Genomic DNA, 72089 nt, shown 5'->3' with positions numbered 1-72089 from the left:
AAAATGATTCAAAGTGTAATTCCGTTAACCTGTCTGGGATAGGGGGCTTTATTTTCACGGCCGGATAAAAAACGTACCCGATTTAAACTGGTTACTACTCTTGCCCAGAAACGAGAATATGCATATTATTAGTAGATTTGGATAGAAAACACTCTAAAGTTTCTAAAACTGTTTGAATGGTGTCTGTGAGTATAACAGAACTCATATGACAGGCAAAAACCTGAGAAAATTACAAGCAGGAAGTGGCCTGTCAGACAATTTGTAGTCCTTCTGTTGCATCTTTATCGAAATTACAGTATCTGTGCTGTTACATGACACTTTCTAAGGCTTCCATTGGCTCTCTAAAGCCTTCAGAAAGAGGAATGACGCGTCTCCTGTCTCTAGGCAGATAACAGCAGCAGAGTTTGTCAGTGGACTGCCTGGGGACAGAGAGACTGGAGATGCGCGTTTACGAGACCTCGCCATTTTTTTATTTCACTCTTTGAATGAATACAACGTTGTCCGGTTGGAATATTATCACTATTTTACGAGAAAAATAGCATAAAAATAGATTTTAAACAGCGTTTGACATGCTTCTAAGTACGGTAAAGGAACATTTTGAATTTTTGTCAGGAAATGCGCTCGCGCGTTACACTTTGGATAGTGACCTGAACGCACAAACAAAGCGGAGGTATTTGGATATAACTATGGATTATTTGGAACCAAAACAACATTTGTTGTTGAAGTAGAAGTCCTGGGAGTGCATTCTGACGAAGAACAGCAAAGGTAACCCAATTTTTCTAATAGTAATTCTGAGTTTAGGTTGCCCCAAACTTGGCGGGTGTCAAATTAGGTAGCCTTGATGGCTGAGCTATGTACTCAGAATATTGCAAAATGTGCTTTTGCCAAAAAGCTATTTTAAAATCTGACATAGCGAATGCATAAAGGAGTTCTGTATCTATAATTCTTAAATTAATTGTTATGTATTTTGTCAACGTTTATGGTGAGTAATTTAGTAAATACACAGGAAGTTTTCGGTGGGTATGCTAGTTCTGAACATCACATGCTAATGTAAAAAGCTGTTTTTTGATATAAATATGAACTTGATTGAACAAAACATGCATGTATTGTATAACATAATGTCCTAGGAGTGTCATCAGATGAAGATCATCAAAGGTTAGTGCTGCATTTAGCTGTGGTTTGGGTTTTTGTGACATATATGCTTGCTTTGAAAATGGCTGTGTGATTATTTTTGGCAGGGTACTCTCCTGACATAATCTAACGTTTTGCTTTCGCTGTAAAGCCTTTTTGAAATCGGACAATGTGGTTGGATTAACAAGAGTCTTATCTTTCAAATGTTGTAAAATAGTCATATGTTTGAGAAATTGAAGTTATAGAATTTTTTAGGCATTTGTATTTCGCGCCACGTGATTCTATTGGCTGTTGAATAAAGTGGGACGCTAACGTCCCACCTAGCCACATGTAATTGCCCATGTGCAACCTGATCAAAACCCATATCTACTCTGACACAGTAATCCACATCACTTTCATCATCCTTTGTGTTTCTCTGCCAGTTATCATTCTGTTAGCCCATTCTGTTAGCCCATTCTGTTAGCCCATTCTGTTAGCCCATTCTGTTAGCCCATTCTGTTAGCCCATTCTGTTAGCCCATTCTGTTAGCCCATTCTGTTAGCCCATTCTGTTAGCCCATTCTGTTAGCCCATTCTGTTCTGCTCTTTAATAAAGACAGGTTCAATTGATGCCAAGTCCGCCTTTATCTTAAAAATAAAGCTGAACAATTAAAACCCATGTCTCTTTGCATAGCTTTTGATCCTTCACAAAGCTTTCGCTTGCTGCTTTTGGGGATGTAATGTGTGTCACGTCCTGACCAGTAAAGGGATTATTTGTTCTTATAGTTTGGTCAGGACGTGGCAGGGGGTATTTGTTTTATGTGGTTCAGGGTGTGTTTGTGTATGTGTTCATGTAGAGGGGGTATTTGGTTTATACGGTTCGGGGTGGTTGTGTATGTAGAGGGGTATTTGATTTATGTATTACGGGGTTTTTGGGTTATCGTTCTATGTTAGTTTATTTCTATGTTCTGTCTAGGCGTTTGTATTTCTATGTTTTGGTAATGGGGATTGGGGCCTTCAATTGGAGGCAGCTGTCTATCGTTGCCTCTGATTGAAGGTCCTATATTTAGGAGTGTGTTTCTTTTGGGAATTGTGGGAGATTGTTTCTTGTTTTGCTGTGTGCCTGACGAGACTGTCTAGTTCGTTTGTTTTTGTATACGTTGTTTGTGTTTTCCTTCACTAAATAAAAAGAAGATGAATATACATTTTCCCGCTGTGTTTTGGTCTACACCCTACGACACCCGTGACAATGTGAATCGCCCTGGTGGAACTCAATTGAGGCAGTAAGAAGCATGGGACTGCTCCCTAGTTTTTGCTCAATCAGGGGCATTGTTTAAACTATCAGTATGATGTATTTGTCTACATTGACCTGCAGACACTGCTTAATTATCCTGGGATAATCTCAAGGAGCTCCTCCTGACAGCTGCAGAAAGGCCAGCCACTTGGGCTCTGTGGACCAACTGTTGACCTGATGGTCAGCCTGACAGGCAGGGGTTATAGGTCCACACTGACCACTCCACCACTGTTTCTCTGTGTTGGCCGGAGCCAAAGCCCATGTAGTCAGGCCCTTATGGCTGCTGGGTAAATTATTCTCATTCCCCCTAATGAGGCGTTAAAATAGGACTACGGACAGGACAACCCCCATTAACGTCAAGTGATGGCACTTAACCAGTCAGTCCGGCCATCAGTGATAATTCATTGAGTAAATGTGCTGCTCCTTTGCAAGGCTAAGCTCATAATTGTCATGTCAACACCTTTCTCATGAAATATTCAGTGTTGTCATGCTTTAGGTTGATTACCTAAGAAAACAGTGATGTTGGAGTTTGTCTTTCTTTAGAAGTTGAAGTTTCATTATACGTGAGGGAAAGGAAAAGTTATTTTGCACTTTCAAATGTGAAATGTGAAAAAGGATATAGAATTGCTTGATGTGAATTAAGGCAAAGTTAATTACAAGGCGAAGTGATGAAAACAAACATTTAAAAAACACAGCTTGATACGAAACATTTAACATGTTTCGTCTTTGTTTATTCAATTGTGTTTTCTATATGCTTTGAAACCAGCGGGTAAGCTTTTTATATATATTTGACCAGTCAATGAAATTAAATGAGAAGGTATGAGAAAATCATGAGACAGAAAGTCATTTTACCAAACAAAGTCCTGCCTTGTCACTGCAGAAAACTGAAAAGCTACTTGTTCCGTGTCATCATGGTGCAGCAGGTCGCCTGGAGGTTAGGAGCGTTGGGCCGAAAAGGTCAAATCTGTCATTCTGCCCTTAAGCAAGGCAATTAACCCTTATTGCTCCAAGGTTGCCGTCAGTAACGGTTGATCCCCTGGCTGTGACCCCACTCTCCGAGGGTGTGTCAGGGGGAGTGAGATAAGCAAAAAAAAAATACATTTCCATTTCACACCTGTACAGATTACCCAGAGTGAAACAGAACTATATAAGCACTTCCTAATTATTATTAGATGGTTTTTCTTTTCTTGATAGAATATGAAAACATTATCAAAACAACATGAAATGTCTCTGATTAAATCAAAATATCAAACATCAATACATTGTCTTCAAGGGTTTGACATTGCAGCTACAGTACAACTTTGATCCCTCCTTGACAGTTCTCAACTACAGTAGTTTTCTTTCTCGTGATCTATTATCAAATTAACTTTTCATATCATGACTAATCAAAGTTTTTCTGTAGATGGGTACATTTGAAAATTGGCATTTCACAAACTAAAAAAAGTGTTAAACTTTTCCATCAAGACATCAATAAGGCAACATATGATCAAGGGACATCAATAAGACAGCATATGATCAAGGGAAATTAATAGGACAGCATATGATCAAGGGAAATCAATAAGACAGCATATGATCAAGGGAAATCAATAAAGCAACACATATATGATCAAGGGAAATCAATAAGGCAACATATGATCAAGGGACATCAATATGGCCCCTTATGTGCAAAGACAAACAAAGTTCCCTTAAAGTCGTTGCCTCCTATGTTTGACTGATGTTGGGGGTGCCTGATAAAAGTGAGGTAGCCTGATTCTTCTGGAGTTAACAAAAGCCAGTCTCTGCGGGCCCCAGCCACGCTCCCCACTGACTCCAGTTACCTGGGAGCCTGCAGCCTGGGGTCTGAGTTATGCTCCCCACACAAAGAGCATGACAGCAGAAGTGTGGAGAGAGTGAAGAGGCGCCCCACTGGCCCTGCCTCTACGCCTCTTCTCTGGCTTTCTCTTTCAGCCCCGTCCGCTCCATAGCGCCGGCTCCTTTCTCGTGCCGCCAATGGGGCCTGCCAGCAGCATGGCCTGAGGGGCTAATGAAAGCTCTACTGCAAACACAACATCATTTGTGAATAAAATTGAATGGAAGTTGTTTTATAACAGACTGTTAAACAAATCCTAAAATATTCATAGTGCTGATAGTGAAGTAATGCATGTTGAATTTCACATTGATTTGTAACCAAACATAAGGAATCAATAATAATATACTGAAACTAAAATGACTCATTGCTTATACCAAATCAAATCAAATTTGTTTGGTCGCATACACATATTTAGCAGATGTTATTGCGGGTGTAGCGAAATGCTTCTGTTCCTAGCTCCAACAGATCAGTGATATCTAATACACACAAATCTAAAATTAAAAGAATGGATTAAAGTAATATATAAATATTAGGATGAGCTATGTCGGAGTATGAAGTGTATCTACATACACTACCAGTCAAAAGTGTGTACACACCTACTCATTCTATGATGAAACTGGCTCTCATGAGGACCGCCACAGGAAAGGAAGACGCAGAGTTACCTCTGCTGCAGAGGATACGTTCATCAGAGTTAAATGCACCTCAGATTGCAGCCCAAATAAATGCTTCACAGAGTTCAAGTAACAGACACATCTCAACATCAACAGTTCAAAGGAGACTGCGTGAATCAGGGCTTCATGGTCAAATTGCTGCAAAGAAAGCACTACTAAAGGACACCAATAAGAAGAAGAGACTTGCTTGAGCCAAGAAACACGCGCAATGGACATTAGACCGATGGAAATCTGCCCTTTGTTCTGATGAGTCCAAATGTTAGATTTTTGGTTCCAACAACAGTGTCTTTTTGAGACGTAGAGTAGGTGAACGGATAATCTCCGCATGTGTGGTTCCCTCCGAGAAGCATGGAGGAGGAGGTGTGATGGTGTGGGGGTGCTTTGCTGGTGACACTGTCTGTGATTTATTTAGAATTCAAGGCACTCTTAACCACCATGGCTCCCACAGAATTCTGCAGCGATACGCCAGCCTATCTGATTTGCACTTTGTGGGACTTTCTTTTGTTTTTCAACAGGACAATGACCCAAAACACACCTCTAGGCTGTGTAAGGGCTATTTGACCAAGGAGAGTGATGGAGTGCTGCATCAGATGACCTGGCCTCTACAATCACCCGACCTGAACCGAATTGAGATGGTTGGGATGAGTTGGACCGCAGAGTAAAGGAAAAGTAGCCAACAAGTGCTCAGCATATGTGGGAACTCCTTCAAGACTGTTGGAAAAAACATTCCTTATGAAGCTGGTTGAGAGAATGCCAAGAGTGTGCAAAGCTGTCATCAAGGCAAAGGGTGATGTAACGACGGTCGTCAGGAATGGACCAAGGCGCAGCAGGTTGAGTGCTCATAATTAACTTTAATGAAACACTTACACAAACAAAACAAAACGATGGACGACGAATACAGACTTGACGGCTAAAGACAGCAATTCAAGTGACAACCTCCCACCAATTACAAACACAAACACACCCTAATATATAGGACTCTCAATCAAAGGCAACTAGACAACACCTGCCTTCAATTGAGAGTCCACACCCCAATTAACTAAACATAGAAACAGACTAACTAGAAAGAACATAGACTAACAGAGCAGTGACCAAAAACCCCGGAATACATAAATCAACTACCCTCTACATAATACACACACCCCGAACCACATAAACCAAATACCCTCTGCCACGTCCTGACCAGCCTACACTAACAAAATAACCCTTATACTGGTCAGAACGTGACAGGTGACTACCTTGAAGAATCTCAAATATAATATATACACCATTTTGATTTGTTTAACACTTTTTTGATTACTACATGATTCCATATGTGCAATTTCATTGTTTTGATGTCTTCACTATTATTCTACATTGTAGAAAATAGTAAAAAATAAATAAAAACCCTGGAATGAGTAGGTGTGTCCAAACTTTTGATTGGTACTGTATATAAACAGAGAGAAACATCCTCTCACTGTCAACTGCATTTATTTTCAGCAAACTTAACATGCATAAATATTTGTATGAACATAACAAAATTCAACAATTGAGACATAAACTGAACAAGTTCTAGACATGTCACTAACAGAAATGGAATAATGTGTCCCTGAACAAAGGGGGGTCAAAATCAAAAGTAACAGTCAGTATCTGGTGTGGCCACCAGCTGCATTAAGTACTGCAGTGCATCTCCTCCTCATGGACTGCACCAGATTTCCCGTTCTTGCTGTGAGATGTTACCCAACTCTTCCACCAAGGAACCTGTAAGTTCCCGGACATTTCAGGGGGGAATGGCCCTAGCCCTCACTCTCCGATCCAACAGGTCCCAGATGTGCTCAATGGGATTGAAATCCGGGCTCTTCGCTGGCCATTGCAGAACAGTGACATTCCTGTCTTGCAGGAAATCACGCACAGATTGAGCAGTCTGGCTGATGGCATTGTCATGCTGGAGGGTCATGTCAGGGTGAGCCTGCAGGAAGGGTACCACATGAGGGAGGAGGATGTATTCCTTGTAACGCACAGCGTTGATATTGCCTGCAATGACAACAAGCTCAGTCTGATGATGCTGTGACACACCGCCCCAGACCATGACGGACCCTCCACCTCCAAATCGATCCTGCTACAGAGTACAGGCCTCGGTGCAACGCTCATTCCTTTGACGATAAATGTGAATCCGACCATCACCCTTGGTGAGACAAAACCGCGACTCATCAGTGAAGAGCACTTTTTGCCAGTCCTGTCTGGTCCATCGACGGTGGGTTTGTGACCATAGGCGATGTTGTTGCCGGTAATGTCTGGTGAGGACTTGCCTTACAACAGGCCTACAAGCCCTCAGTCCAGCCTCACTCAGCCTATTGCAGACAGTCTCAGCACTGATGGAGGGATTGTACGTTCCTGGTGTAACTCAGGCAGTTGTTGTTGCCATCCTGTACCTGTCCCGCAGGTGTGATGTTCGGATGTACCGATCCTGTGCAGGTGTTGTAACACGTGGTCTACCACTGCGAGGACGATCAGCTGTCCATCCTGTCTCCCTGTAACGCTGTCTTAGGCGTCTCACAGTACGGACATTGCAATTTATTGCCTGGCCACATCTGCAGTCCTCATGCTTCCTTGCAGCATGCCGAAGGCACGTTCACGCAGATGAGCAGGGACCCTGGGCATCTTTCTTTTGGTGTTTTTCAGAGTCAGTAGTATGGCCTCTTTAATATCCTAAGTTTTCATAACTGTACCGTTAGTGTTGCCTACCGTTAGTGTCTTAACGACCGTTCCACAGATGCATGTTCATTAATTGTATATGGTTATTTTTATATATATATATATATATATATATATATATATATATATATATATATATATATATATATATATATATGATGGGATGTAAAGACATTCTGGACTGTATGTGGATAGACTGTAGTATATCTGAAGAATACGTAGGATAGAATAATATATGTAGAGCAATAGTTGAGTAGGATGGACTTGACGAGAATACCGTATATACATATGAAGTGGCTAAAACAGTATGAAACATTATTTATAAAGCCTGATGCAAAGTCGCTGCTTAATGACTCTACCCTTTCTCATTATATCTTATAACCCTCCCCATAAACTCTCCCTCCCTCCCTCCCTCCCTCCCTCCCTCCCTCCCTCCCTCCCACAGCCACAAGTGTCCCGCTTGGCAGAAGCGCCACTCTCTCTCCAGGGTGAGGCAGCCCTCTACAGCCCTAAACAGGAAGCTCCCGCCCTCAGGTCTGTTCAACGCTGGTCCGACCAATCGGATTCCACGCTTCAAGATTGCTTCGATCACGTGGACTGGGATATGTTCCGCATTGCTGCGAACAACAACATTGACGAATACGCTGACTCGGTGTGCGAGTTCATTAACAAGTGCATCGGTGATGTCGTACCAACAGCGTCTATTAAAACATTCCCCAAACAGAAACCGTGGATTGACGGCAGCATTCGCGCAAAACTGAAAGCTCAAACCACTGCTTTTAATCAGGGCAAAGTGACCAGAAACATGAACGAATATAAACAGTGTAGCTATTCCCTCCGCAAGGCAATCAAACAAGATAAGCGTCAGTACAGAGACAAAGTGGAGTCGCAATTCAACGGCTCAGACACGAGAGGTATGTGGCAGGGTCTACAGTCAATCACGGACTACAAAAGGAAAATCAGCCCCGTCGCGGATCACGATGCCTTGCTCCCAGACAGACTAAACAAGTTTTTTGCTCGCTTTGAGGACAATACAGTGCCACTAACACGGCCCGCTACCAAAATCTGCGGGCTCTCCTTCACTGCAGCCAACGTCAGCAAAACATTTAAACGTGTTAACCCTCGCAAGGCTGCAGGCCCAGACGGCATCCCAAGCTGCGTCCTCAGAGCATGCGCAGACCAGCTGGCTGGTGTGTTTACAGACATATTCAATCAATCCTTATCCCAGTCTGCTGTCCCCACATGCTTCAAGAGGGCCACCATTGTTCCTGTTCCCAAGAAAGCTAAGGTAACTGAGCTAAATGACTACCGCCCTGTAGCACTCACTTCCGTCATCATGAAGTGCTTTGAGAGACTAGTCAAGGACCATATCATCTCCACCCTACCTGACACCCTAGACCCACTCCAATTTGCTTACCAACCCAATAGGTCCACAGACGACGCAATCGCCATCACACTGCACACTGCCCTAACCTATCTGGACAAGAGGAATACCTATGTAAGAATGCTGTTCATTGATTACAGCTCAGCATTTAACACCATAGTACCCTCCAAACTCGTCATTAAGCTCGAGACCCTGGGTCTCGACCCCGCCCTGTGCAACTGGGTCCTGGACTTCCTGACGGGCCGCCCCCAGGTGGTGAGGGTAGGTAACAACATCTCCACCCCGCTGATCCTCAACACTGGGTCCCCACAAGGGTGCGTTCTCAGCCCTCTTCTGTACTCCCTGTTAACCTATGACTGCGTGGCCATGCACGCCTCCAACTCAATCATCAAGTTTGCAGACAACACTACAGTGGTAGGCTTGATTACCAACAACGACGAGACGGCCTACAGGGAGGAGGTGAGGGTCCTCGGAGTGTGGTGTCAGGAAAATAACCTCGCACTCAATGTCAACAAAACAAAAGTGATGATCGTGGACTTCAGGAAACAGCAGAGGGAGCAGCCCCCTATCTACATTGATGGGACAGTAGTGGAGAGGGTGGGAAGTCAAGTTCCTCAGCGTACACATCACAGACAAACTGAAATGGTCCACCCACACAGACAGCGTGGTGAAGAAGGCGCAGCAGCGCCTCTTCAACCTCAGGAGGCTGAAGAAATTCGGCTTGTCACCAAAAACACTCACAAACTTTTACAGATGCACAATCGAGAGCATCCTGTCGGGCTGTATCACCGCCTGGTACGGCAACTGATCCGCCCATAACCGGAAGGCTCTCCAGAGGGTAGTGAGGTCTGCACAACGCATCACCGGGTGCAAACTACCTGCCCTCCACGACACCTACACCACCCGATGTCACAGGAAGGACAAAATGATCATCAAGGACAGCAACCACCCGAGCCACTGCCTGTTCACCCCGCTAACATCCAGAAGGCGAGGTCAGTACAGGTGCATCAAAGCTGGAACCGAGAGACTGAAAAACAGCTTCTATCTCAAGGCCATCAGACTGTTAAACAGCCATCACTAACATTGAGTGGCTGCTGCCAACATACTGACTCAACTCAAGCCACTTTAATAATGGGAAAATTGATGTAATCAATTTATCACTTGCCACTTTATATTATTTATTTTAGATAATGTTTACATAACCTACATTATTCATCCCATATGTATATACTGTACGCCATACCATCCTACTGCATCTTGCCATCTTGATGTAATTAGATGTATCACTACCCACTTTAAACAATGCCACTTTATATAATGTTTTCATAACCTACATTACTCATCTCATATGTATATACTGTACTCTATATCATCTACTGCATCTTGCCATCCTGATGTAATGTATCACTAGCCACCTTAAACAATGCTGCTTTATATGTTTTCATACCCTACAATACTCATCTCATATGTATATACTCCATACCATCTATTACATCTTGCCAATGCCGTTCGGCCATCACTCATTTATATATTTTTAGGTACGGTACATATTCGTATTCTTTCCTTTACACTGGTTTGTACAAGGTAGTTGTTGTGGAATTGGTAGATTACTTGTATGATATTACTGCATGGTCGGAACTAGAAGCACAAGCATTTCGCTACACTTGCATTAACACCTGCTAACCATGTGTATGTGACAAATACATTTGATTTGATTTGATACTTGGGGCCCCATTGTCACCCGGCCCACATCCCCTGGCTTTGGGAACAAAATTGCCACAGTTTGCAAGTCTGTGTGTTTCACTCAGAGCCTGCAGATACCTTTGTCTCCAGCAGGCAAGGGAGCTGATAGGGAAGTTGGATCGTGTCATCCTAGGGCACCCCAAGTCTGCAGAGCAGCCACAGGGCTCCTGGGCCTCCCAGCCACCATATCCAACAGGACATTAAGAGCACTGGCCATTGGTTAAACAGAGACTGGGACCCAGTCCTCTTCCTGGTTTCATTGCTGTGGCAACAAACAGTAGAGAGTATGGATTTGTAAAGGCTAGAAGTACCGTTTCTAAAGGGATGTTCTTAAGCCCTCAAGTTCTCGCTGAACAAGCTTAAGAGGCTTTTGGTTGGTTGCGGGATATTGTCCCATTGCACTGATAATGCAATAATATCCACATCTAGATCCACAACATACACTTGCTCATATTTCAGAGCAGGTGAGGGTGTGACATCTATATTTGTTGGTATTAATTGTGGATAAGTAATTGCATACTGGAAAATAATAACAGTTGACAGTACAGGTTTGTACTGTAAGTAAATGGGGAGACACCATTATCAACAATTGTTGTTATTGATATATAGTGGCAATGACATCAAATATTTGGTCACATTTGCCACAAAATTTCTGATATGTTCACATATAATTTGTTGATATGTCAATAACATCATGGGAATACATATGAAAAGAAACTTAAGGTCACCATACAGCTAGGCCTTTAAAAGATTGTTGTCTCAATGACACCGGAGTACCTTCTCAAAGAGCCAGGAGACAGCCAGGGCAGGAGACAGCCAGGGCAGGAGACAGCCAGGGCAGGAGACAGCCAGGGCAGGAGACAGCCAGGGCAGGAGACAGCCAAGGCAGGAGACGTAGTCAGGCAGTTAAAGCCTGACGGGATGAATTGTTTCTGCCTCTGTCTATTTCCCAGCCCCTGGTTGCCACGGTAAATGTCACAGTGACCATGGAATCAGTTCCCAGCCCAGCAGGGTGGGTCAATGTAATGTTATGTGTGACATGATATTCAACAATTCCCGTCCATAGCAACAACACAAGAATGCTGCTGAGCAAAGCGCTCAACAAACATCTATGAAATGGCATTAATATCACAACATGTCCATGTCTTTGTCTTTGTGGAGGAAACCTCTTAATGAAGACGTGTCAGGATCAAAGGCCTGCTGTTGGAGATGTTGGTGGGTTGTAGATGCTATATGAAAGGCCTGTTGTTGGAGATGTTGGTGGGTTGTAGATGCTATATGAAAGGCCTGTTGGAGATGTTGGTGGGTTGTAGATGCTATATGAAAGGCCTGCTGTTGGAGATGTTGGTGGGTTGTAGATGCTATATGAAAGGCCTGTTGGAGATGTTGGTGGGTTGTAGATGCTATATGAAAGGCCTGTTGTTGGAGATGTTGGTGGGTTGTAGATGCTATATGAAAGGCCTGCTGTTGGAGATGTTGGTGGGTTGTAGATGCTATATGAAAGGCCTGCTGTTGGAGATGTTGGTGGGTTGTAGATGCTATATGAAAGGCCTGTTGGAGATGTTGGTGGGTTGTAGATGCTATATGAAAGGCCTGTTGTTGGAGATGTTGGTGGGTTGTAGATGCTATATGAAAGGCCTGTTGGAGATGTTGGTGGGTTGTAGATGCTATATGAAAGGCCTGTTGTTGGAGATGTTGGTGGGTTGTAGATGCTATATGAAAGGCCTGCTGTTGGAGATGTTGGTGGGTTGTAGATGCTATATGAAAGGCCTGTTGGAGATGTTGGTGGGTTGTAGATGCTATATGAAAGGCCTGCTGTTGGAGATGTTGGTGGGTTGTAGATGCTATATGAAAGGCCTGTTGGAGATGTTGGTGGGTTGTAGATGCTATATGAAAGGCCTGCTGTTGGAGATGTTGGTGGGTTGTAGATGCTATATGAAAGGCCAGGGTAGCCTAAATTACTTGAGATATTACGGAGACGAGACTTTATTTAAATATTATAAACACACAATACACTGACAATAACTTGATTGAAATAAAATGGAATAAAAAAAAATTGCTTAAATAGATTTTAAACCTATAATTTTACAGAAATTATTGATATACCATGATATACTGTACCATTATATAGCATGATATACCCTGATATAGCATGATATACTGTTGCATGATATACCATGATATACCATGATATACTGTAGCATGATATACCATGATATATCTATAGGTGTAATCGACACCATAACACAGTAAGACCCTATTATACATTAATAAGTGATTTGCAGGTCACCAGTAATAAGAGTATAGTTACTGTGCAAATACAAGCCATTACTAATATCCACTCCCCAAAAAGTAAATCCAATTTAACCATGTGGTGTTGTTGCAACTAAACTTAATATGAAGTGTCACATGAAATTGAAACGTGGAAAAAACACTACCCCTATTTGAATGGTTACTCTCCAGTAAAATAACTTATAGAGGACCACAAGGAGAAACATCAAGTGATCACTGAACCCAGTTGAGCGAACCAAAATGGATGAGACTAGAGTGGCATACAGAGGAGTACTGGGACTTCTGCTCTCCCTGGTGGAACAGAACGCCTGTGTTCCTGACACTAGGACAGTGTCTGCCATCAGGTACCGACTGGCCACGTAGTTCAGATAAGTTTACACTGCCACCAAGTGGTGATTCTTTGCAACCCCTTACTCTCTTTCAGACATTGATGGAGCACAATCCTATTGAAAGTTTAGGAAGTGTATCATCATTTGTATTATTTAAGCAGGGAGTCCTATTGAGACCAAAGTCTATTTTACATGGGAGCCCTGCATGTACTGTTATTCATAAAACACAATCAGGATGTGTTCCCTGTCATAAAGCCATACACAATCAGGATGTGTTCCCTGTCATAAAGCCATACACAATCAGGATGTGTTCCCTGTCATAAAGCCATACACAATCAGGATGTGTTCCCTGTCATAAAGCCATACACAATCAGGATGTGTTCCCTGTCATAAAGCCATACACAATCAGGATGTGTTCCCTGTCATAAAGCCATACACAATCAGGATGTGTTCCCTGTCATAAAGCCATACACAATCAGGATGTGTTCCCTGTCATAAAGCCATACACAATCAGGATGTGTTCCCTGTCATAAAGCCATACACAATCAGGATGTGTTCCCTGTCATACAGCCATACACAATCAGGATGTGTTCCCTGTTATGAAGTCGTACACAATCAGGATGTGTTCCCTGTTATACAGCCATACACAATCAGGATGTGTTCCCTGTTATCCAGCCATACACAATCAGGATGTGTTCCCTGTTATAAAGTTGTACACAATCAGGATGTGTTCCCTGTCATAAAGCCATATACAATCAGGATGTGTTCCCTGTCATAAAGCCGTATACAATCAGGATGTGTTCCCTGTCATAAAGCCGTAAACAATCAGGATGTGTTCCCTGTCATAAAGCCGTATACAATCAGGATGTGTTCCCTGTCATAAAGCCGTATACAATCAGGATGTGTTCCCTGTCATAAAGCCGTATACAATCAGGATGTGTTCCCTGTCATAAAGCCGTATACAATCAGGATGTGTTCCCTGTCATAAAGCCATACACAATCAGGATGTGTTCCCTGTCATAATGGCCTGATTTCTATTGCTTAATTTATGGGTATGTTCGAAATTAGTAAACATTGTCATCAAACCATGTTCATATTACCCTCATATTTGCTTGCACTGTGCACCCAGCAGGCCAACTTTTTTGACTGGTAGAAAAACTTAACTCGCCGAACAGAGATGCCGGCAGAGAAATGAAGCGTCAAGCAGAAAGAAACAGGACCAGGCTGCATACATGTCTCCCTTTGGGGGAACAGAACTTTTGGCACCAGTGGAAAGAAGGGTCCATGTATGGCAGTGAGCCAGTGTTGGACAACTCAGTCTTCCCATCTTCAAGTCTGTTGATGTTTAGAGGAATAATGGCAGAACATACTGTCTTTAAAGTAATGGGACTATCTGTGCAGAGCCGTGGTGTAGTGGTAACAACAGGGTTCAATCCCTGTGTCCACTCTTCCCACTGTTTCTTCCACTTGGCTGTCTCCCTGTCTGATTTCCTTACTGTGAAAATAACAAGAAGTAATGGCACCATGTGAGACATTGTGCTGTGCAAATCAAACCCATGGGGAAAATACACCATTGGCAATGATTGAATCCTGACCTTATCATATTGAAATGACCAAAAGGAGAAACATTCTGTTTGGTCAACAGTGATTATGAAGATTGCACACAGTGGCAGACATAGGTAGTGGCAATGTTAGGTACATTGGCAATGTTAGCAGAGAAAGGAATCTGCATTAGTATATAAAAGTTACAAATATACAGGAAGTCTCTGGTAGCTTGACTTTAGAGATCTGGGGAAGGGAGGATTCATTGCTGTCTATATTGGTTTGAATGGTATAGGCCTTCACATTGGATTCTCCCAGGAGCACTGAGCTGTGGATGATCCCTAGCCCGGCCTCTTTGTAGTAAGGTGCACCCACGTCCCTCCCCAGTATGGTGTCATGTGTCTGGCCAGACAGCCACAAGGTGTATGACACAGTCAGCCTCTGCAGATGCTGTACTGTGAAAGAGTCCTAGAAGGCTGTCTTGTCTCCTACAGATTTGCACTTGATCAGTGTAAGATGCCACACCGCTGCGTTATTCAGCAGGAGGGCCACGTTGAGCGGGCACGTGTACCAGACGATCAGGAGTCTTATTTGCACTATCAAATCAAATGTTATTGGTCACATACACATGGTTAGCAGATGTTATTGCGAGTGTAGCGAAATGCTTGTAGCATAGCGAAATGCTTGTAATAACTAATAACACTTAAGATTTTCTTGGCTAACAATGTAAGATATAATACATAAAAAAACTAAATACTGCAAAGTTTCCTAAGGACTAGAAGCGAGGCAGCCCTCTCTGTCGGCGCCATCTTGAGTCTGCGCCATTGGCCATTGGCACCATCTAAACTGGAGCTGTCTGCCCGGTGCAGCACAGAGAACAGGTGGTTCTTACAGGTACACTCTCTGGGGTTGATGACACCACAGGCCACCAGCTCATGGACACAAGCACAGTATAACAGGCTGTGGTCAGTCACATATGTCAGTTAAACTCTGGCCTGAGTATGGATGGATGCAGGCCGGACACCACCATCCATATCAAACAGGACAACATAGCCTGACTAAGGTGCCTGAGGTCCGACATCTCCAACAAGCTAGTTAGCGGGGTGCACGCTAATAGTGTTTCAATCGGTGACATCACTCGCTCTGAGACTTTGAAGTAGTTGTTCCCCTTGCTCTGCAAGGGCCGCGGCTTTGTGGAGCGATGGGTAATGATGCTTCGTGGGAGGCAGTTGTTGATGTGTGCAGAGGGTCCCTGGTTTGAGCCCAGGTAGGGGCAAGGAGAGGGAAGGAAGCTATACACACACACACAAATCAAATCATATGAAATGTTGGTCACATGCGCCGAATACAACAGGTGTAGAATGGATATCCCATGAAATGCTTACTTACGAGCCTATTCACAACAATGCAGAGTTAAAATGTAAGACAAATATTTGCTAAATAAAAAAGGAAATAGTAACATCTCCAGGAAGCGTGATTAGGACTCATCTGTGTATGTATGTGTTTATGTGTGTGTGTGGGGGTGGGGGGGGGTGACAGACCACACAATCCATTTAGATGGAGGCACACCTCATTGAAGTCAGGCCAAGATGGTGCCTCTGATCCCTTTATGAAATGGATCCTGTTCCCCAGCCAGAGACTGAGGGACCTAACTAAGCAGTTTTTGGCCGATGAAGAGAGAACGTCCAATCACAGACTGTCTTTGTTATGTTTGTAGCTCCGTCCAGACTGAGCTGCTCAATTGGCTGTTTGAGGCTGTCCTGACCAGATGGAAGGGAGGATATTGGCTCCGGAGCCTTGTTAGCAAAAGGTCACATCTGTCAACAACAGAATGAACACTAAATACAAACAGTTCATCCTGGAACTCAAAGATGACTCCCACAGTACAGCTATCAAGTCATTTATCTATATACTTGTAGCATTCCTGTGTCTCTCCACATAGGCTTGTTTTTCCAGGCCACCTGGTGACATATTGGCAGATATTAGCCTCATACCTGCTGTAATTACCTGATTGTCTGGAGGTGTTGCTTTGAGGGATGACAGAATTTTCATTCTGCAAAATAACTGAAAACCACAAGAGGGCCTTGGATTGAAAGACAGACTAAGACGAGGATTTATGGAGTTAGGTAGAGTTAGAAAGTTGGCTGTCAGGAGTATTACAATGTAAATTCACTTTTAATCCATCTGTCTGCTTATTCCAAGATGTCATATGAGGGTGCAGTGAGATACCCGATAGGTTGGACGATACTCTTCTCGGCAATTATCTTGAAAAAACGTATACTTCAAAACTGTAAATCGACCAATCCTCCATCGTCAAGCCAATGGAAAAATCATATACCTCATTATCTAAATATGGAAAAAGCGTAGGCGACAGAGAGGAACAAAATGGTGCAATTTGAGGACTTGGCGGAGAGTAGTGCAGGCATGGAGGTAGGAGTGAGAGTAGGTGGGTCTGAGCAGGAGTGATGTTGATGTTTTTTAGTATGTTGTATTTTGTATGTGTATGTTTTGTATTGTTCACTGAACAAAAATATAAACGCAACATGTAAAGTGTTGGTCCCATGTTTCACGAGCTGTGCACAAAAAGCTTATTTCTCTCAAATTCTGTGCACAAATTTGTTTACATCCCTGTTAGTGAGTATTTCTCTCCTGCCAAGATAATCCATCCACCTGATATGGGACAACAGGCCACTCAAAAATGTGCAGTTTTGTTACACAACCCAATGCCACAGATGTCTCAAATTTTGAGGGAGCATGCAATTGGCATACTGACTCCAGGAATGCCCACCAGTGCTGTTGCCAGATAATTTTATGTTCCTTTCTCTACCATAAGCCGCCTCCGACGTCGTTTTAGAAAATTTGTCAGTACGTCCAACCGGCCTCACAACCGCAGACCTGAACCTGAATTAATTTCAATTGACTGATTTCCTCATATGAATTGTAACTCAGAAAAATCTATGAAATTGTTGCATGTTGCGTTTCTATTTTTGTTCAGTATAAAATCAAAAAAAAAAACAATAACTAGAGTTTACAGTTTACAGTACATGTATATTTTGTATTTGTAAAGTTATGTCACGTCCTGACCAGTAGAGGGAGTATTTGTTATTGTAGTTTGGTCAGGACGTGGCAGAGGGTATTTGTTTTATGTGGTCCGGGGGGTTATGTATAGTGTAGAGGGGTGTTATATTTATGTGTTCTGGGGTTGGGTGTATGTTCTGGTTTTTGGTTTTCTAGGGTTTTCTGGTTTGTGTATTTTTTTGTTGTCTGTGTGGCTCTCGATCAGGAACAGCTGTACTTCGTTGTTCCTGATTGAGAGTCATATATAAGGAGCTTGTTTTCACCTGGGGTTTTGTGGGTAGTTGTTTTTTGCACTGCTAGGTATAGCCTGCGAAACTGTCTCCTGTCGTGTTGTCTGCATTTCTTGTTTTTCCGTGGTCAACGTCTTTAATAAATATGATGTTGAACACGCAACCCGCTGCGTATTGGTCCACTTTCTCCGACGATGATTTCTCATTATCAGACGACGAAGAGTGTGACAAGTTATTTTTGGATGATAATTAAGTTGAGTGTTTAAGGTTTCCAAAAGGATAAATTGTTTTTATTTGGAGAATTTCACGCTTTGGCCAATTACCCTCAGCTAATCAAAGGGAAGATTCAATACCTCCAATGGAGTAATGGGGTCAGAAAGGGCAAGTTTCCTGTAAACGGGATGAAAAGGACACCAGTCAGGTCTGAAGGATTTAGCTTGACAACCAGTTCTAGGGCCTTCGCCATTTCGTTACAGCAAAAAGTAAGAATTTCATCAACATTTCAATTACAATTGAAAAGTATTTATAATTATCAATAATAAAATCAAATAAATTAAAATGTTTTATTGTCACATACACCGGATAGGTGCAGTGAAATGTGTTGTTTACAGGGTTAGCTATAGTAGTCTGGCGCCCCTGAAGCAAATGAGGGTTAAGTACCTTGCTCATCAGGAGGATGTTAATAATCTGATAAAATCATACTTTTGTCTGAAATGTCAGAATGTATTAGGCCTAGAACAAGTCAGTGCTGCTAGTAGGGCTACAAAAGAGAGACAGGAAAATGCACCCTCTTTTCCCAGATATGGTAACCTAATTTAAATTGAGTAATAGCCTATTAACAGAGAAAACAGCTGTTTGTGGTATGGTGCATTTCTTTGTGAAAAGTTACTTTTATTTATACATTACATTCATAAGCCTGCATAATTAAGCGGTAAGGGCCGAGCGTGTGTGGCATTTGGCCAATAGACCACGAATAAGGGCTGTTCTTAAGCACGACGCAACGCAGAGTGCCTGGATACAGCCCTTAACCGTGGTCTATTGGCCATATACCACAAACCCCCTTTGGTGCCTTATTGCTATTATAAACTGGTTACCAAGGTAATTAGAACAGTCATACCCATGGTATATACGGTCTGATATACCACGGCTGTCAGCCAATCACAATTCAGTGCTCGAACCACACAGTTTATAATAAACATTTGATAACTTACCAGACTTGCTTGCAATCACCACTGGACAGCATTTACAGAACTGGAAAAGGAGTTGGAATAAACTTTTCCTGATGTCAGGATTAGGGAATTTCTTATGCCATAAACCCACGCTTTCAGTAGAGGTGATATATGCATGGTACTTGTAGTTTTTATTAGGTTTGCTGTGTGTGTAGCTTGCCTGTCCTGCGTACTGTGTGGATCTGCCTAGCAGCGCACTGGCAAAGATAAATAAAGCTCACCTAGCTAGTGTGGTGGTTGTAGACCGGGCTAAGTTGCCCCTTGGCGCTGATCTTTTTTGCATTTTCCCACTAATAGTTAAGGTTAGGATTGGGGGAGGGCCCAAGAGAAGCTGATCCTAGATCTGTACCTTGGGTAAACTTCACCACGGCACAATGCGATATCATGCTGTAGCTCAACAACATGTAAACAATGTGTGACTTAAGCCATTCTCTGCTTCAGATGCACAATGTCAAGGGGTGCATTGCAAATGCCCATAAGGCTAATGTCGTCATACTGTAGGCCAGTGGTTCCCAACTCCAATCCTCATGTACCCCTAACAGTAGACAGTTTTATTGGAACCCTGGACAAGCACACCTGATTCAACTTGTCAACTAATCATCATGACCTCAATGAGTTGAATCAGGCATGTTTGTCTTCGGCTGCAACAAAAATGTGTGCTGTTGGAGGTACTCAAGGACTGGAGTTGGGAACCACTGCTAAGTGTAGGCCTATGGCTGCATTGGCGTTACATGCCATTATCATCTGCAAAATGGGTTCACATGGCTATAATCCTAAAAAAAATTGATAATCAAATAAAACTAATTGGAGGGCTTATGACTGAAAAAAAAGGTCATGTTAATTTAAGAATACAACACAGACAAATTAGTGTCAGATTCCCTTCCTCTCTTTATTGAGACAGATTCCCTTCTCCTCTTTATTGAGACAGATTCAATTCCCCTCTTTATTGTAGGATTGTGAGCTGTGATTAATCACATTGACACTAGTTCATCTTGAATATGAGTTTTAAGTTAACAATTAAAACAAGTTTAAACACTTCACTTCAAAGAATCAACACTTCAAAGTGTACAAGTAAGCTAACTCATATGAAAAGGTTAGAAATCTTAGTAACAAGTAGGACATTATTATTAAAGAATCATTTCAGGTGAATGTAAAAAGGTTAATCTAAGGTTTGATCAATTGAATGCTGGGCTGGAACAGAAGCCTGCACACCCAGCAGGGTTGGCCTGCTCCAGTTGTAATAGGTTAATACATTGTGACTTTTAAACTGTATTTTTGTTCACAACATGTGCTAACATAGGTACACATATAATCCAGGGTATACAAGGATGTACCCTTATTCTCTTGGGACATTCATTGGGACCTCTTCATCTTGCCGGTTCCCCTCTTTCCACTGGGATTCTCTGCCTCTAACCCTTTTACAGGGGCTGAGTCACTGGCTTACTGGTGTTCTTCCATGCCGTCCATGGGAGGGGTGCGTCACTTGAGTGGGTTGAGTCACTGACGTGGTCTTCCTGTCTGGGTTGGCGCCCCCCCTTGGGTTGTGCCATGGCGGAGATCATTGTGGGCTATACTCGGCCTTGTCTTAGGACGGTAAGTTGGTGGTTGGAGACATCCCTCTAGTGGTGTGGGGGCTGTGCTTTGGCAAAGTGGGTGGGGTTATATCCTGCCTCTTTGGTCCTGTCCGGGGGCATCATCGGATGGGGCCACAGTGTCTTCTGATCCCTCCTGTCTCAGCCTCCAGTATTTATGCTGCAGTAGTTTATGTGTCGGGGGGCTAGGGTCAGTCTGTTACATCTGGAGTATTTCTCTTGTCTTATCCGGTGTCCTGTGTGAATTTAAATATGCTCTCTCTAATTCTCTCTTTCTCTCTTTCTGTCTTTCTCTCGGAGGACCTGAGCCCTAGGACCATGCCTCAGGACTACCTGGTATGATGACTCCTTGCTGTCCCCAGTCCACCTGGCCGTGCTGCTGCTCCAGTTTCAACTGTTCTGCCTGCGGCTATGGAACCCTGACCTGTTCACCGGACGTGCTTGTTGCACCCTCGACAACTACTATGATTATTATTATTTGACCATGCTGGTCATTTATGAACATTTTAACATCTTGACCATGTTCTGTTATAATATCCACCCTGCACAGCCAGAAGAGGACTGGCCACCCCTCATAGCCTGGTTCCTCTCTAGGTTTCTTCCTAGGTTTTTGGCCTTTCTAGGGAGTTTTTCCTAGGGAGTTTTTCCTAGCCACCGTGCTTCTTTCACATGCTTTGCTTGCTGTTTGGGGTTTTAGGCTGGGTTTCTGTACAGCACTTTGAGATATCAGCTGATGTACGAAGGGCTATATAAATACATTTGATTTGATTTGATTTTGCAGATAGGGTTTTATAGCTCTCTGTATCTAAGGACAGAAAACATTACAAAGACACAGGCTTCATTATACTGAAATGAAACAGCACTGAATATGATGTTGCTATAGCTCTATGTCCTCAGTTTCCCCTCTAGGGACTGGAACTGGAGAATATTTTAATAATTTCCTCCCACAACGTTACCTGTCCTATCCAGAGTAGCCTACTCTCCCTTCTCTGACAGCTAGAACTTCTGGCTAATCCTTTCACCCTCTTCCATGGCTGTTAGCTAGCTAGCTACAAATGCATTTTGAGTTACAACAATAAATGCATCAAGATAGGTAGCCAAATAGCTAATATGAAGTTATCTAGCTGGGGATATTGAATAGGTTTTCCCACTGCCTCCATTTTCTGGGTCCTTAGAAAAATGAAAGAATGCTCAATGTTCATGAAGTTTCCGGTGATAGCAAAACTCAGCCAGCCACGTGAACGATTGGGGGACTTCCACCAGACTGACTGGTCTTCCTACATGGCGCCTGCTGCAGTTGCCAGGTGATTTGTGACGCATCTGTCAGCCCTATATAGTATCTTCTAACCAGGGGAGTTTGATAAGAGCCCTGACGCTTGCTCAAAACATTAATCTAACTGCACTGTCCAATTTACAGTCGCTATTACAGTGAAATAATACCATGCTATTGTTTGAGAGTGCACAATTTTGAACATGAAAAGTTCTTAGTAAACAAATTAGGCACATTTATGTAAATGTTAATGGGCAGTCTCCAATTAAGAGGTGACTCTGTCAAACCCTACAAGCCAAATACTTTGAATGGTTTTTAATCACAAGCCTCTGACATTCTTGTAACTTCCCTTAGTGTGTCAGTGAATTATTGTTCCAATGGAATCAAGCTGCAGGGAACCTTGATTGCCAGCTTTCTAACGTTATGGAGGTAACTCAAGACAAAGAGCGGTCAACACGTTTCTGTTTGAATTTTATTAGCCTACCCTCTAGTGGACTCTTTAGGATAAAACAATCAGTAAAATATCTGTATTTCTTAGATACTATATACAGGGTATTGCAACATCAGCTGGATAGATTGAATTGCTGTTATGTTATGCTGCTATACTGTATTAGTAGTATTGGGGAAGCTACTCTGAAAATATAGTTTACCAAGCTACTAATTACTTCACACTGGAAGAAGGTAACCTACACGTCCTGTGCTACCTCCCCGCACTCGCCCTGAGGTGCGCGTCATCAATCCGGTTCCATCTGTACCGGTCCCACGCATCAGACCTCCAGTGCACCTCCTCAGTCCAGTACGTCCTGTGCCACCTCTCCGCACTCGCCCTGAGGTGTGTGTCATCAGCCCAGTGCCACCTGTACCGGTCCCACGCATCAGGCATCAGGCCTTCAGTGCGCCTCCACAGCCCAATACGTCCTGTGCCTCCTCCTCGCACTCGCCCTGAGGTGCGTGTTACCAGTCTGACGCCACCTGTGCCAGCCCCACGCATCAGGCCTCCAGTGCGCATTCCCAGTCGGGAGCTTCTGGCGACAGTTCCCAGTCGGGAGCTTCCGGCGACAGTTCCCAGTCCGGAGCTTCCGGCGACAGTTCCCAGCCCGGAACCTCCTGAGACGGCCTGCAGCCCGGAACCTCCTGAGACGGCCTGCAGCCCGGAACCTCCTGAGACGGCCTGCAGCCCGGAGCCTTCTATGTTCATGTTCTAGTTTTGTATTTCTATGTTGGTTTTGTTTGGGATGATCTCCAATTAGAAACAGCTGGTCCTCGTTGTCTCTAATTGGAGATCATACTTAAGTAGGGTTTTTTTTCCACCTGGGTTTGTGGGAGATTGTTTTTGAGGAGGTTACTTACTTCCGGCGCCGACAAAGATGGCCGCCTCGCTTCGCGTTCCTAGGAAACTATGCAGTATTTTGCTTTTTTGTGTGTTATTTCTTACATTGTTACCCCAGGTAATCTTAGGTTTTACTACATACAGTCAGGAGGAACTATTGGATATAAGAGCAACGTCAACTCACCAACATTACGACCAGAAATACAACTTTCCCGAAGCGGATCCTCTGTTTGGCCCACCACCCAGGACAATGGATTGGATCCCAGCCGGCGAGCCAAAACAACGGCGCCGCAGAAGAAGGGGCAGACAGAGTGGTCTTCTGGTCAGGCGCCGTAGACGGGCACATCGCGCACCACTCCCGAGCATACTACTCGCCAATGTGCAGTCTCTTGACAACAAGGTAGACGAAATCCGAGCAAGGGTAGCATTCCAGAGAGACATCCGAGACTGTAACGTTCTTTGTTTCACGGAAACATGGCTCCTTTGAGACACGCTATCTGAGTCGGTACAGCCACCTGGTTTATTCACGCATTGCGCCGACAGAAACAAGCATCTCTCTGGTAAGAAGAAGGGCGGGGGTGTATGCCTTATGATTAACGAGACGTGGTGTGATCATAACAACATACAGGAACTCAAGTCATTTTGTTCACCTGACTTAGAATTCCTCACTATCAAATGCCGTGTATATCCACCCCCCAAGCAGACACATCGACGGCCCTGAAAGAACTTCATTGGACTCTATGTAAACTGGAAACCACATATCCTGAGGCTGCATTTATTGTAGCCAGAGATTTTATCAAGGCTAATCTGAAAACAAGGTTCCCGAAATTCTATCAGCATATCAGATGTGCTACAAGGGCAGTCAAAACCCTAGACCACTGTTATTCTAACTTCCGCAACGCATATAAGGCCCTCCTCCGCCCTCCCTTTGGAAAAGCTTACCACGACTCCATTTTGTTGCTCCCAGCCTATAGACCGAAACTAAAACAGGAAGCTCCCGCTCTCAGGTCTGTTCAACGCTGGTCCGACCAATCGGATTCCACGCTTCAAGATTGCTTCGATCATGTGGACTGGGATATGTTCCGCATTGCTGCGAACAACAACATTGACGAATACGCTGACTCGGTGTACGAGTTCATTAACAAGTGCATTGGTGATGTCGTACCAACTGCGTCTATTAAAACATTCCCCAACCAGAAACCGTGGATTGATGGCAGCATTCGCGCAAAACTGAACGCGCGAACCACTGCTTTTAATCAGGGCAAAGTGACCGGAAACATGACCGAATATAAACAGTGTAGCTATTCCCTCCGCAAGGCAATCAAACAAGCTAAGCGTCAGTACAGAGACAAAGTGGAGTTGTAATTCAACGGCTCAGACACGAGAGGTATGTGGCAGGGTCTACAGTCAATCACGGACTACAAAAGAAAAATCAGCCCCGTCGCGGATCACGATGCCTTGCTCCCAGACAGACTAAACAAATGTTTTGCTCGCTTTGAGGACAATACAGTGCCACTAACACAGCCCACTACCAAAACCTGTGGGCTCTCCTTCACTGCAGCCAACGTGAGTAAAACATTTAAACGTGTTAACCCTCGCAAGGCTGCAGGCCCAGACGGCATCCCCAGCCGCATCCTCAGAGCATGTGCAGACCAGCTGGCTGGTGTGTTTACAGACATATTCAATCAATCCTTATCCCAGTCTGCTGTCCCCACATGCTTCAAGAGGGCCACCATTGTTCCTGTTCCCAAGAAAGCTAAGGTAACTGAGCTAAATAACTACTGCCCTGTAGCACTCACTTCCATCATCATGAAGTGCTTTGAGAGACTAGTCAAGAACCATATCACCTCCACCCTACCTGACACCCTAGCCCCACTCCAGTTTGCTTACCGCCCCAATAGGTCACAGCTCAGCATTTAACACCATAGTACACTCCAAACTCGTCATTGACTTCCTGATGGGCCGCCCCCAGGTGGTGAGGGTAGGTAACAACATCTCCACCCCGCTGATCCTCAACACTGGGTCCCCACAAGGGTGCGTTCTCAGCCCTCTTCTGTACTCCCTGTTCACCCATGACTGCGTGGCCATGCACGCATCCAACTCAATCATCAAGTTTGCAGACGACACTACAGTGGTAGGCTTGATTACCAACAACGATGAGACGGCCTACAGGGAGGAGGTGAGGGCCCTCGGAGTGTGGTGTCGGGAAAATAACCTCGCACTCAATGTCAACAAAACAAAAGAGATGATCGTGGACTTCAGGAAACAGCAGAGCGAGCAGCCCCCTATCTACATTGACGGGACAGTAGTGGAGATGGTGGGAAGTTAAGTTCCTCGGTGTACACATCAATACCTGCCCTCCAGGACACCTACACCACCCAATGTCACAGGAAGGCCAAAAAGATCATCAAGGACAGCAACCACCCGAGCCACTGCCTGTTCACCCCGCTAACATCCAGAAGGCGAGGTCAGTACAGGTGCATCAAAGCTGGGACCGAGAGACTGAAAAACAGCTTCTATCTCAAGGCCATCAGACTGTTAAACAGCCATCACTAACATTGAGTGGCTTCTGCCAACATACTGACTCAACTCCACCCACTTTCATAATGTAAAAATTGATGTCATCAATTTATCACTTGCCACTTTATATTAGATAATATTTACATTTACATTTAAGTCATTTAGCAGACGCTCTTATCCAGAGCGAGTTACAAATTGGTGGATTCACCTTATGATATCCAGTGGAACAACCACTTTACAATAGTGCATCTAAATCTTTTAAGGGGGGGGGGGTTAGAAGGATTACTTTATCCTATCCTAGGTATTCCTTAAAGAGGTGGGGTTTCAGGTGTCTCCGGAAGGTGGTGATTGACTCCGCTGTCCTGGCGTCGTGAGGGAGCTTGTTCCACCATTGGGGTGCCAGAGCAGCGAACAGTTTTGGCTGGGCTGAGCTGGAACTGTGCTTCCTCAGAGGTAGGGAGGCGAGCAGGCCAGAGGTGGATGAACGCAGTGCCCTTGTTTGGGTGTAGGGCCTGATCAGAGCCTGAAGGTACAGAGGTGCCGTTCCCCATAACCTACATTATTCACCTCACATGTATATACTGTACGCCATACCATCTACTGCATCTTGCCATCTTGATGTAATTAGATGTATCACTAGCCACTTTAAACAATGCCACTTTATATAATGTTTTCATAACCTACATTACTTATCTCATATGTATATACTGTACTCTATACCATCTACTGCATCTTGCCATCCTGATGTAATGTATCACTAGCCACCTTAAACAATGCTGCTTTATATATTTTCATACCCTACAATACTCATCTCATATGTATATACTGTACTCCATACCATCTATTACATCTTGCCTATGCCGTTCGGCCATCACTCATTTATATATCTTTATGTACATATTCGTATTCATTCCTTTACACTTGTGTGTACAAGGTAGTTGTTGTGGAATTGGTAGATTACTTGTTAGATATTACTGCATGGTCGGAACTAGAAGCACAAGCATTTCGCTACACTTGCATTAACACCTGCTAACCATGTGTATGTGACAAATAAATTTGATTTGAGTAGTGTATGTTTCACCTCTGCGTCACGGTTTGTTGTTTTGTTCTCTAGTTTATGTTTATGTATTGCATAGTTTCACAGTATAAATAAAATGTGGAACGACACACGCTGCACTTTGGTCCGCTCCTCCTTTCGACAACCGTGACATATACAATAAAAGCGAATTAAATGTATTAATGTAATTACTATGTTAATACAGATTTTAAACATCAAACAAATTGTTATGCTTGCAGAGAAGGCTGAATGACATTTTCATGTAAATTAATTTAAACGTATTTAACTTATTAGAATCCCCATTAGCTGATGCCGAATTTTTGTAATTTTTTTTTGTTTTTATTTTACCTTTATTTAACCAGGTAAGAAAAAGTTCTCATTTACTGCGACCTGGCCAAGATAAAGCAAAGCAGTGCGACACAAACAACAACACAGAGTTACACATTGAATAAGCAAACGTACAGTCAATAACACAATAGGAAAAAAAAGTATATATACAGTTTGTGCAAATTGCGTGAGGTAAGGCAATAAATAGGTCATAGTAGCAAAGTAATTACAATTTAGCAAATTAACACTGGAGTGATACATATGCAGATGATGTGCAAGTAGAAATACTGGTGTGCAAAAAAGTAAATAAAAACAATATGGGGATGAGATAGGTAGATTGGATGGGCTATTTACAGTTGGGCTATGTACAGCTGCAGCAATCGGTTAGCTGCTCAGATAGCTGATGTTTAAAGTTAGTGAGGGAGATATGTCTCCAACTTCAGCAATTTTTGCAATTCGTTACAGTCATTGGCAGCAGAGAACTGGAAGGAAAGGCGGCCAAATGAGGTGTTGGCTTTGGTGGTGACCAGTGAGATATACCTGCTGGAGCGCGTGCTACGGGTGGGTGTTGTTATTGTGACCAGTGAGCTGAGATAAGGCGGGGCTTTACCTAGCAAAGACTTATAGATGACCTGGAGCCAGTGGGTCTGGCGACGAATATGTAGCAAGGGCCAGCCGACGAGAGCATACAGGTCACAGTGGGTGGTATATGGGGCTTTGGTGACAAAACAGATGGCACTGTGATAGACTGCATCCAGTTTGCTGAGTAGAGTGTTGGAGGCTATTTTGTAAATTACATCGCTGAAGTCGAGGATTGGTAGGATAGTCAGTTTTACGAGGGTATGTTTGGTGGCGTGTGTGAAGGAGGCTTTGTTGCGAAATAGGAAGCCGATTTAATTTTGGATTGGAGATGTTTAATATGAGTCTGAAAGGAGAGTTTACAGTCTATCCAGACACCTAGGTATTTGTAGTTGTCCACATATTCTAAGTCAGAACCATCCAGAGTAGTGATGCTAGTCGGGCGGGCGGGTAGCGATCGGTTGAAAAACATGCATTTAGTTTTACTAGCCTTTAAGCGTTGGCGACAGCTAGTCTTACTGGGGTCCGACATATAACGAAAGACATTACAGACAAAATACTTTAAAATGTACATACATTTTTGAGAATCTACTGTAGAAGGGAAGTATATATTTCAACCAAGCCAAGCAACAGGTAGAATTGAATGAATAGTGGAGCAGACCTTAAAAGGCAATAAATCAAATCAAATGTTATTTGTCACATACACATGGTTAGCAGATGTTAATGCGAGTGTAGTGAAATGCTTGTGCTTCTAGTTCCGACCATGCAGTAATATCTAACAAGTAATCTAACCTAACAATTTCACAACTACCTTATACACACAAGTGTAAAGGAATGAATAAGAATATGTACATAAAAATATATGAATGAGTGATGGCCGAACAGCATAGGCAAGATGTAGTAGATGGTATAGAGTACAGTATATACACGAGATTAGTAATGTAGGGTATGTAAACATTATATAAGTGGCATTGTTTAAAGTGGCTAGTGATACATTTATTACCTCTATTTTTCCATTATTAAAGTGGCTAGAGTTGAGTCAGTATGTTGGCAGCAGCCACTCAATGTTAGTGATGGCTGTTTAACAGTCTGATGGCCTTGAGGTAGAAGCTGTTTTTCAGTCTCTCGCTACCTCACAAAGTACCTCACTACTACTAAATAAGGAAGAAATGCCGGATGTCTGTTTGCTTTTGTTTTACATTTTAAGCAGGCACTACCTGTTTTCTCTAAATGGGATGGCCTAACTGTGCATCAGGAAGAGGCCCCTAGAATAGCTTCCAGTAAGAGGAGCCAATTCCACTGCCTTTAATTCCTACCAGTGAAAAAGTAAAATCAGATATTCCCGTTGATCTAGCTCTGAGAATCGATGTGAAGTGGGAGTCTCAGGGCCGTTACGAAAGCTTGGCTCTCAGGGGGAGCAGGTGGAGAAAGGACGGCCGCCGTGAAACTGTGCTGGGATAGAACAGCTGGGGACGCTCCAAAATGGCTCCAAGGCAACCAGGTCAATGGTTGTCAGGATTCTTCAACAAAAGCATTCTTCTTAACCCTTCTAATGCCTGCACATTCATTGAATATTCTTGAAAACTTCTGAATCACCATCGTTTCCACATGGGGATATTCATAATATAGAACAGAATGGGATATTATATACTTTCATAAAACGAATCATAGCACATCTTATATAGAATCATTGGTATTTTTATGATAATGCAAAAGGTAGTACGTTTTGATCAACTGCAAAGTCTCCTTTGACTCTGAAGGTTATTGGGGTTAATTAATTTATGCTTTGTCACAGGTGTGGACAAATTGCCATAAATGGTAATTACTACAAAGTTGAAGTGTGGAGTGAGGAATTATGGTAAAGGTCAGCTTTTCATCTGTTCCATGCCCTGTGTTCAAGCCATGAGCATTAGTGAGGTCGGGTACTGATGTTGGGCGATTAGGCCTGGCTCGATTAGGCCTGGTTGCCACAAAGTTGGAAGCACAGGATTGTCTAGAATGTCATTTTATGCTGTAGCGTAAAAAAATCCTTTCACTGAAACTAAGGGCCCTTCCCCAAACCATGAAAAACAGCCCCAAACCACTATTCCTCCTCCACCAAACTTTACAGTTGGCACTATGCATTCGGGCAGGTAGCATTCTCCTGGCATCCGCCAAACCCAGATTCGTCGGACAGCCAGATGGTGAAGCGTGATTCATCACTCCAGAGAATGCATTTCCACTGCTCCAGAGTCCCATGGCGGTGAGCTTTACACCACTCCAGCTGATGCTTGGCATTGCACATGGTAATTTTAGGCTTGTGTGCAGCTGCTCGGCCATGGAAACCCATTTCATGAAGCTCCTGATGAACAGTTCTTGTGCTGACGTTGGTTCCAGAAGCAGCACTTACAGTTGGCCGGGGAAGCTCCAGCAGGGCAGAAATGTGGCGAACTGACTTGTTGGAAAGGTGGCATCCTATGACGGTGCCATGTTGAAAGTCACTGAGCCCTTCAGTATGTGCCATTCTATTGCCAATATTTGTCTATGGAGATTGCATCGCTGTGTGCTCGATTTTATACACCTGTCTGCAAAGGGTGTGGCATAAATATCTGAATCCACTCATTTGAAGGGGTGTCCACATGCTTTTGTATATATAGCATATAATATTCAGTAGTGTTCAGTATATACATATGACAGTGCAGTAGCATTGAGTATATACATGACAGTGCAGTAGGGGTTACATACTGTACATTCATATTGCTAATTTATATTATCACAAAGTTTCTTCTCTATCTTCATAAGTGGGACGATTTATTGTAAATATGAACTACAAAATCAATGTCAGTTTGTTGTCAGGCACAGAGCTGTCAGGCACAGAGCTGAGGCAGGTCTGTATGTCAGGCACAGAGCTGAGGCAGGTCTGTATGTCAGGCACAGAGCTGAGGCAGGTCTGTATGTCAGACACAGAGCTGAGGCAGGTCTGTATGTCAGGCACAGAGCTGTCAGGCACAGAGCTGTCAGGCACAGAGCTGAGGCAGGTCTGTATGTCAGGCACAGAGCTGAGGCAGGTCTGTATGTCAGGCACAGAGCTGAGGCAGGTCTGTATGTCAGACACAGAGCTGTCAGGCACAGAGCTGTCAGGCACAGAGCTGAGGCAGGTCTGTATGTCAGGCACAGAGCTGTCAGGCACAGAGCTGAGGCAGGTCTGTATGTCAGGCGCAGAGCTGTCAGGCACAGAGCTGAGGCAGGTCTGTATGTCAGGTACAGTGATGAGCCAGGTCTGTATGTCAGGCACAGAGCTGAGCCAGGTCTGTATGTCAGGTACAGTGATGAGCCGGGTCTGTATGTCAGACACAGAGCTGAGGCAGGTCTGTATGTCAGGTACAGTGATGAGCCGGGTCTGTATGTCAGACACAGAGCTGTCAGGCACAGAGCTGAGGCAGGTCTGTATGTCAGGCACAGAGCTGTCAGGCACAGAGCTGAGGCAGGTCTGTATGTCAGGTACAGAGCTGAGTAGAAAATAAGGGAAAGCCGCACACTCTAAGAGCTCAGATGCATCTGAGCTCTTAGAGTGTGCGGCTTTCCCTTATTTTCTAGTTTTCTACTCCGCTAGCCAGCACCTCGCCTTTATAGGTGTGCGTTTCTTTTTTCTAGAAGGTACAGAGCTGAGCCAGGTCTGTATGTCAGGTACGGTGATGAGCCGGGTCTGTATGTCAGGTACGGTGATGAGCCGGGTCTGTATGTCAGGTACGGTGCTGAGCCGGGTCTGTATGTCAGGTACAGTGCTGAGCCAGGTCTGTATGTCAGGCACATTGCTGAGCCAGGTCTGTAGGTCATAATACCTTACTACAGCTAACATGGAATCAAATCAAAATCTAATTTTATTGGTCACATACATGTTAAGCAGATGTTATTGCGGGTGTTGCGAAATGCTTGTGTTTCTAGCTCCAACAGTGCAGTAATATCTAACAATTTCACAACAATACACACAGTGCATTCGTCCTGATCCCTGTTCTACTGCTGTTCTTCCTCAGTCGCTGCTCACAGAGTAAGTCCCGTCTTAATATTCAACATGATGCATGTTGCATGAATATCAAATGCCTTAAATGTGTATCTTTCTTACAGTTAGGTGAAAAAGTCTTGCTTCATGACACTGGTCTCCATTTCAGGCAAAGTATACTCCTCTAGATGTCTTCGCCCCACAGGAGGTGAAATTCCACTCCCTGGACTACAGAAGTGTCTTGCACTGGAAGCAACATGCCAACTCTGCCAACGACCAACAATACTTTGTCCAATGGAAAGTGTGAGTACCAAAACGGGAGTCTGGCCTTAGTATGTAGACCGGTTGTACAGTCAGTGTTGACCCCAGGGAGTCAGGGGAGAAAGGCTGTTAAAAAAAGGTTGTCGGCCAGGACAAAAGATGATAAACTGAGGGGAAAGTATTAACCGTCATCAGGGAGAGAAATCTCTCCCCAGAGATATTCAGATGCGGTGAGTCGTGCCCTAGCTTTGTCAAATCTTCCCTTTGAATTAAGAACTACCTTGTTCGTTATTTTTAGATCATTGACATGTGTAAAGCCAAACGGATTTGTTTTCGGTTTTAGCTTTGGGACATTTTAAAGTTTCTCTCCTCTGTGTTATTTCCTCCTGCAGGGTAAAATGTAGCCCCATGATACTGTGACAACCTAACCAGTCCAGAAGTATACACTGACGTATCCACTATTATCTCAGGTACTGCACAGGGATGCACTTTAGGATCCTTCACTGACTGCTTTGGTGCCAAATGTTGTACATAAAACCATGAGTAGACACCAATGACTGCACAGCATGAGACTAGGTGGGAGACCGTAGCTTGTTTTGTCCCTCAACACAGAGACTGTCTGCAGATCAACAGCAGAGCTCCTTCCCGTGTATCGTGCAGCTTGTTGAGTACAACACCACTCCAACTACACAAGCACAGTGCACGGGAAGCCTGAATGTCTAGATATATATATATATATCTAATTGCCTAACGGGCTTGTGTAGTTGGAGTGGTGTTGCACTCAACAAGCTACATGGGAAGATACACGGGAAGATACATGGGAAGGTACACAGGAAGGTATTCTGCTGTTGATTTGCAGTCTGTGTTGAGGGACAAAACAAGCCTGTATGTCAGGCTCCCACAGAATGAAATAGAAAACCAGTAAATTACAGTCATTTTAATGGGATTCATGTGCAGTCTCCTGTGTTCGATTACATTGATATTGATTCATTACATTCGTTGATTACATAATTCAGATAATTAATCAATCAATTTCTTTCTTGCACTTGTCTTACTAGCTTTGATAGCTGCTTTATTGAATTATGTTTTTACTTGAAATGACTGATGGTGGTTTTACCTACCTTAGTTGACTGATATGTGGTTGTTTTACCGACCTTAGTTGACTGATGGTTGTTTTACCTACCTTAGTTGACTGATATGTGGTTGTTTTACCGACCTTAGTTGACTGATGGTTGTTTTACCGACCTTAGTTGACTGATATGTGGTTGTTTTACCGACCTTAGTTGACTGATATGTGGTTGTTTTACCGACCTTAGTTGACTGAAATGTGGTTGTTTTACCGACCTTAGTTGACTGATATGTGGGTGTTTTACCGACCTTAGTTGACTGATGGTTGTTTTACCTACCTTAGTTGACTGATATGTGGTTGTTTTACCGACCTTAGTTGAGTGATATGTGGTTGTTTTACCTACCTTAGTTAACTGATATGTGGTTGTTTTACCTACCTTAGTTGACTGATACGTGGTTGTTTTACCTACCTTAGTTGAGTGATATGTGGTTGTTTTACCTACCTTAGTTGAGTGATACGTGGTTGTTTTACCTACCTTAGTTGAGTGATATGTGGTTGTTTTACCTACCTTAGTTGAGTGATATGTGGTTGTTTTACCTACCTTAGTTAACTGATACGTGGTTGTTTTACCTACCTTAGTTGACTGATATGTGGTTGTTTTACCTACCTTAGTTGACTGATGGTTGTTTTACCTACCTTAGTTGACTGATGGTTGTTTTACCTACCTTAGTTGACTGATATGTGGGTGTTTTACCTACCTTAGTTGACTGATGGTTGTTTTACCTACCTTAGTTGACTGATGGTTGTTTTACCTACCTTAGTTGACTGATGGTTGTTTTACCTACCTTAGTTGACTGATACGTGGTTGTTTTACCTACCTTAGTTGACTGATATGTGGGTGTTTTACCTACCTTAGTTGACTGATACGTGGTTGTTTTACCTACCTTAGTTGACTGATATGTGGTTGTTTTACCTACCTTAGTTAACTGATACGTGGTTGTTTTACCTACCTTAGTTGACTGATATGTGGTTGTTTTACCTACCTTAGTTGACTGATGGTTGTTTTACCTACCTTAGTTGACTGATGGTTGTTTTACCTACCTTAGTTGACTGATATGTGGGTGTTTTACCTACCTTAGTTGACTGATACGTGGTTGTTTTACCTACCTTAGTTGAGTGATATGTGGTTGTTTTACCTACCTTAGTTAACTGATACGTGGTTGTTTTACCTACCTTAGTTGACTGATATGTGGTTGTTTTACCTACCTTAGTTGACTGATGGTTGTTTTACCTACCTTAGTTGACTGATGGTTGTTTTACCTACCTTAGTTGACTGATATGTGGGTGTTTTACCTACCTTAGTTGACTGATGGTTGTTTTACCTACCTTAGTTGACTGATGGTTGTTTTACCTACCTTAGTTGACTGATATGTGGGTGTTTTACCTACCTTAGTTGACTGATGGTTGTTTTACCTACCTTAGTTGATTGATGTGGGTGTTTTACCTACCTTAGTTGATTGATGTGGGTGTTTTACCTACCTTAGTTGATTGATGTGGGTGTTTTACCTACCTTAGTTGATTGATGTGGGTGTTTTACCTACCTTAGTTGATTGATGTGGGTGTTTTACCTACCTTAGTTGATTGATGTGGGTGTTTTACCTACCTTAGTTGATTGATGTGGGTGTTTTACCTACCTTAGTTGATTGATGTGGGTGTTTTACCTACCTTAGTTGATTGATGTGGTTGTTTTACCTACCTTAGTTGATTGATGTGGTTGTTTTACCTACCTTAGTTGATTGATGTGGTTGTTTTACCTACCTTAGTTGATTGATGTGGGTGTTTTACCTACCTTAGTTGATTGATGTGGGTGTTTTACCTACCTTAGTTGATTGATGTGGGTGTTTTACCTACCTTAGTTGATTGATGTGGGTGTTTTACCTACCTTAGTTGATTGATGTGGGTGTTTTACCTACCTTAGTTGATTGATGTGGGTGTTTTACCTACCTTAGTTGATTGATGTGGGTGTTTTACCTACCTTAGTTGATTGATGTGGTTGTTTTACCTACCTTAGTTGAATGCACTGACTAAGTCACTCTGGATAAGTGTCTGTGTCCAAAATGTTAAAAATAAAATGTAAATGATTAATTCCACTGTCTGTATTCAAATGCAAATAGTCTACTCATTTTGCTTTGATCAACATATCCTTGAGATCTTTATTTACACAAGGGACATGTGTCAAGAAAAACTATTCAAATCTACAATTCATAAATTGCAAAATTAGATCTTACAATAAATCATTTTGTGTAAGATGGAGAATTTGATCTTTACATTCTACCTCATATTGTATCTTAAACATCACTATACCGTCTTAGAACAGAAGGTTTTGGATAGAACCAAAAGGGGTTCTATGCTTGCTTCATATGGCACCCCTAAAGGTTCTATATGTTACCAGTTGTGGTTCAGTGAAGAACCCCTGGGGTTCTGACCAAACAACCCAACAAGAGGGTTCTATATAGAACCTTTAAGGGTGCCACATATGAAGCAAGCATAGAACCCTTTATGGTTCTATCCAGAACCTTTTTTTCTAAGAGTGTAGATTTGGTTCCGTTTTCACCAACCTATATGGAGCATGACATGGGATAGACTCATACAATATATTTCATTATTTAGTGTCATGCATGCAACGTCAGTAGTTTTAACCCCACACAATTTAGGGAAATTAAACTTTCTATTATTATGCTCAGACTTAGTTTTGAATTGATTTGTAACAGAATGCCAATGTTCTCAGAGCATGTTTTTTTCTAACCATATAACCATCAAATGAAGGGAAAGTGGGATACCTAGTCAGTTGTACAACAATGCATTCAACTGAAATGTGTCTTCTGCATTTACCCCAACCCCTCTGAATCAGAGAGGTGCGGGGGGCTGCCATGTGTATTATACATGTATAATATGTTTTGTTTTAAAAATCATACATTTTCTTTACTGATTTAACCTCAGCCACTCCTGAGGGGTAAACTTTGTTCCTTAAAACACCATACAGGTGATTTATTCTGAGACCAAAAAACTAGAATACTGTACATACACTAGGTCACAAAGAAAAGTATATACATGGGTACTATGTAACAGAAACTTTTTTTAAATAAAATACATTTGTCAATTTGACTTAAATAATTTCAAACCAAATGGCTGGTTAAAAATACAGTATGAAAAATCTGTCTCATGAACTTTGAGCTTTGGTGAAAGTTTTGGGAACAGGAGACATTACGTTGTTTTGTCCCTCAACACAGAGACTGTCTGCAGATCAACAGCAGAGCTCCTTCCCGTGTATCGTGCAGCTTGTTGAGTACAACACCACTCCAACTACACAAGCACAGTGCACGGGAAGCCTGAATGTCTCACACGAGTGGAATGATTGTGCTTTGTCAATCGCCCTGCTAGCCTAGTCTCATACTATATGTGCAAACTATCATAGCCATGAGCCGTACTGTATGAGACTAAACTATTGGCTTACATGGTCCTCCAGAGGCTGGATATCATCATCATCATCATCACCACCTAGTCATCCTACTAAAGGTTATTACACTCAGAGGAGTCCGAAAAGTGGTCACGTCACCAGAGTTTCCTTGGCCTTGTCCTCATAACATCTACACAGCACTATTGCAGCTGTTGGTCCACGCAGGTTATTGAGAAGACATGTCATACTGCATGTCTGCAAAATAATATGTGCCTCCCACAGTGAGACTACTTGCAGCATAATTAATTAATTGATTTGAGACCCAACATGAAACATTTCAGAGAATACTATTTCATCATAATTACTGTATTTCAGACCATTTCCATTCCAAGATACTAAGACAACAAAAATAGGCATTTTGGTCTTGATTTCCAGGCATTGACACTACACAAGGTAAAGAGGGTATGGATTCACATTTGCTTGGTATGGTCATCTTGAGTTGATTTACATTTCCAGAAAGAATGTGGAGGGTTTGAGGATTCACACTGGTTGAAAGACCTATCATTCTAATCAGACAGCCATTCTTGAAGTGGTTTAAGTACGCTTGCGAGTATAAAAGTAAGAAGGTTGAGGTCAACTGACGTATTCCTGTTAACATGGGGATACATGAAGATAAAACAATGCTGTGATTCTGTGGTGTGAACAAAAACACTGATAAACAGGTTTGATCAGTATGTACTGTATGTTGTCGTCTCAATCGCTTGAACCATTTTCCTCCCACACAGAGCTAACACAACGCTAATAAAAAGGAAGATAAGGCAAAAAAAAAACTTAAGTTGTTGTTCAATTAATGGAATGCTTAACATGTCAGGATATAGCAAGGACTCCAGCTTTGACAGTGATGAGATTTGATCTCAAAGGCAGTGTAAAAAAACAAAAGGTATTCTTCCAGTTGTACTGACTTCAACAGCTGTCTGGGATGTACTGTTAAGAATGTTGATTTAAATAAAGAGAAAGTGCTCATGATTTAAACAGAACTACAAAAAGAGAGATTTAACATTCTTTGTAAACGGGGACGAACAACAATACATTGGATATTTACGGACAGTTTTACTTGTTGCTCGGTACTAATGACTTGCATTGTGCTTAAATGGGGACTGAATATTCAGATGATAACAATTTGTGTAGTCTAGTGGCATCAGAGACAGTTCCTGTCAGCTTTTTATGTTAATATGAAAATGATTGCTAAGGAATACAGCATTGAACTGTTACTCAAACAAGTATTGAAATATATTTAATTCCCATCTCTTTGTTCCTCAAAAGTGTTTTCACAGGAACCTAGGTAGACTAACCCCCATGTGAACCGATTTCGAGCCAAATGGTCATATTCCACATAAACCATAACAGCTAATAAAGCTGAATAGTCTTTATGTACAGTACTGGTTCTGGTCCAGCTGCTGGTAAGGCTTGTCGTATAGTGGTAAAGTAGAAGCTGACCAGGCCTGGTTTAGTGTTTCAGTGTTGAGACTAGGTTCTCCAGTGTTGTTCGTTGCGCTGTTACAGATGTAGGACCTTAATTTGATCACCCTGTTGCAGGAGAACTGTCCTGCTGCAGGATTATTTTCCTGCTGTATCAAACTGGCTCAAATTAAGATCCTACATTTGTAAATCTGTCAGTTGCGCCACATGTTGACTTCAATATTACCTCTCAGACATTGGACAGAGCTCATCATAAAATAAACACTATCTGTCACTATAAAAACAAAATCAATACAATAAAAAATAATTACCAGCATTAAATCAAAACAGAGAATAAAAGATCCACAGACAAAAGCAAATTAACATTTTAACGTAAGCATCATTTTGTAACTTAAGATGCCATGGTCCTAACCAGTGTGTGCACACAAAAATGTAAACATTTCTGCAACAACAAAAAATTAAATGTGTTCCTTCGTTGTTCAATCAATCTGATGCTATTGAAACACATTTTTCCAATATTAAATTACCTATCAAAATATTACAGAATAAATAAAGTTTTCAGCAGCAGTGGCCTACATTCAGGTAAAAACCACAGGAGGGCAGTGGAATGCCCTGGAATGTCAAATAAGACTTGTTGATCCAACTCATAAACGTTACTTAGAGATTGGATCCTGGTAATAAGGCAGTTTATTTCTGCTATGACAAGAATTTTTTCTCTAGTTCAAAGACGGAGGAGCGACTGGGGCCGCTCTGAATTCGACAGAGGGGCACGGTGCAGTCACGTTTCTGCCCCTCCGTGTCCATATCCAGCAGAGAGCAGTCCATCTTGACCTCGGCGGAGGAGAGGACGATGTTGAGGCTCCTGGCGCTCTTCTCTCCAGAATAGTGGCCCAGGGAGTAGCTTTTGTTGCGGCCCCTCAGGAGATCCCAGGAGTGGGGTTTGCCCCGGAGGGACAAAGGCCGGGACCTGGAGGTGACAGTCTCCCCACTGGCTGCTCTCTTAGGGGTGTCCACCCTGTCAGACTTCTTCTTCTGAGAGGTCATGGTGGAAGACTGTCCCGATGAAGTTGTGAGAGAGCCAGATGTACCGTTAGCTGGGGACAGAAAGGAGAAACAGAGGCTGTTTCATTGTTCACGGATCATTTGTACAGTGGCGTCACCTCACAATTAAACACTACTGCATTAAATATATACAGTCTCTACGTGTCACCCACGGTCCTGATGTCACGTTCACTCACTGTCCTGAACGATGGCCGACTTCTTCCTCCGGAGGCGAGAGCCCATGCTTTGACTGCGAGTCTTCTCTGGGGTAGCAGGCTGGGGGAGGGGGGAGGCCGGAGTCCTGCGGCCGGGCGCCTCTGGAACCTGTGGCTGGGAGCCGCTGCTGGGCTGTGGCCTGGGGTGCGACAGGCTGACAGGGGCCACTTCCTTCACAGGGCTGGGCTCTGGCCCCTCCGAGGCTGACCACAGGAGGCTCTTGGTGGAGTTATACTCTGAGATGTAAGACATGGAGATGAGGTTGATGGGGCCTTGAGAGGCTGCCTCCTCCTTATGGGAAGAACGTCCACCAGGGAAGCGTGTGGCGCGCTGGAACAGACCCTCTTTCTTTTTCTTCTCCACGCTGGGCTGAGGCTCAGGGTCATCTGCCGGTGGGGCCTTGAGCACGTCACGCAGGTCAACGCCCAATGCCACCGAGGCCAGCATAGAGGCACAGCCGTAGAGTACTGTGTCTGTCCGGCAGCGAGCGGAGGCCCTCTTCAGGCTGTTGGTGGGGGTGTGCTGGGGGGTGGTACTGGTGGAGCTGGCTGAGGTGGTGCTGGAGTCCTCCAGGCTTTCCCCAGGGCAGCCTCCTGCCGTCCCCTCGCCCCCCTGCTGCTTCTCATCTTTCCACAGAGGTAGATCGATGTACACCTGATTGGGGAACTTCAGTTGCTTTGGTTTGGTGTTGTCCGATCCATCTGGCAAGCACATCTCACCTTTACTGGTCCCTGAACATGAAGGACGAGACAGAGACAGGCTGTTGACAGGGACTAAGAATTGGTCTTGTTGTGTTCCATCTGATTATATTAGAAGACACATTTCCCCTCACCTTGCTGCTCTGCAAACAACGCAGCCAACGGAACGGACTTCTGGGACTTCCCCAGACTGGTGGACCAGGGGTTGTTTCCATCAGATAGTGGCCTCACTCTGCCAGGACAAGTCAGTTTCATCAAACAACCCACACAGACACAATGAAGATGACAGAAGAAATACTGAACGGAGATGGAAAGAACACTAATGTCCTGTACCTTTCAGCACAGTTTCCCCGCTCCTTGGTCTGAACGGAGCTCGGTCCCCACGTTCGCCCCTTCTTCTTAATCCCCTTCTTGACGTCATCAAACTCCTCCGGCTTGTAGATGGTGCTTCGTCCCCATGTCCTGTTGCTCTCGTCCAGAGTCACTGTGATGAAGGAGAGGACATCAGTCAACAACTGGCAGAGTACTCCAATACACCAGTGACAAATCTGAGTGTCAAGGCCAACAGCAGATACAGTTGCAACCAAATATATTGGCACCTTTGCACTTTCTTAAATAATTCCCTATTTCTTCTAGAATAAGTTGAAAATCCAATAACAAGGTGTGGTGACAAATACTTTTAAAATTAAACTTATTTTAGAAGAAATAGGGAATTATTTAAGAAAAGTACAAGGGTCTCAATATAATTTAGTCTTCAACTACTTGAGTAGCATTTAGAGGACTGGATGATTTGAGAAGATAACCTCCACCATCAACCACAATGGGAAATATTCATATAATCACTGCAGCTGAACACTGGTTAGGAAATCAAAAATACTCTGTATATAGATCTGTGAACATTTCAAGAACACGTTGGGTTGCAAATGAAGAGAACACCTGTGATCAGGTGTTAGACATTACAGGTTACAAACGACCTCGAATGCCTCCCAACGTGTCCTTCATTTCAAAGCAAACCTATATTATTATTAGTAGTAGTAAAAACCCTGAAACATCCTGGGCTTTTCAGAGGATAAACCCAAGTACATTTTCTGAAATCAGCAATGATGACAGTCCATCAAATTGTCTTAGTAGCCAGAAGCACAGACAACAGCTGGTAGTCTTGTTGTTAGAACCTAGCCGTTGAGAAACACGTTAGCCGGTGCACCCACAGCAGACAGGCCACATCCCAACAGTTGCTTGCCTTTCTTCCTAACCCCAGTAGAGGGCTGGCACTCGCTGATGATATCCACATCTTGGTGATACACATACATACTGTCCCTTCGGATACTGTCAATTCGGGCGCACACTAGAGGGAGAAAACATCCATGCAGAACCAGAACAGAGGTTAGAGAGGGAAGCTTACCCAGTCATAACAGCGACAGTGCCTTCAGAATGTATTCACACCCCTTGAATTTTACCACAGTCTGAATATAACATGTATTAAATTAAGATTGTGTCACTGGCCTACACACAATAATCCCAAAGTGGAATTATGTTTTTAGAAATGTTTACAAATTAAAAGCTGAAATGTCTTGAGTCAACAAGTATTCAACCCCTTTGTTATGGCAAGCCTAAATAAGTTCATGAGTAAAAATGCACTTAAAGTCACAAAATAAGTTGCATGGACTCACTCTGTGTGCAATAATAGTGTTTAACCAGATTTTTTTAATGACTACCTCATCTCTGTACCCCACACATACAATTATCTGTAAGGTCACTCAGTCGAGCAGTGAATTTCAAACACAGATTCAACCACAAAGACCAGGGAGGTTTTCCAATGCCTCGCAAAGAAGGGCACCTATTGGTACAAATAAAAAAAGCAGACATTGAATATTCCTTTGAGCATGGTGAAGTTATTAATTACACTTTGGATGACGTATCAATACACCCAGTCACTACAAAAATACAGGCGTCCTTCCTAACTCAGTTGCCGGAGAGGAAGGAAACCGCTCAGGGATTTCACCATAAGGTCAATGGTGACTTTAAAACAGTTACAGAGTTTAACCTGTTGGGGCTAGGGGGCAGTATTTGCACGGCCGGATAAAAACGTACCCGATTTAATCTGGTTACTACTCCTGCCCAGTAACTAGAATATGCATATAATTGTTTGATTTGGATAGAAAACACCCTAAAGTTTCTAAAACTGTTTGAATGGTGTCTGTGAGTATAACAGAACTCATTTGGCAGGCCAAAACCTGAGAAGATTCCAAACAGGAAGCGCTCTCTCTGACCATTTCATGGCCTTCTTGATCATCTCTAACCAAAACAGGGGATCTCTGGCATGACATGACATTTTCTAACGCTCCCATAGGCTCTCAGAAGGCGCCAGAAAGCTGAATGGTGGCTTTGCAGGCCCTGGCTGAAAAACATTAGCGCATTTTGTAAGTGGTCGATCTGAGAACAATGAGACTGGAGGCGCGTGCCCGAGCCGACACCATGTTTACTTTCTCTCTCTTTGAACGAAAACAACCACTCCCGGTCGGAATATTATCGCTTTTTTACGAGAAAAATAGCATAAAAATTGATTTTAAACAGCGGTTGACATGCCTCGAAGTACAGTAATGGAATATTTTGAAATGTTTTGTCACGAAACGCGTCGGGCGCGTCATCCTTCTTTAGCCATCAGATAGTGTCTTGAACGCACGAACAAAACGCCGCTATTTGGATATAACTATGGATTATTTGGGACCAAACCAACATTTGTTATTGAAGTAGAAGTCCTGGGAGTGCATTCTGATGAAGACAGCAAAGGTAATCAAACTTTTCTAATAGTAAATCGGAGTATGGTGAGTACCACACTTGGTGGGTGTCAAAATAGCTAGCCTGTGATGGCCGGGCTATCTACTCAGAATATTGCAAAATGTGCTTTCACCGAAAAGCTATTTTAAAATCGGACATAGCGAGTGCATAAAGGAGTTCTGTATCTATAATTCTTAAAATGATTATGTTTTTTGTGAACGTTTATCGTGAGTAATTTAGTAAATTCAACGGAAGTGTTCGGTGGGAATGCTAGTCACATGCTAATGTAAAAAGCTGGTTTTTGATATAAATATGAACTTGATTGAACAAAACATGCATGTATTGTATAACATAATGTCCTAGGATTGTCATCTGATGAAGATCATCAAAGGTTAGTGCTGCATTTAGCTGTGGTTTGGGTTTATGTGACATTATATGCTAGCTTGAAAAATGGGTGTCTGATTATTTCTGGCTGGGTACTCTGCTGATATAATCTAATGTTTTGCTTTCGTTTTAAAGCCTTTTTGAAATCGGACAGTGTGGTTAGATTAACGAGAGTCTTGTCTTTAAAATGGTTAAAAATAGTCATATGTTTGAGAAATTGAAGTAATAGCATTTCTAAGGTATTTGATTATCGCGCCACGGGATTACACTGGCTGTTGAGTAGGTGCTGTGACATGACAAAACTGAGGATGGATCAACAACATTGTAGTTACTCCACAATACTAACCCAAATGACAGAGTGAAAAGAAGAAAGCCTGTAAATAATACAAATATTCCAAAACATGCATCCTGTCTGCAATAAGGCACTAAAGTAAAACTGCTACATGTGCTTTATTTGACAAAGAATTTATCTTCAAGTCCTAAATACAAAGTGTTATGTTTGGGGCAAATCCAACACATCACTGAGTACCACTCTCCATATTTTCAAGCATGGTGGTGGCTGTATCATGTTATGGGTAAAAATAATAATACTTTTTTTATGTAGTGTATATAAGTATGTGGACACCTGCTTGTTGAACATCTCATTCCAAAATCATGGGCATTAATATGGAGTTGGTCCTCCCTTTGCCGCTATAACTGCCTCTACTCTTCTGGGAAGGCTTTACACTGGAACATTGCTGCGGGGACTTGCTTCCATTCAGCCACAAGAGCATTAGTGAGGTCGGGCACTGATGTTGGGTGATTAGGCCTGGCTCACAGTTGGCGTTCCAATTCATCCCAAAGGTCTTCAATGGGGTTGAGGTCAGGGCCTTGTGCAGGCCAGTCAAGTTCTTCCACACAGATCTCTACAAACCATTTCTGTATGGACGTTGCTTTGTGCACGGGGGGGCATTGTCATGCTGAAACAGGAAAGGGCCTTTCCCAAACTGTTGCCACAAAGTTGGAAGCACAGAATCTTCTAGAATGTCATTGCATGCTGTGACGTTAAGATTTCCCTTCACTGGGACTAAGGGGCCTAGCCCGAACCATGAAAAACATCCCCAGATCATTATTCCTCCTCCACCAAACTTTACGGTTGGCACTATGCATTGGGGCAGGTAGTGTTTTCCTGGCATCTGTCAAACCCAGAATCATCCGTCAGACTGCTAAATGGTGAAACGTGATTAATCCCTCCAGAGAACGCATTTCCACTGCTCCAGAGTCCAATAGCGAGCTTTACACCACTCCAACCGACGCTTGGGCAAGGTGATCTTAGGCTTGTGTGCGGCTGCTCGGTAATTTCATGAAGCTCCCAACGAATAGTTCTTGTGCTGACGCAGTTTGGAACTCGGTAGTTGTTGAAAGTCACTGAGCTCTTTAGTAAGGCCATTCTATTGCCAATGTTTGTCTATGCAGATTTCATGGCTGTGTGCTCGATTTGATACACCTGTCAGCAACGGGTGTGGCTGAAATAACCGAATCCACTAATTTGAAGGGATGTCCACATACTTTTGTATATATAATGTAGTACTTTTCAAAGAATCTCTAAGCGTTTCAAATCACAAAAAAGATAACCAATTTAGAAAAACAACACCACAACATCATGAGAGTCATTAGAAAGTTTATGGCTTGTGTGGTCATCGGAGGGAGGTAGGCAGGAAGTGCGCTGTCATCAAGATGTCTCTGGCTTTTCTGTAGTAGAACTGAGATGAAGTTTGGACTCCATAGTTGATAGCTACTCGTTCACTACATCCAAAATGAAGCACTCACTTGGATGCTGCTACGGCAGTTACGTGGCCCCAGAAAGCACACCACCTTTCAATAATAAATCAATATTATATACAATTTATCAAAATACAGGGTATGCTTTTATTTTTATTTTTTAAATAAACGGAATCGAGCTAAGCACAGGCAAAATCCTAGAGGAACCCTGATTCAGTCTGCTTTCCAACTAAGGTTGACCCCAATTAGTCGAATGGTTGATTGTTTGGTTGTTAGGCTGTAACTATACCGAGGGCTCTGTATAACTTCGCATGATTGGTTGACAGTAGGCGGGGGCAGTACATCCTGTATAAACACAAACTCACTTCCTTGACAACAGCTCTGCACTTCTCCGTGAAGCGCAAGAAGTATGAATGCCCTGACTTCTGCTGAGGTTGTATCACCGTAAATGATGCATGGCCAAAGCAGACGTCGGATTGACCATGCGACCAGATGCACAATGCACTTCTCTCTCCAGAATGCGCTCTCTCCTGCCGATATGTGCACATTCAGTTTTATAACTTCATTGTGTGAATTGTTTGCATTTGATTGTTAGTGTATATCAATTCCACATTACATAATCACCAGCAGTACATTCACAGTTAATTCCTATAATTTCTAATCTACAATGTTTGTTACTTTGGTTAAGGTAATTCATTTTAATGCATTCAATATTATTATTCCAGTCTTCCTGTTCTCATTGTTTGCGTGGACACATTGAAGCTAAGCTACACTTGTGAGAAACAAGTTTTTGGTTTGTTTTGTATATTTAGTCATTGTCATTTGTTTGGAGCACTCGTGTCAATGTTGAGTAACGATGCACACGCATAGAAGTAGGCCTATAGGCTACCTGACAAATCTTTCCAGCTCTCTCCCTTTCAATAACCACTCAGCGTGAAAGCGAAAAATGTCATGCTCTGATCCAGTGGAAACGTCATAAAATAGGCCTACGTGATTACTTAACAGTTCTTGACTTGGACTGAAATAGGTTCCAGTACTCCTTTTGGGTGCTGGTACTGTTTCTATTTAGGTGCAGGAGCTAATATTCTATAAGACGAACAGGAGCTAAAGGAGTAGAACATTTGAGGTGCTGGTACTCAGCTCCGGTGAGCTACTGCCCAAGTCAAGCCCTGCTTCGTATCTCTTGCACAAATAGCCTACAGCTGTGTCTGTCCCGGGCTCACTGGCCTGGGGAAACTGAGGGCCCAGAATATTTTATACAATGTTGCAAGTTAGCTAGTGTAGTCAGGGCTGGACCCAATTTAATAGTTGATACAATGATTCAAGTTCGTTGCAGACAGGCCATGTGTAGCCAATGTGATTTATAGGATATTTATTTTTATCAGGATATTTTCTACCTGCAGGCTGCAATGTTTTTATTTGTTGGCTTTATGTAGGCTACTTTTAAATAGTTTGCAATGGCAATAGAAGTTACTTTTTAGGTTTGTATCATGTTTATTTAAATTTGGATAGAATCTTGATTAACCACATGACAATGATTTAGAGATATGAAGACGTTATTATAAATTAAACTTTCACGAAAATGTGCATATGAAAATCATAACTGGTATGCATATCGGTAAAAATGGTGAGATACATTGGCATTCAACATGAGAAAGGTTGCCGACTCCTCGTGTAGCCTATTACCGGCAACTTCAGGAGAGTAATGGCAGAATCTGTGAAAGCAAGCAGGAGCGGGAGGAGAATAGTTGGGTCAGGTTACGTTTTTTTTCCTTCTGGTTATCTAGCTGTCTGGCACCCTTGTGAGGCATCAAACCATAAGCTTAAAGCATCAGACAAACTCAATGCTTATAGTTGATTTTAATAAAACACATAGGGTGTGTCTATATATGGAAAAATACACGTATAAAAATGTAAACCAATCAATTGGTTGAAAGAACAGACAACATTTGGTTGACCAATATTTTTTGGGGACGGGGACAGCCCTATTTCCAACAAACACTGGGAGACAAATTCACCTTTCAGCAGGACATTAACCAAAAACACAAGGCCAAATATACACTGGAGTTGCTTACCAAGATGACATTGAATGTTCCTGAGTGGCCTAGATAGAGTTTTGACTTAAAATCGGCTTGAAAATCTATGGCAAGACTTGATAATGGCTGTCTAGCAATGATCAACAACCAACTTTTTAAAGAATAATGTGCAAATATTGTACAATCCAGGTGTACAAAAGCTCTTAGAAACTTATCCAGAAAGACTCACAGCTGTAATTGCTGCCACAGGTGATTGTAACATGTATTGACTCAAGGGTGTATACTTATGTAAATTAGATATTTCTGTATTTAATTGAATATATTTGCAAACATTTTAAAAACATGTTTTACTTTGTTATGATGGGGTATCGTGTGTAGATGGGAAAAATGATCTATTTAATTAATTTTGATTTCAGGCTGTAACAAAACAAAAAGCAGAATAAATCAAGAGGCATGAATACTTTCTGAAGGCACTGGATGCCATGATAAAGCACATGTACAAAGCTTTGTTTCACAGCACACTTAAGCACATACTTTACTTGATACTTATGTATCTGACCCAGGTCTGTCGTGTTGCAGTATGTTGGATTGTCTGAGGTGTACTTACACTGGATGGCCCGGAGGCGGGGTATGAGTGTGGGGCTGCTGGGGGGGCTGGTGTTCAGACTCCTACTGTCCATAGAGGGTGACGCCTGCACTGTGATCTTGTGCTGGAAATCTATAAAACAGAGGCACAGGTAAGGCTGGTCGGTCACTTTGACCATTGGTGTAATCTCTTGTTGACTGACTACGTAACATAAAAAGGTATTGTAACGTCTGTCAAAAGACTGGGATGCAACGACCAATGAGCGAAAGTAGTTCCGCTTTGACTAGTCTTAGTAAAGCTGGTATGCTGTCTAGTTAATATGCTGTCCTACATGATGTCTTGTCAGTATGCTGTCCTACATGTCTTGTTAGTATGCTGTCCTACATGATGTCTTGTTATTGTGCTGTCCTACATGATGTCTTGTTATTGTGCTGTCCTACATGATGTCTTGTTATTGTGCTGTCCTACATGATGTCTTGTTATTGTGCTGTCCTACATTATGTCTTGTTATTGTGCTGTCCTACATTATGTCTTGTTATTGTGCTGTCCTACATGATGTCTTGTTATTGTGCTGTCCTACATGATGTCTTGTTATTGTGCTGTCCTACATGATGTCTTGTTATTGTGCTGTCCTACATGTCTTGTTATTGTGCTGTCCTACATTATGTCTTGTTATTGTGCTGTCCTACATTATGTCTTGTTATTGTGCTGTCCTACATGATGTCTTGTTATTGTGCTGTCCTACATGTCTTGTTATTGTGCTGTCCTACATGATGTCTTGTTATTGTGCTGTCCTACATGATGTCTTGTTATTGTGCTGTCCTACATTATGTCTTGTTATTGTGCTGTCCTACATTATGTCTTGTTATTGTGCTGTCCTACATGATGTCTTGTTATTGTGCTGTCCTACATGATGTCTTGTTATTGTGCTGTCTTGTTAGTGTGCTGTCTTGTTAGTGTGCTGTCTTGTTAGTGTGCTGTCTTGTTAGTGTGCTGTCTTGTTAGTATGCTCTCCTACATTATGTCTTGTCAGTATGCTGTCCTCCATTATGTCTTGTTAGTATGCTGTCCTCCATTATGTCTTGTTAGTATGCTGTCCTCCATTATGTCTTGTTAGTATGCTGTCCTACATTATGTCTTGTTAGTATGCTGTCCTACATTATGTCTTGTTAGTATGCTGTCCTACATTATGTCTTGTTAGTATGCTGTCCTACATTATGTCTTGTCAGTATGCTGTCCTACATTATGTCTTGTCAGTATGCTGTCCTACATTATGTCTTGTCAGTATGCTGTCCTACATTATGTCTTGTCAGTATGCTGTCCTACATTATGTATTGTCAGTATGCTGTCCTACATTATGTCTTGTCAGTATGCTGTCCTACATTATGTATTGTCAGTATGCTGTCCTACATTATGTCTTGTCAGTATGCTGTCCTACATTATGTCTTGTCAGTATGCTGTCCTACATTATGTCTTGTCAGTATGCTGTCCTACATTATGTCTTGTCAGTATGCTGTCCTACATTATGTCTTGTCAGTATGCTGTCCTACATTATGTATTGTCAGTATGCTGTCCTACATTATGTCTTGTCAGTATGCTGTCCTACATTATGTCTTGTCAGTATGCTGTCCTACATTATGTCTTGTCAGTATGCTGTCCTACATTATGTCTTGTCAGTATGCTGTCCTACATTATGTCTTGTCAGTATGCTGTCCTACATTATGTCTTGTCAGTATGCTGTCCTCCATTATGTCTTGTCAGTATGCTGTCCTACATTATGTCTTGTTAGTATGCTGTCCTACATTATGTCTTGTTAGTATGCTGTCCTACATTATGTCTTGTTAGTATGCTGTCCTACATTATGTCTTGTCAGTATGCTGTCCTACATTATGTCTTGTCAGTATGCTGTCCTACATTATGTCTTGTCAGTATGCTGTCCTACATTATGTCTTGTCAGTATGCTGTCCTACATTATGTATTGTCAGTATGCTGTCCTACATTATGTATTGTCAGTATGCTGTCCTACATTATGTCTTGTCAGTATGCTGTCCTACATTATGTCTTGTCAGTATGCTGTCCTACATTATGTCTTGTCAGTATGCTGTCCTACATTATGTCTTGTCAGTATGCTGTCCTACATTATGTCTTGTCAGTATGCTGTCCTACATTATGTCTTGTCAGTATGCTGTCCTACATTATGTCTTGTCAGTATGCTGTCCTCCATTATGTCTTGTTAGTATGCTGTCCTACATTATGTCTTGTTAGTATGCTGTCCTACATTATGTATTGTCAGTATGCTGTCCTACATTATGTCTTGTCAGTATGCTGTCCTCCATTATGTCTTGTCAGTATGCTGTCCTACATTATGTCTTGTTAGTATGCTGTCCTACATTATGTATTGTCAGTGTGCTGTCCTACATGATGTCTTGTTAGTATGCTGTCCTACATTATGTATTGTCAGTGTGCTGTCCTACATGATGTCTTGTTAGTATGCTATCCTACATGATGGCATGTTAGTATGCTAGTATGCTGTTCTCCATTATGTCTTGTTAGTATGCTGTCCTCCATTATGTCTTGTTAGTATGCTGTCCTACATGATGTCTTGTTAGTATGCTGTCCTACATGATGTCTTGTCAGTATGCTGTCCTACATGTCTTGTTATTGTGCTGTCCTACATGTCTTGTTATTGTGCTGTCCTACATTATGTCTTGTTATTGTGCTGTCCTACATTATGTCTTGTTATTGTGCTGTCCTACATTATGTCTTGTTATTGTGCTGTCCTACATTATGTCTTGTTATTGTGCTGTCCTACATTATGTCTTGTTATTGTGCTGTCCTACATTATGTCTTGTTATTGTGCTGTCCTACATGATGTCTTGTTATTGTGCTGTCCTACATGATGTCTTGTTAGTGTGCTGTCTTGTTAGTATGCTGTCCTACATTATGTCTTGTCAGTATGCTGTCCTCCATTATGTCTTGTTATTGTGCTGTCCTACATTATGTCTTGTTATTGTGCTGTCCTACATGATGTCTTGTTATTGTGCTGTCCTACATGATGTCTTGTTAGTGTGCTGTCTTGTTAGTATGCTGTCCTACATTATGTCTTGTCAGTATGCTGTCCTCCATTATGTCTTGTTAGTATGCTATCCTACATGATGGCATGTTAGTATGCTAGTATGCTGTTCTCCATTATGTCTTGTTAGTATGCTGTCCTCCATTATGTCTTGTTAGTATGCTGTCCTACATGATGTCTTGTTAGTATGCTGTCCTCCATTATGTCTTGTTAGTATGCTGTCCTACATGATGTCTTGTTAGTATGCTGTCCTCCATTATGTCTTGTTAGTATGCTGTCCTACATGTCTTGTTAGTATGCTGTCATACTTCTATGATAGATTCTAACGGAGCTTCTAAATAAATAAAGATCAGTGTAAATCTATTGAACTTTTTGTAAACTCAACAGTAACACTGACTTTGACAAAGAGAAAGACAGACTATCAGCCAACCCGACAAGACAGAAAGAGAGTCAGAAACAGACAAACAGAAGCACCCACCTGAGGGCAGGCTGATGCGGTTGCCGTCCTTGAGTTTTAGGCGGCTGCGTTTGAACTTGCCCTTCCTCTTCTTGACGTTGGGCTTGTCCTTGTTGAGCTGAAAGATGAGGATGTTGAGTTCCCTCTCCAACACATTGATCTCCCGCTCCGCCAGCTGCTGCTCCCTCCTCTTCAGCAGCTCCTCGTGGGACTTCTGCTGCAGAGCCGCACGCGTCAGCTCCTCCTCCCGCGAACGCAGTTCCTACAGGAACACATGGAGGGTCAGACGAATAGATGGACAACTCTGTATGATAAGGGCCGCGTTCCTCTGCCCAAGCGTTGCTGACGCATGCCAGATCTTACAACGCCTGGATAGGTATTTTACGTATCAGGCAGGGGTGCCCGCCCCTGCTATACAATAGTAGGGGAAACACTACCATAATGATCCACACACAGGTTCTAGGCAGTGCATTATTTCCTTAGCCCTTCTGTCTGTCATTTCTACTAAAAATAACTTGCATACCTTCATTGTTCACGTATTTTTATCAGATTGAACTCCTTGTAAATGATCAGAAACAAAGTTCTCTGCAAACACAGCAGTGATCAGTGCCCTTCCCCCCCAACCTTCACAATCAGTGAACTTACTCTGGGTGGTAGAAAAACAAAGCATTAGCTTTAGGCTAGAGTGGCCTGTGACCCCCAGCCACTCAATCCACAGAGCTGTCCCAGGCCCTCTGTCTGCAGTAACAGCAAGGTGGGCCCATTGTAGTGCTGCATGGCCCTGAAGCATAGCCCTTACTGAAGGAAAGCTCCTTTAAGAGAGGCTGGCCAGCACTCACAAGTTGTAAATCTCAACTGGCTTTATGGAGCTTTGCAGAAATGTTGTGGTGCTCGGGGAGAGGATGACTAAGCCAAAGATCACAAGCTAAAGGGGGCCCTCAGTTTCTGAGGCACATTCACAGAGATGTAGAGGGTCCTTTGACTGACAGGGTAAGAGGCTTCCATCGCTTGATCGTCAACTAGGTTGTGAATGAGTAGGGTTGACAAAAATCACTTGAACTATTACGTAGAGCACCATTTGGATTTTGTTTTGGTTCCTCTCAGAAAACATTATAATCCTTAAATGAATGCTTTCTGCAAAGCAGCTTTACAAACCCACTGGAGTGAAATGAGATATGTTGTGTAACAATGTTGCAACTTGTGAGGTAGAAAAAATATACAATCATTTCAGTGTTAAAAAAAACAGAAAAACAATAGCCCTCTATCTGGACTCAAAACTTCACTTTGTAGTTACAGAAGAAAGAAGTTTTGCAAAATGACGCATGAAGCAAGCTGAACCTCACTTTACCTACAGGCCTAGGGTCAGACTTCAGCCCCTCAGAAATATACATGAAGCAAGCTGAACCTCACTTTACCTACAGGCCTAGGGTTAGACTTCAGCCCCTCAGAAATATACATGACGCAAACTGAACCTCACTTTACCTACAGGCCTAGGGTCAGACTTCTGCCCCTCAGAAATATACATGAAGCAAGCTGAACCTCACTTACCTACAAGCCTAGGGTCAGACTTCTGCCCCTCAGAAATATACATGAAGCAAGCTGAACCTCACTTACCTACAAGCCTAGGGTCAGACTTAAAGCCCCTCAAAAATATATATGGATAAGTGTTTCAGATCATATGCAACCCCTAACAATGAAATGTAGAAACTCAAACTCAGTAGGAACAGTGTGTGACTATCTGTGCTTCCTTTACATCATTATCCTTTTAGAGGTAATTAAATGAACCAGTGTCATATGGGGAAACAACATGAAGAATTGACATACTAGACAATCCCTGGGAGAGCTTTGGTATATTGCACCATTTGCCAAGTTTGATGCTTAACGATTCAGCTGAAGTTGCAGGAAAGGGCATTCTCAATACAGCAATTACAAATCCCATTTGATTTAACGAGGAGGGACTAAGGAAAGCAGCTTATCGCATTACCAAGGGGAAATACTTAAAACCATCAATGCTAATAGCTTGTTTTGTTAAAGATACGATTAGCTCGCCTACAGAAAGTAACCAATTAAAATCAAAGCCGATCAAAGCACTCCCTTAACTACAGGTATATTGCACCGCTGCCTTCCACGTGCTTCTAACCTTGTACTTTACACAGTGGAAAGGTCTTGTTCCCACATTGGGTTCATATTAGAGGTTTACCTATACAACGTATCTACTTAATGAGTCACAAAGGATGAGTGTAAGTTATGAACAGGACAAATGTACTTAAGCAAAATAAAAAATACATTGCACAATTTCTCTCAATGTGTCCTGAGTACAGAAAATGCCATGTGAATGGTGAGAGGCGCTGTTTGGGAATACATCCCCCCTAAGCTGATCAACTGAACAATGACATACAGGGAGAGAGATGACATTTGCAGCAACAAGATTTGAACATTTAGTCCATAATGTTGTTTGATCGGTGGTTAGGCTATTAGCTGGCCAAAAGTAGGCTACATTAAAAGTGCAATACTGTAAATATAACTTTGTGTTAGTGTGGGTTTTCAGTGAATTTATGTAAATCACGAAACTTATCTGTATTTCCTGCGGTGCAGGAAAATTCTCAGCAACAAACGAGTAATCAAATTAAGATCCTACATCTGTACCTTCTCTTTTGTCCTGAGCTCATCAAACATCTCCTGGATCTCCACCCTCCAGTTCTCCTGCATGGAGTGGAAAGAGTCCTGGGGCATGGTGGCCATCACTGCTTCCTCTATGGCTGTTAGCTGCTCCAGGATGGAGGCAAACGATGGCCGGATGTGGGGGTCCTGCTCCCAGCACTCTGAGATACACAAGGTGGAACCAAGACAGATCAATGTTCTGGAACTTTGACAAGTAAATTAACACCATTATCTAGTTGTGTGACACACACACACACACACACACACACACACACACACACACACACACACACACACACACACACACACACACACACACACACACACACACACACACACACACACACACACACACACACACACACACACCCACACACACACACACACACACACACACCTTCTTGAACAACAATATATCATCCAATGAATGCAGCTACTTCAGGCAACATGAATTGTTCTTGAAAAGTGGGTTGAGGAATGGCAACAGCAGATGGATGGTCTGACTTGGTGACTGCACCTTCCATGAGCTTGGCGAAGGGTTCTGGGCAGGTGGATGGAATAGGGAGGGTTAACTTGTTGACAGCCACACCATAGGCCACAGCCAGCCCATCAATCCCACGGTAAGGCACCTCTCCTGTCAGCAGCTCCCATAAAAGAACACCATAACTAGAAGAGAACACAGATATAGTGAGTACAATGTCCTAACAACACACTGTTATTACAGCACTATTATAGTGATGGGGGGAAAAAACTACAGATACATATTGGGATATTATGCTTGACAAAAAATGTGATAGTTTTGACAATATTAATTTTGCACTAGTTGGCTGTACCTGCACCAAAACTCCAGTATTTTCCTTCATAGCTTATTCTCCATCTTATTTTTAAATAGTGAGCCAATTTGTTTTCAGCACTTTAATTTACATGACTAATAAAAACTTGTTTTGTCATGACTCTTGTCCTTCTGCATAAGACATATAGTGAACAATATGTTTGGAAAAATCTAATTACAATAAAATCACAGTATCGAATTGCAATACATATATAATTGTGAGAATTGCAATACATATGTAATTGTGAGAATTGCAATACATATATAATTGTGAGAATTGCAATACATATGTAATTGTGAGAATTGCAATACATATATAATTGTGAGAATTGCAATACATATATAATTGTGAGAATTGCAATACATATATAATTGTGAGAATTGCAATACATATATAATTGTGAGAATTGCAATACATATATAATTGTGAGAATTGCTATACATATATAATTGTGAGAATTGCTATACATATCGTATCGGCACCTAAGTACGGTGGTGAGGTCCTTAAGTATGGTGATAGTATGGTGAGGTCCTTAAGTATGGTGATAGTATTATATGGTGATAGCGTAGCATGGTGATAGTAGGCCTCCCGAGTGGTGCAGTGGTCTAAGACACACACTAAGACACATACTATACTATCACCATACTTAAGGACCTCACCATACTATACTATCACCATACTTAGGGACCTCACCATACTATAATAAGTATGGCGATAGTAAAGTATAGTGATAGTATAGTATGGTGCGGTCCCTAAGTATGGTGATAGTATAGTATGGTGAGGTCCCTAAGTATGGTGATAGTATAGTATGGTGAGGTCCCTAAGTATGGTGATAGTATAGTATGGTGAGGTCCCTAAGTATGGTGATAGTATAGTATGGTGAGGTCCCTAAGTATGGTGATAGTATAGTATGGTGAGGTCCCGAAGTATGGTGATAGTAGAATATGGTGAGGTCCCTAAGTATGGTGATAGTATAGTATGGTGAGGTCCCTAAGTATGGTGATAGTATAGTATGGTGAGGTCCCTAAGTATGGTGATAGTAGAATATGGTGATAGTATAGCATGGTGATAGTAAATATGGCGATAGTAAAGTATGGCAATAGTAAAGCATGGTGATATTATAACATGGTGATAGTATAGCATGGTGAAAGTAAGGCTGGGCAGTTTACGATATACCAGTATTGATGCAGGGACCAGTTTGGTTTTTACTTTACCTTCTATAACGGTATTTGAATGTTTGATTTGTTAAATGTGAAATGCCATGTGTAATGTCAATTTTTATAGTTTACTTCGCTACTTGAGTCATCTCTCTCCGCACCACTTTCCACACAGACCTAGACACGCCCTCTGTCACTCAAGAAGCGCATTTGATGTTCCTCAACCACGAGACACTTGCATTCAGTCTGCATGGTCATGGCAGCACAGGCAACAATGCTGTTTTCACTTTGCTTCTTAATATAAATCCACTTGCATTCAGTCTGCATGGTCATGGCAGCACAGGCAACAATGCTGTTTTCACTTTGCTTCTTAATATAAATCCACTAGCATTCTATAATGACTCTATTAGTCTGTGTTTCTTACATCAGCAAACAGCTAGTTTGTCTTTTCTTAGCAAGTTGCCCTAAATCTTGTGAGACGCTAATTGTTAGCCGCTAATAGCTAGCTAATAAATGTACTGAGTAAGAGCAAATGTAGCTAGCTAATACTGCCTGATAATACCAGCGATGGTGTAGACCTAAACCAGCATGTTGTTTGTGCAACAGTATCGTCTAAATCAAAAAGGAATATGCAAAGCAAGAATATGTTAGCTACATGAAGTAGCTAAGAGAAAACATGCAATGTAGCCAAAGCTTATAGGGTCCCCTAGGAAACAATCATCAACACTTTAGTTCCTAACTCCTCCCTGGCATTTTAATTTGTTGTCATCTCAAACAACACTGTATTCAAAGTGCCCACTATTATATTCTAACTATAGAATTAGAATAGCCATTCTATTTCCATGATTCCAACAGTTTTGCTCTAATTCGCAAGTCAAATCGCAATTGCAACATTTGGTTAAGTTCTAGGTTATTTGCCCATATCGTGCAGCCCTACGTGGCAGTGTGGAAATGATCTCAATTGAGCAGTGTTGTAAAGTACTTAAGTAAAAATACTTTCAAAGTACTACTTAAGTAAAAATACTTTCAAGTACTACTTCACTACATTCCTAAAGAAAATTCTGTACTTTTTACTCCATACATTTTCCCTGACACCTAAAAGTACTTGTTATATTTTGAATGCTTAGCAGGACAGGAAAATGGTCCAATTCACACGCTTGTCAAGAGAACATCCCTGGTCATCTACTGCCTCTGATCTGGAGGACTCACTAAACACAAATTATATCTGAGTGTTGGAGTGTGCCCCTGGCTATCCGTAAATTGAAATTATTTATACTTTTACTTTTGATACTTAAGTACATTTTATTAATTACATTTACTTTTGATACTTAAGTATATTTAAAACCAAATACTTTTACACTTTTACTCAAGTAGTATTTTACTGGGTGACTTTCACTTTTACTTGAGTAATTTTCTATTACCGTATCTTTACTTTTACTCAAGTATGACAATTGGGTACTTTTTCCACCACTGCAATTGATTGCAGAAAATGCAGAAATGATAAAAGTGCTGAAATCTGTTTTGGTTGAAGTTGAATTGAACAGTATAAAACAATCAGAATAGAGAAAGACTTATTGAAATCACTAAGAATGTATGTGTTGCCACCCTAGGATCACTCACTACTCATAAAGCACTAGGATCACTCACTACTCATAAAGCACTAGGATCACTCACTACTCATAAAGCACTAGGATCACTCACTACTCATAAAGCACTAGGATCACTCACTACTCATAAAGCACTAGGATCACTCACTACTCATAAAGCACTAGGATCACTCACTACTCTTTAAGCAAATGTACAACTTTTATTATTCAAAAACTAAAAATACCGTCATTTTTATTTTATTTTTTATATCGTGATATAATATTTTGGCCATATCGCCCAGCCCTAGGTGATAGTACAGCATGGTGATAGTACAGTGATAGTATACATTCCCACTATTATAACATGATAACACTCAAATTCACATTGCCTAAACCTTTGTTGTGCCTAGGGCTGCCATTTACTAGATCTTGTTCTTAAATAATGGACGTGTTGAATGCTAAATAATGGCAGTAAAATGTTGTTTACCAGTACAGTGCAAACAATGATCCTGTTTTGATTAAGCACCAAGCCTACAGTCATCACTTATCATGTAATTAATGTAAGCTCTAGATGCAGCAGATTGTTGTTACCAGTGGAGGGTGTTCAGGGCTACTGTAGGCTATACTGCACATCCTAGTCGCACAGAATGTACAGAAAGTTGTAATCTGATAAAAACTGTTTTGGTTTGAACAAAATAACAACGAAAGCACTTATTATCAGAAATAGGTCAGGACAAATGTTTCTAAATGTCTGAAAATAAAAGTAGTATCATGATGCCACCTTTCCAAATCCTCATCTCCTAAAAGCCTATTGATTCCAGTCTGACATGGGCCTGTTTGGAAAAGGGAGTAGAGGGAGAGCAATCCATGGTAACATAATTATGCAGAGACAAAATGTTTCACTTTATAATGTATGCCAAACAAAAACCACTGATTTCAAAGTTTAACAAACCATACAACTCTACGCACAATAACTACTTTTAAGAATTTACAATAAACTTTACAAAAACACATTTCCAGGAAAAATTGTGCAGATGCAAAGTTTGGTAACAGAATCACAGTAAAATTGACCTAAGTTTTATTCTGTAATCAAACTTTGCATCTGCACAGTTCTTCCTGGAAATGTGTTTTTGTAAAGTTTATTGTAAATTGTTAAAAGTAGTTATTGTGCATAGAATTCTATGGTTAGTTAAACTTTGAAATCAATGGTTTTTGTTTGGCATGCATTATAAAGTGAATACGTCTCAGCGTAATTCTGTTAGCATGGAATTTCCCAGGAGCGTGCTGTTAGTTTTACCTCCAGACATCGCTGCCTTTGGAGAAGAGAGAGGACTTGATGACTTCAGGGGCCATCCATGAGTACGTGCCAGCAGCACTCATCTTGGTGGTGTTGTGCCACTCTCTGGCCAGGCCAAAGTCTGTGATCTTCAAGGTCTTCCTTCCAATGTCATCGTTCTCGATTTTTTCAAGTAATAAAACTAGAAGGAGAGGAGTAGGTTGGTTAGGTATTTGGTGAACCACAATGGGATATCTTCAAGGTATATAAAACAAAATAAAAATTCATATTTTTCATGATGATCAAATGGGGAAAATGACAGCATTATAATAGATCTGTCCCCAGGTCTTAAACATGCTGTATACCTACAGTGCCTTGAGAAAGTATTCACACCCCTTGACATGTTCCACATGCTGTTGTGTTACAGCCTGAATTGAAAATTGATTACATTTAGATTTTGCGTCACTGGCCTACCCACACACACACACCATAATGTAAAAGTGGATTTATGTTTAAAGACATTTTTACAAATGTAAAAAAAAAATGAAAAGCTGAAAAGTCTTGAGTCATTAAGTATTCAACCCCTTTGTTATTGAAAGCCTAAATAACTACACTACTGTTCAAAAGTTTGGGGTCACTTAGAAATGTCCTTGTTTTTGAAAGAAAAGGAAATGTTTTGTCCACTAAAATAAGATCAAATTCATCAGAAATACAGTGTAGACATTGTTAATGTTGTAAATGACTATTGTAGCTGGAAACAGCAGATATTTTTTATGGAATATCTACATAGGCGTACAGAGGGCCATTATCAGCAACCATCACTCCTGTGTTCCAATGGCACGGTGTGTTAGCTAATCCAAGTTTATCATTTTAAATGGCTAATTGAGCATTAGAAAACCCTTTTGCAATTATGTAGGCACAGCTGTAAACTGTTGTCCTGATTAAAGAAGCAAAAAAACTGACCTTCTTTAGACTAGTTGAGTATTTGGAGCATCAGCATTTGTGGGTTTGATAACAGGCTCAAAATGGCCAGAAACAAACACTTTCTTCTTAAACTCGTCAGTCTATTCTTGTTCTGAGAAATGAAGGCTATTCCATGTGACAAATTGCCAAGAAACTGAAGATCTCGTACAAGGCTGTGTACTACTCCCTTCATAGAACAGCGCAAACTGGCTCTAACCAGAATAGAAAGAGGAGTGGGAGGCCCCGGTGCAAAACTGAGCAAGAGGACAAGTACATTAGAGTGTCATGTCTGAGAAACAGAAGCCTCAAGTCCTCAACTGGCAGCTTCATTAAATAGTACCCGCAAAACACCAGTCTCAATGTCAACAGTGAAGAGGCAACTCTGGGATGCTGGCCTTCTAGGCAGAGTTGCAAAGAAAAAGTAATGGCTTTTTAGGCAAAGTTCCTATGTCCAGTGTCTGTTTTATTTTGCCCATCTTAATCTTTTCTTTTTATTGGCCAGTCTGAGTTATGGCTTTTTCTTTACAACTCTGCCTAGAAGACCAGCATCCCAGAGTCGCCTATTCACTGTTAACGTTGAGACTGGTGTTTTGCGGGTACTATTTAATGAACATTGCAAGCTGCAATGTTTTTATTTGTTGGATGTATTAGCTATTTTTTCATAGTTGGCAATGGCAACAGAAGTAACTTTTTAGGTTTGTATCATTTTCATTTCGATAGAATTTTGATTAACCACAATGATTTTGAAATAAAATACATTATAAATGAAATGAAACTGTTCCAGGAAAGTGTGCATATGAAAACCATAACTGACATGGATATCAGTAGAAATGGTATGATAAATTGGCATTCCACATGAGAAAGGTTGCAATGCAGACTTGTCATGTAGCCTATTAGCGGCAACTTCTGGAGAGTAGCGGCAGAATCTGCAAAAGCCAGTAGGAGCGGGAGGAGAATGGTTGGGTCCGAGATCGCTGGCTCCCTCTGGAGTCATTTGTGTCTTATTTCATCTAACAGTGAGCTTAAAGCATCAGACAAGCTCAATGCATATAGTTGATTTTATTAAAACACACAGGGTATGTCTACATATGGAAAAATACACTTTACAAATTAAAGAACGTATTAAAAAATGTTGGTCGGGGACAGCCCTAGAATAGCAACATTGTAGTTACTCCACAATTAACCAAAATGACAGAGTGAAAAGAAGACCTGTACAGACTAAAAATATTCCAAAACATGCATCCTGTTTGCAATAAGGCACTAAAGTAAAACTGCAAAAAATGTGTCAAAGAAATGTACCTTATGTCCTGAATATAAAGTGCTATATTTGGGGCAAATACAACACTTAACTGAGTACCATTTTCATGTTTTCAAGCATGTTATGGGTACGTTATCGGCAAGGACTATTGAGTTTAGGATAAAAAGAAACGGAATAGAGCTAAGCACAGGCAGAATCCTATAGGAAAACCTGGTTCAGACAGCTTTCCAACAGACACTGGGAGAAATGTCACCATTCAGCAGGACAATAACCTAAAACACAAGCCCAAATATACACTGGAATTGCTTACCAAGACGACATTGAATGTCGAGTGGTCAAGTTACAGTTTTGAATTAAATGGCAAGACTGGAAAATGTCTGTTTAGCAATGATCAACAACCAACTTCACAGAGCTCGAAGAAGTATTTATAGATTGATTTGATTTGCACAAACTTTATTTGTCAAATGCGCCGAATACAAGCGTAGACATAACCGTGAAATGCTTACTTACAAGCCCTTAACTTCTTTGGTGATAGGGGGTGGTATTTAGACGTCCGGATGAAAAGCGTGCCCAAAGTAAACTGCCTGCTACTCAGGCCCACAAGCTTGGATATGCATATAATTGGTAGATTTGGATAGAAAACACTCTAAAAGTTTCTAAAACTGTTAAAATAATGTCTGTGAGTATAACAGAACTGAAATGGCAGGCGAAACCCCGAGGACAAAGCATTAAAAAAAAGAAATTCAGCATACCACTGATTTCAATGGCTGGCACTTTTATAATAGGGTGAAATCGTCCCCGATTGCAGTTCCTAGGGCTCCCACTAGATGTCAACAGTCTTTAGAAAGAGTTTCAGGCTGGTATCACTGTCAAAGCTGAACAAAAAAGTCTGCAAAGAAGCAAACACCGGCCACGAACGATGTATTTACAATACCGCGTTGGTAATATAGCATTATTTGTTTGACCGCAACTTCTGGAGTAGCTAGCTTTTAGCTTGGTACCTAGCTAGCACCAATACAACCAGCCTGAAAACAATGACCAGCAGAAACTCCTTGTGAGTAAGTATTAGCTAGATAGCCACTTGTTGTTTGCCTATTGAAATTGAACTTCAGTTCATGGAAATAAATAGCTAGCCAGTTACTTAACCCTGTTGCCCAAAGCTAACGTTATGAGCAGCCAGCTAGCTTCATCTGGCTAGTGAGGCTTGACCGGACTGGGTAATGTGCTGTGAAGCTAGCCACAATAATGATTAGGCACAATAGTGGAATTTGCGATTTGCCTTTAAAATAAAAGTACCTCTTTGAAAGTGATGCAGAAGGTTACAATTGGTGGAATCATGCCATATTTCAACTAGATAACGTTAAACAAGGTTGGAATGTGAAGCAATGAAATGGGGTATCAGTCTACTCGGTGACACCCACAGAACACAACTGAAGAGTTTACGTAAATATTAGCGATGTAGCTCTTATCGCGGGACTGTGACTGTGTGAAATCACCTCCCCAGTCAGCCTATTGTGTGTATTGACATTCATATTGCACTGTATAGCTTTACCTAAGGATTGGGGATCAATGAAATGGGGTATCAGTCTGATCAATACAAAATATAATTTTTCCCAATATCATCCTCAGAGTTATCAGACTCCAAAAAAATCCACGCAGTATTGTTTTCCCTCTGGAATAGTGTTTAATACATATAGGTTTCAGAGTCCCGCAATAAGAGCTACGATCGCAATGTTCTCTGGGTGTCACTGAGTAGACTGATACCCCATGTCATTGATCCACAATCCATACAGTGGCTTGCAAAAGTATTCACCCCCTTTATATTTTTCCTTTACAGCTGCAAGTCTCTTGGGGTATGTCTCTATAAGCTTGGCACATCTAGCCACTGGGATTTTTACCCATTCTTCAAGGCAAAACTGCTCCAGCTCCTTCAAGTTGGATAGGTTCCGCTGGTGTACAGAAATCTTTAAGTCATACCACAGATTCTCAATTGGTTTGATGTCTGGGCTTTGACTAGGCCATTCCAAGACATTTAAATGTTTCCCTGAAACCACTCGAGTGTTGCTTTAGCAGTATGCTTAGTGTCATTGTCCTGCTGAGAGGTGAACCTCCGTCCCAGTCTCAAATCTCTGGAAGACTGAAACAGGTTTCCCTCATCATTCCTTCAATTCTGACCAGTTTCCCAGTCCCTGCCGATGAAAAACATCCCCACAGCATGATGCTGCCCCCACCATGTTTCACTGTGGGGATGTTGTTCTCGGGGTGATGAGAGGTGTTGGGTTTGCGCCAGACATAGCATTTTCCTTGATGGCCAGAAAGCTACATTTTAGTCTCATCTGACCAGAGAACCTTCTTCCATATGTTGGGGGAGTCTCCCACATGCCTTTTGGCGAACACCAAACATGTTTGCTTATTTTTTTCTTTAAGCAATGGCTTTTTTCTGGCCACTCTCCCGTAAAGCCCAGCTCTGTGGAATGCACGGATTAAAGTGGTCCTATGGACAGATACTCCAATCTCCGCTGTGGAGCTTTGCAGCTCCTTCAGGGTTATCTTTGGTCTCTTTGTTGCCTCTCTGATTAATGCCCTCCTTGCCTGGTTCGTGAATTTTGGTGGTCGGCCCTCTCTTGGCAGGTTTGTTGTGGTGCCATATTCTTTCCATTTTTAATAATGGATTTAATGGTGCTCCGTGGGATGTTCAAAGTTTCAGATCTTTTTTTATAACCCAACCCTGATTTTGAAACAAGTTTTTTTTCCCATTTCACTTCACCAATTTGGACTATTTTGTTTATGTCCATTACATTTCAATTACAGGTTGTAATGCAACAAAAGGAAAAACACCAAGGGGGATGAATACTTTTGCAAGGCACTGTAAGTAAGTAAGTATGCCCCCAAAGCAATTCTAAAGTAAAATACATCCAGTGTGATTTAAACAGATTTGTCAAATTAACAAATTATTGTATTTTCTTGATTTTATATAAACAACATTCCAACCTCGTTTAGCATGATGTATTCAATTATGGCATAATTCTACTATTTGTATTCATTTGTATCACTGTCAATGACATTCTTTTATTTTGAAGGCTAACCGCAAAGTCCACTATTGTGGCTAATCCTTATTGTGGCTAGCTTCACAGATGGGTCCAACCACCATTAATCAAATAATAACTGTCTTATAAATTAGGGTTATTTTAGATGACACTTAACTAACTATAGCTACTGAAACAGATGTCGTTTTCCTATGTTTTTGGGGAAGAACATCGTTTGCATCCATGAGCTAGCTAGCTTTTTTTTTATGACCACCACTTTAGGTGAGCGAGACAACTTTACCAGCATCATAGCATATGTATCGATGAATCATTGTGACATATGATATACGAGTGATAGAGTAATCAATGTGTAATAACTACGTAAAAAAATTATGAACACGTTAAATTATTATGTGACATGCAGTCATATTCAGGTCCTGATTGGTCAACAAGCTTATTTGACACGTCAAATAATGTTATTTGACATGCAAAAACCCAAACGGCGTCCCCATAGTATGAGAAATCCTGGTTGAGAATGAAACGACCAAACAAATGAACAACGAAACAGCACAGCATGTAAGTGGAAGAAATAGGTTTTGATGATGTTTTACTGGTAATGGGGACATAAGTAAATGCCAACAAAATAACTTTTTGGTCATTGTGGTGTGTGTGTGTGTGTGTGTGTGTAACCTTTATTTAACTAGGCAAGTCAGTGAAGAACAAATTCTTATTTAAAATGACGGCCAAACCCGGACGACGCTGGGCCAATTGTGCGCTGCCCTATGGGACTCCCAATCTGGCCGGATGTGATACAGCCTGGATTCGAACCAGGGACTGTAGTGACACCTCTTGCACTGAGATGCAGTGCCTTTGACCGCTGCATCCATGTGTGTGTGTTAACTATTTAACTGTACTAGATGCTTAAAAGGCCAATAACATTTTAAATGTCGCTTATTGGTAGTTTTTTTGTTGCAAGGAAAATATCGGATATTGATATCGGACAAAAATGTAATATCGGTGCGTCACTACTCCATACCAACACCACAGCCAACTTGGCCATTCTAACAAAAAGCCATTATCCAAAGACTAAACACATATTTAATTTTTACAGGGGAACCCTTAAACTTTCCCATGTCCTTAGTGTTGATATTTAATAATCATCTACTCCAGAATAGAGCCTACAGTAGATAAGGTCTTGTGGGCAGGCTTGACTCTACTGCCAGCTCACAGTCACGAACTTGCCAAATGGGAGGGTGACAACAAAGCACAAACATAGGCTACACCTAGAGAATGGTAATGTAGCAAATAGGCTGCATCTGGGGGAAGGGTAATGTAGCAAATAGGCTACATCTGGCGGGGGTAATGTAGCAAATAGGCTACATCTGGGGGAAGGGTAATGTAGCAAATAGGCTACATCTGGGGGAAGGGTAATGTAACAAATAGGCTACATCTGGGGGAAGGGTAATGTAACAAATAGGCTACATCTGGGGGAAGGGTAATGTAGCAAATAGGCTACATCTGAGGGAAGGGTAATGTAGCAAATAGGCTACATCTGGTGGGGGTAATGTAGCAAATAGGCTATATCTGGTGGAGGGTAATGTAACAAATAGTTTACATCTAGTGGAGGGTAATGTAGAAAATAGACTACATCTGGTGGAGGCTAATGTAGCAAATAGGCTACATCTGGTGGAGGTTAATGTAGCAAATAGGCTACATCTGGAGGAGGGTAATGTAACAGAATCACTAGAGCAGAACAGCAACAATATGGTGGAGAGCTATGGCAGTGTAGGAGGACTATTTGTGTCTTCTGTTCTGTTATTTGAAGTAGATAAAAATTATACTGTAACTGAAATTGAATCTAAGTGAAGGTAGAAGCTAACAAATATGCCCCAGTGGCGCAATATCCAAAACAGGCTAGGAAGAAACTAGGCCTATTCCATTTCAAACATGTTTCACTGGTTCAATGAGCCTATAAAATCCAGCAGTTTAAGCTCGTCTCCATTTCCCTTTGCTTAGTCTTGTGTGTTTCTACCACACTATATACAAAAAATTTGCCGTAAAAGTACCAGCTCAAGGTGATAATGCCTCATTTGTAGACAGAATACTGGGTTGAGTCAGTCAGGTTTTCACCAACTGTTGGGCTATGCAAGGTGCCTGACAATAGGCAGTTCCTAAGTGGCCATAATAAAAATAATATTCAAAGCATTTCCAGTTGTCCTTTCAGAAAAAGCCTGTAGTAGGCTAACTACGCATTAATGTGGTTCATTTCAAGGAAGGGACAAAAAAAAAAGTTGCCTTGCACTCTATGGTTATGCTCAGCTTACTTATGCCCTCCTCTGAATTGGCCTATATATTTTCAGTACCTATTTTATAGGTTGGGGTGTAAACGTGAGAGCTAGACACAACAATAACCATGACTTGGATCCACAGGATAACACTGTGACTTCCAACAGAACACTATTGTTCCCTGGTTTCATTTCAAGTGCATGCCTTCTGGAGCGAGAATCTTGAAATTCTTTAACCTTCGCATCTCTGTAGCCGAAACTACAAAATGAAAGTGTTAGGAGGGCTGGCAAGAGGCCACGTTTCAATGTGCTGTGCCCTGTCTGCCAAATGAACATTGCTTCCACCTACAGTACCTCCCTACTCTACAGCCCCAATCAGCAGGAAGGAACAACCTATTGTGTTAAAATAAAAATAAAAGAGAGTTGCAGCTGTTGTGGAGATTAAATATAATCAAAATAAGCCTTTCAGACCCGGGAGTGTGGACATTCTTGTGGCTGCCGTCACCTAGCAACTAGTGCTTGACCACTCCATTGTGCAAACTTATGTTAAGCTTTTGCCCCCTCATTAGCAGCATTCCTCCTTCGACCGAGAGGTATTAAAAGATTAGGGAACACAAATACACAATTTCACAGACTTTTTCATATTCCCTTAAAATAATCATTGATCAAATCAGTGTGTGTTATACTACACTAAGTCAATTGTGGGTTGATCACTTCTGAAGGTATAAAAGGTAGGTTGTGAAAGTTTGTGCACTGCATTAGCCCTCCTCTCACAATGCATGCTCAAGAGAAACCTTCACAATGATATCCCACAGATGAATTGCCCTTTAGGCTGCCTTATTTGTGGCTGGTGTCCTGAGTAACTGGTTTAAAAGTATGAAACAAGAGAAAGTGTATAGTTCCCGGTGGGTGGGTGGGGGTGGCTTGGGTCGGTGAATTCAGTGCGCACCTAAACAAACATGTTATATTTTCCAATTAAAGTCAGCTGCAAGTGTTATTTGACACAATAATGTGGAAAAATAAAACACTACCTTGTGTTAGCAGTGCAGTTACCGTAATTCTGTTACCGGGTGTAAATCCACTTCACCTACTGTAGTTCAATAACCAAAAAATTTCATTTCTAACTCAAGGTGTCACGTCATAGCTGACACCCCATTCTTTCTTAAGACATCTTTGAATCTTAATATTTAACCGTTTTTGGAACGAGCGGTCGCAAAAAAAAAAAAGAGGGAGATTTGACCATTATTCTGTTACCAAACATTGCACCTGCACAGTTCTACCAGTAAATGTGTTGAGCAATATTCCTGGTGAATTGTTCAAAGTAGTCCTTGTACATAGAGTTGCATGGTTTGTTAAACTTTGAAATTAATGCTTTTTATTTGGCATACATTATAAAGTGAGGTGGGAAATAAACTTACCATGGAATTACCCTGTTCAATAAAAAGAGGTTGGGTTTGTTTGGTTAGCCCACACCCCCATCTGACAGTGATTATGTAGACATGTGAATGATTCCCTGGTGAAAAATAAAATGCAGCCAGATGGATTGCCGAACAAGGTTCACCTTCGGTGAAAGCAGAGCCTGATGTGAGACACCAGAGAACAGACAGTCGCCAGAATCATGTTTCACACAACTCAGAGGTCTCACTTTGAAGTATGAAACCACAGTCATAGTCCACTCTGAAACCTTCTCATGCATTATTCAGAGGGACGACTCCGAGGCAGTATCAAAAAGTAAACAACGCCACATAAAAATTTTAGTCTGGAAATCTTATCACCTGCTGAAACAGGCCTAAAAGTTAACTGTAGCATGTTTCAGTTCTAAAATCTTCAGGATTTTTCCCAGAGGCTCAGTAGGTCGGTTCTTGCAACACCGGGATTGTGGGTTTGATTTCCACATGGTCCATATAGGCCTAATATGAGATTCTTTGGGAAATTTAGGAGCACATAGCCTAGACGGCAGCGTAGCCTAGTGGTTAGAGCATCGGACTAGTAACTGAGAGGTTGCAAGTTCGAATCCCTGAGCTGACAAGGTACGAATCTGTCGTTCTGCCCCTGAACAAGGCAGTTAACCCACTGTTCCTAGGCCGTCATTGAAAATAAGAATTTGTTCTTAACTGACTTGCCTAGTTAAATAAAGGTAGAGTAAAAAAATAATTAAAAAAAGACTGATGACATGGTTTGAAGTTGAGTGTTTAGTAAAGCAGGGGCTATATTTGAGACAACATTAGGGAACCCAGCTGAGCAAACATAGACCTTATTTCACATCCTTTCCTTTCGAGCGTCCCCCTGCATACACAGATCCTTCTCTAGGGTCCTGCCTGGTTTTCACATGCCCTGAAGAGGATCTGTGTTTGTGGGGATCAGCCACATGCCAAACAGATGGAGGAGACAGCTCAGTCTCAGCTGCTTGTACAGGCCTCTGGAGTCTATACGGGTGACTGAAAAACAGAGTTGAAAGAGGGAATGTTGTCTGTGCTGAATGACTGTGGAAAGGAATGGAATGCAGAGATGGTGCAATTTCATCGCAGTCACAATGAATCTGCACTTCCAAAAATTTAATCTGCACTTCCCAAAATGTCAAACATTACTGCTTTGCTAACTTAATGTACTGTCACACAATCAGGCAAGATGGGACAGATATGTCAACAATACCTAGGCGCCAGGTAGCCTAGTGGTTAGAGCGTTGAACTAGTAACCGAAAGATCGAAACCCAGAGCTGACAAGGTAAAAACAATTATCTGTCGTTCTACCCCTGAAAAAGGCAGTTAACCAACCCACTGTTCCTAGGCCGTCATTGTAAATAAGAATTTGTTCTTAACTGACTTGCCTAGTTAAATGAAGTAGTTCTCTTTCAACATGCCTCTGGGCCAGGTGACTGATGAACATGGTCATAATCGTTTTCTAGCACATCATTAATGTGAGGCTAGCCCAAGGGGGTTTCAGTGATAGTTTAAACAGGGAAAGTCATGGCGAAGAAGCCCTCGCTCTTAATCATTCCTTGAAATGCCAACCTCAACCCTCAGTTGCTAGTGGGCCTATCAACAACATGCATGCAATGTCATATAATAGATGCCATTTAGTAGACGCTTCTGTTGAAAGAGACTTAGTCATGCATGCATACATTTTATATATGGGTAGTCCCGGGAATTGAACCCACTATCCTGCACTTGCATTCTAGGCTTATATATGGCAGCTTACCCAATGTGCAGAACACATTACTTAGTGATGGATGTTTCAGTTGTGTAGAATATCAATTGTATCCTCATGCATTAGTTTAGTAAAAGTAAAAGTGTATTCATAAGCTTTAGGATTATTTTTTAGTTGGTAGAGGACATTGTGGACCATTCCAGATTCGGCATCCTTCAAACTGTTTCAAGAGGGGTGTGCCCAAAGGTAATAGTGCATGCACAGTTGCATTTTTGGAAACAAGTGCACCTAGGGCCATGCTCTGTTTTAATCTGTTCTGAAAAGTGATGCAAGGTTATTTTTAGCAGATGGTAATATTAATATGTTTCTTACTGTTGCAGGATTTCAGGTCGCGGTGAATAATAGGCACAACAGCCTCCTCATGTAGGTAGTGCATGCCCCTGGCGATTTGAACAGCCCAGTTGACAAGAATGTGTGGAGGTATCCTCCGACCAGTCAAAGCCCGGGTAAGAGTCCCTCCACGAGCATATTCCATCACCAAGCACAGGTTCGGCTCCTCAAGACAAACACCTTCCAGTTTTATTATATTGGGATGTTGTAGCATAGAGAAGAGCTTGGCCTCTTGTTTAACACCATCCGAAGTTGCAGTGATGTCTTCGTCAGGATCCTGTCGCGCTGCCTTCACAGCGACCTCTTGGTCCTTCCATGCCCCTCGGTAAACTTTACCGAATCCCCCGACACCGATTATTTCCTCTAAAACGAGTTCGCTAAAATCTATTTGGATGGGAGTACTCGGACGCTCCCTCACCCCTACCGTGCTACCGTCTGGAAGTCTGTAAATGGCAGGTTGATAGGTAACATAATTTGCAGGGAAAATCCCGACTCGATGGTTAATTTTACCCGTCCACCATCCTTCATCTCCCGAGATGGCAGCATCCTTCGAGAGGACCTCAACAACGTCCCCCCGCCGCAGACTAAGTTCGTCTTCTCCAGTACTTCCATAGTCAAACACAGCCGTCCACAGCGTTCGGGACAGGGGAGCAGAATGAGCCCAAGCTCTTGCAGTGGGGGAATCTGTCCAGGCATGCTCTCCCGTGTCTTTCGGTCGCCCATCACCGTTTGGGAAACCGCCCTTGGAAACATCCATTTCTCGGTGGCTGTAGCCGCACCATATAGGGTGCAAACTGTTGACGAAAACTCAAACGATCAAAGGACCTCTAATTGGAATGCTCGTGAATCGTTCAGAACGATATCACAAATGGGCAAGACGGTTCCAGCATGGTATTCCAAAGTCCTGGTAAAACGCGTTTGCTACTTTCATCTCTCCACAGGGAGTTTCTTTGTGGGTCAACTTTTGATAACTAGTTAGGTAAAACTAGCTAACTAGTACCTAACGTGCTATAAAGTTACGCTAGTTGGAAAAAACAAAGCATATTTATGTAGCTAACGAGCTACTTATCAGAAAGTGTACATTGAAGTTTACCCAGTCCCAACACGGACAGAGTGAAAAATAAGCCCATTACAGCTACTTAACTTAGTAGCTAGCAAAAAGTGCATAGCTAAATGTGCTAACGTTAGCAGCTACCTAATTTAGTAGCTAGCAAAAAATGCATAGCTAGGCGTGCAAACGTTAGCCTGAAAATTCAGGAGTTATGACGTTTATCAAGTGCCAAAACAGTACCTGCAGTCACATTATCGAAATAAACTTGGGTTAAACACCAGAAACATACACCAACATCAGGATTAGCTATATTATTGTTGGTAACTATGCTATTGCCAAGCTAAGTTTTCAGTTAGCTTTTAGCTGGCAAGTTTAGCTAACGTTAGTTGAATCGCTGTCCAAAACCTTTAGCTGGCTAGCTAACCCATTCGCTATACTACTATAGTAGTTAGCTAACGTTAGGTCAGCCCATTGACTGCACTGACACTTGAACATTTGGAGCATACATTCTGCTAATATCGTGTAACCAACAATGGAACGTTTTGTTGCGTTGAAATGATTCGCTAGGATCCGAAAGATATCAAACGTTTCACAACTTCCCTCAAAACAACCCGTACGGCACCGTCCTTGCTCCAACTAGACTTATCCGAACTATCTGACACACTATTCAGCGTCTGGCTGATCCTGGGAAGTATGCGAACGCTGCTCGAGCTGTTCTGTTCTACACGCAGATTGGTGAATTTAGCCTCACGTGACATGCCTGTTCCTATAGGAAAACGAGGAGGAGCCGTTGGGGGAGTAGTCTCCGTGTGCGGGAGAGTAGCCTCCGTGTGCAGAAGAGGGCGCGCTGTGATGGAAAATTATGCAATATTATCGATGATAGCAATAGTAGGCTAATCATGAATTACAGTGCAGCCATGCGTAAACTCATTATCTGACAAGCACCAACACGACATTCACATCTTAAACCAAAGAATTATTGTTTATTAATGATTCATAAACTAGCCTACATTAATTTGGCCTATAACTTAGGCCAGTAATGAACTGTCTAGGCCTATTTAT

At 42.0% G+C, this 72089-nt stretch overlaps 1 protein-coding gene across 2 annotated transcripts; it reads right to left on the bottom strand.

The window, feature by feature from the left end:
• Nucleotides 1-37235: 37235 nt before the first annotated feature.
• Nucleotides 37236-71736, bottom strand: LOC106610814 (mitogen-activated protein kinase kinase kinase 21). Of its 2 annotated transcripts, XM_014210420.3 has the most exons (11): nucleotides 69959-71736; nucleotides 58929-59109; nucleotides 54573-54721; nucleotides 54041-54216; nucleotides 51416-51656; nucleotides 47886-47996; nucleotides 41560-41664; nucleotides 40653-40803; nucleotides 40454-40551; nucleotides 39603-40352; nucleotides 37236-39458 (listed from the first exon to the last, which is right to left on the bottom strand). In XM_014210420.3, exons 1-11 carry the CDS (start codon nucleotides 70731-70733, stop codon nucleotides 39061-39063), a joined length of 3135 nt encoding a protein of 1044 aa, XP_014065895.3. In that variant the 5' UTR covers nucleotides 70734-71736; the 3' UTR covers nucleotides 37236-39060. The 2 variants fall into 2 exon arrangements, with proteins under 2 accessions (XP_014065895.3, XP_014065905.3); XM_014210430.3 differs by lacking the exon at nucleotides 41560-41664.
• Nucleotides 71737-72089: the final 353 nt, after the last annotated feature.

This window comes from Salmo salar, chromosome 28 (assembly GCF_965601325.2).
Source record: "Salmo salar chromosome 28, fSalSal1, whole genome shotgun sequence".
NCBI classification, from domain to species: domain Eukaryota; kingdom Metazoa; phylum Chordata; class Actinopteri; order Salmoniformes; family Salmonidae; genus Salmo; species Salmo salar.
Note: the sequence above shows the minus strand (reverse complement) of the source record. Positions and strands in the feature narration are given on the sequence as shown.

What these genes read in the sequence shown, in the direction of transcription:
- LOC106610814 (XM_014210420.3), bottom strand. Translation starts at nt 70,733, where the DNA reads ATGGATGTTTCCAAGGGCGGTTTCCCAAACGGTGATGGGCGACCGAAA. An exon ending in CGACCTGAAATCCTGCAACA is followed by an intron (nt 59,110 to 69,958) that starts GTAAGAAACATA and finishes CTCTCCTTCTAG; the next exon opens with TTTTATTACTTGAAAAAATC. An exon ending in CTTCGCCAAGCTCATGGAAG is followed by an intron (nt 54,217 to 54,572) that starts GTGCAGTCACCA and finishes TGTGTATCTCAG; the next exon opens with AGTGCTGGGAGCAGGACCCC.